This window comes from Lethenteron reissneri, chromosome 52 (genome assembly GCF_015708825.2).
Source record: "Lethenteron reissneri isolate LAM-NWPU_2019-01 chromosome 52, ASM1570882v1, whole genome shotgun sequence".
In the NCBI taxonomy this organism is placed as follows: Eukaryota; Metazoa; Chordata; class Hyperoartia; order Petromyzontiformes; family Petromyzontidae; genus Lethenteron; species Lethenteron reissneri.
The window spans coordinates 11256303-11327241 of record NC_083830.1 but is presented as its reverse complement, the minus strand read 5'-3'; the positions used below and the strand labels follow the sequence as shown (position 1 = coordinate 11327241).

Below are 70939 nucleotides of genomic sequence, written 5' to 3'. Positions count from 1 at the left end.
GTGAGAGTCTGCGTGTGTGTGTGTAAGAGTTTGTGTGTGTGCGTGTGAGAGTCTGTGTGTGCGTGTGCGTGTGAGAGTCTGTGTGTGAGTGTGTAAGAGTTTGTGTGTGTGCGTGTGAGAGTCTGCGTGTGCGTGTGAGAGTCTGCGTGTGAGTGTGTAAGAGTTTGTGTGTGTGCGTGTGAGAGTCTGCGTGTGCGTGTGAGAGTCTGTGTGTGAGTGTGTAAGAGTTTGTGTGTGTGCGTGTGAGAGTCTGTGTGTGTGAGAGAGTCTGCGTGTGGGCGTGTGAGAGTCTGTGTGTGTGCGTGTGAGAGTCTGTGTGTGTGTGAGAGTGAGAGTCTGCGTGTGTGCGTGTGAGAATCTGTGTGTGTGCGTGAGAGATTGTGCGTGCGTGAACGAGGGTGCGTGTGCGTGTGAGAGAGTGCGTGTGTTAGAGTCTGTGTGTGTGCGTGAGAGTCTGCGCCTGTGTGTGAGTGTCTGTGTGAGTGTGAGGGTCTGCATGCGTGTGACAGTCTGCGTGTGTGTGTCCGTGTGAGAGTCTGCGTGTGTGTATGAGTGTGAGAGTGTGTGCGTGTGAGAGTCTGCTTGTGTGTGTCCGTGTGAGGGTCTGCGCGTGTGTGTGAGTGTGAGAGTGTGTGAGTGTGAGAGTCTGTGTGTGTGAGTGTGAGCGTCTGTGTGAGTGTGTGAGTCTGTGTGTGAGAGTCTGCGTGCGTGTGTGAGTGTGAGAGTCTGCGTTTGCGTGTGAGAGTCTGCGCGTGTGTGTCCGTGTGAGGGTCTGCGCGTGTGTGTGAGTGTGAGAGTGTGTGAGTGTGAGAGTCTGTGTGTGTGAGTGTGAGCGTCTGTGTGAGTGTGTGAGTCTGTGTGTGAGAGTCTGCGTGCGTGTGTGAGTGTGAGAGTCTGCGTTTGCGTGTGAGAGTCTGCGCGTGTGTGTCCGTGTGAGAGTGTGTGAGTGTGAGAGTCTGTGTGTGTGAGTGTGAGAATCTGCGTGTGTGTGTGAGAATCTGCGTGTGTGTGTGAGTGTGAGAGTCTGTGTGTGAGTGAGTGTGAGAGTATGTGAGTGTGAGAGTCTGTGTGAGTGTGAGCATCTGCGCGTGTGTGTGAGTGTGAGAGTCTGTGTGTGTGAGCGTGAGAGTCTGCGCGCGTGTGTGAGTGTGAGAGTCTGTGTGTGTGAGTGTGAGAATCTGCGCGTGTGTGTGAGTGTGAGAGTCTGTGTGTGTGAGCGTGAGAGTCTGCGTGTGTGTGTGAGTGTGAGAGTCTGTGTGTGTGTGAGTGTGAGAGTCTGTGTGAGTGTGAGAATCTGCGCGTGTGTGTGAGTGTGAGAGTCTGTGTGTGTGAGTGTGAGAATCTGCGCGTGTGTGTGAGTGTGAGAGTCTGTGTGTGAGTGAGTGTGAGAGTGAGAGTCTGTGTGTGTGAGTGTGGGAATCTGCGTGTGTGTGTGAGTGTGAGAGTCTGTGTGTGAGTGAGTGTGAGAGTGTGTGAGTGTGAGAGTCTGTGTGTGTGTGAGAATCTGCGCGTGTGTGTGAGTGTGAGAGTCTGTGTGTGAGTGAGTGTGAGAGTGTGTTAGTGTGAGAGTCTGTGTGTGTGAGTATGAGAATCTGCGTGGGTGTGTAAGTGTGAGAGTCTGTGTGTGAGTGAGTGTGAGGGTGTGTGAGTGTGAGAGTCTGTGTGTGTGAGTGTGAGGATCTGCGCGTGTGTGTGAGTGTGAGGGTCTGTGTGTGTGAGAGTCTGCGTGTGTGTGTCCGTGTGAGAGTCTGTGTGTGTGTGTGTGAGAGTCTGCGTGTGTGCGTGTGAGAGTCTGCGTGTGTGCGTGTGAGAGTCTGCGTGTGTGTGCGTGTGAGGGTCTGTGTGTGAGGATCTGTGTGTGTGTGTGTGAGAGTCTGCGTGTGTGCGTGTGAGAGTCTGCGTGTGTGCGTGTGAGGGTCTGTGTGTGAGTGTGAGGGTCTGTGTGTGTGTGTGAGAGTCTGCGTGTGTGCGTGTGAGAGTCTGCGTTTGTGCGTGTGAGAGTCTGCGTGTGTGCGTGTGAGAGCCTGCGTGTGTGTGTGCGTGTGAGAGTCTGCGAGTGTGCGTGTGAGAGTCTGTGTGTTTGTGTGCGTGTGAGAGTCTGCGTGTGTGCGTGTGAGAGTCTGCGTGTGTGTGTGAGAGTCTGCGTGTGTGCGTGTGTGTGAGAGTCTGCGTGTGTGCGTGTGAGTGTGTGCGTGTGTGTGCGTGTGAGAGTCTGCGCGCGTGTGTGAATGTGAGGGTGTGTGAGTGTGAGAGTCTGTGTGTGTGAGTGTGAGGGTCTGCGTGCGTGTGTGCGTGTGAGAGTCTGCGCGCGTGCATTCGGCGCTAACCGGAGGAAAACCGGTGGCCACTCTCGGAAACGGTTACCGGTTCCGTAAAGTCACGAAGCGATGGCAACCGGTTTTTCTCCTTCTTCCCTGGCCCGTCGGTTCATGAGCGCGCCGATTGTGACGCGCGTGAACCGACAGACCGCACGCCGCAGTGATCCTCGTGGTGTGTGATGGGGGGGGGGGGGCAGCCTCTTGGGGCTGTGATGAACACACGTGATGAACACACGTGATGAACACACGTGATTAACACATTTGACATGAACATAGCGGCCTCTCGTGGCTCTGCAGGGGGTCACGCGCGCAAACAAAGAGGCAAATGTAGCGAGCAGTGGTGGCGCAGCGGTTAGCGCACCGCGTTACTAAACCCTACCTCAGCCGATAATCGATTTCTCGCTCACGGCCCAAATCAGTGCCGGCTATCTGAATCGGTGAGACAAAGTGCTGAACCCACACCACCGCTTCATCGGCGTGCCGCTCCGGCCTGCACGAGGTGCTCGCTAACAGCACTTGCCCCTAGAGGCGACACGATGGTGGTGGGGGGTCCTTTGTCTTTGGCTGTGGAGACGCGCGTTTGAAATCGTTAGCCGAATGCCCGCTGCTGACTGCAAACCACAAGAGGCCGCTACACCCGCACGGGGAAGTAACACAAATAACGATGGCGCTGAAGCCCCCGGTGTCAAAGCAATCGTAACGACTTCACTCAGAGTATGAACACAGTGGTAATACCAATATACTATAGTAGTAATATCGTGGCAATACCTTCGGTGACCGACACAATGGGTACAAAACAGCAATAAGTAAAATAAAACTACAGTAAAAAAATTACTAACTGTAAAAAATAACTAAATGCTTAAGATGAAAGCACGAAACATTAACCACAAAAATAATAACCACTGCTACTGTACTCCTGCAACTGTTCTTTGGCCACTGCGATATTTAGTACGCACAGTACCCGTGTGGTGAAAGAGTACACGTGTGTGTAGTGAGAGAGTACACGTGTGTGTGGTGAGAGAGTACACGTGTGTGTGGTGAGAGAGTACACGTGTGTGTGGTGAGAGAGTACACGTGTGTGTGGTGAGAGAGTACACGTGTGTGTGGTGAGAGAGTACACGTGTGTGTGGTGAGAGAGTACACGTGTGTGTGGTGAGAGAGTACACGTGTGTGTGGCTAGGGGTACAGGCGTGTTGCTAGGGTTACACGTGTGTTGCTAGGGGTGCAGGTATGTTGCTAGGGGTACACGTGTGTTGCTAGGGGTACAGGCGTGTTGCTAGGGTTACACGTGTGTTGCTAGGGGTACAGGCGTGTTGCTAGGGTTACACGTGTGTTGCTAGGGGTGCAGGTGTGTTGCTAGGGTTACACGTGTGTTGCTAGGGGTACAGGTGTGTTGCTAGGGTTACACGTGTGTTGCTAGGAGTACAGGTGTGTTTCTAGGGGTGCAGGTGTGTTGTTAGGGGTGCAGGTGTGTTGCTAGGGGTACAGGCGTGTTGCTAGGGGTACAGGTGTGTTGCTAGGGGTACAGGTGTGTTGCTAGGGGTACAGGTATGTTGCTAGGGGTGCAGGCGTGTTGCTAGGGGTACAGGTGTGTTGCTACGGGTACAGGCGTGTTGCTAGGGGTACAGGTGTGTTGCTAGGGGTACAGGTGTGTTGCTAGGGGTACAGGTGTGTTGCTAGGGGTACAGGTGTGTTGCTAGGGGTGCAGGTGTGTTGCTAGGGGTACAGGCGTGTTGCTAGGGGTACAGGTGTGTTGCTAGGGGTACAGGTGTGTTGCTAGGGGTGCAGGTGTGTTGTTAGGGGTACAGGTGTGTTGCTAGGGGTACAGGTGTGTTGCTAGGGGTGTAGGCGTGTTGCTAGGGGTACAGGTGTGTTGCTAGAGGTACAGGCGTGTTGCTAGGGGTACAGGTGTGTTGCTAGGGGTGCAGGTGTGTTGCTAGGGGTACAGGTGTGTTGCTAGGGGTACAGGTGTGTTGCTAGGGGTACAGGTGTGTTGCTAGGGGGAAAGGTGTGTTGCTAGGGGTACAGGTGTGTTGCTAAGGATACAGGTGTGTTGTTAGGGGTACAGGCGTGTTGCTAGGGGTACAGGTGTGTTGCTAGGGGTGCAGGTGTGTTGCTAGGGGTACAGGTGTGTTGCTAGGGGTACAGGTGTGTTGCTAGGGGTGTAGGCGTGTTGCTAGGGGTACAGGTGTGTTGCTAGAGGTACAGGCGTGTTGCTAGGGGTACAGGTGTGTTGCTAGGGGTGCAGGTGTGTTGCTAGGGGTACAGGTGTGTTGCTAGGGGTACAAGTGTGTTGCTAGGGGTACAGGTGTGTTGCTAGGGGGAAAGGTGTGTTGCTAGGGGTACAGGTGTGTTGCTAAGGATACAGGTGTGTTGTTAGGGATACAGTTGTGTTGCTAAGGATACAGGTGTGTTGCTAGGGGTACAGGTGTGTTGCTAAGGATACAGGTGTGTTGTTAGGGGTACAGGTGTGTTGCTAGAGGTACAGGCGTGTTGCTAGGGGTACAGGCGTGTTGCTAAGGATACAGGTTTGTTGCTAGGGGTACAGGCGTGTTGCTAGGGGTGCAGGTGTGTTGCTAGGGGTACACGTGTGTTGCTAGGGGTACAGGTGTGTTGCTATGGGTGCAGGTGTGTTGCTAGGGGTACACGTGTGTTGCTACGGGTACAGGCGTGTTGCTAGAGGTGCAGGTGTGTTGCTAGGGGTACAGGTGTGTTGCTAGGGGTGCAGGTGTGTTGCTAGGGGTACACGTGTGTTGCTAGGGGTACACGTGTGTTGCTAGGAATACACGTGTGTTGCTAGGGGTACAGGTGTGTTGCTATGGGTGCAGGTGTGTTGCTAGGGGTACACGTGTGTTGCTAGGGGTACAGGTGTGTTGCTATGGGTGCAGGTGTGTTGCTAGGAATACACGTGTGTTGCTAGGGGTACAGGTGTGTTGCTAGGGGTACAGGCGTGTTGCTAAGGATACAGGTTTGTTGCTAGGGGTACAGGCGTGTTGCTAGGGGTGCAGGTGTGTTGCTAGGGGTACACGTGTGTTGCTAGGGGTACAGGTGTGTTGCTATGGGTGCAGGTGTGTTGCTAGGGGTACACGTGTGTTGCTACGGGTACAGGCGTGTTGCTAGAGGTGCAGGTGTGTTGCTAGGGGTACAGGTGTGTTGCTAGGGGTGCAGGTGTGTTGCTAGGGGTACACGTGTGTTGCTAGGGGTACACGTGTGTTGCTAGGAATACACGTGTGTTGCTAGGGGTACAGGTGTGTTGCTATGGGTGCAGGTGTGTTGCTAGGGGTACACGTGTGTTGCTAGGGGTACAGGTGTGTTGCTATGGGTGCAGGTGTGTTGCTAGGAATACACGTGTGTTGCTAGGGGTGCAGGAGTGTTGCTAGGGGTACACGTGTGTTGCTAGGGGTGCAGATGTGTTGCTAGGGGTGCAGGTGTGTTGCTAGGGGTACAGACGTGTTGCTAGGGGTGCAGTCGTGTTGCTAGGGGTGCAGGGGTGTTGCTAGGTTGCAGGTGTGTTGCTAGGGGTACACGTGTGTTGCTAGGGGTATAGGTGTGTTGTTAGGGGTACAGGTGTGTTGCTAGGGGTACAGGTGTGTTGCTAGGGGTACAGATGTGTTGCTAGGGGTACAGGCGTGTTGCTATGGGTACAGGTGTGTTGCTAGGGGTACAGGTGTGTTGCTAGGGGTACAGGTGTGTTGCTAGGGGTACAGGTGTGTTGCTAGGGGTACAGGCGTGTTGCTAGGGGTACAGGTGTGTTGCTAGGGGTACAGGTGTGTTGCTAGGGGTACAGATGTGTTGCTAGGGGTACAGGCGTGTTGCTAGGGGTACCGGTGTGTGCTAGGGGTACAGGTGTGGTTGCTAGGGGTACAGGTGTGTTGCTAGGGGTACAGGTGTGTGCTAGGGGTACAGGCGTGTTGCTAGGGGTACAGATGTGTTGCTAGGGGTACAGGTGTGTTGCTAGGGGTACAGGCGTGTTGCTAGGGGTACAGGTGTGTTGCTAGGGATACAGGTGTGTTGCTAGGGGTACAGGCGTGTTGCTAGGGGTACAGGTGTGTTGCTAGGGGTACAGGTGTGTTGCTAGGGGTACAGGTGTGTTGCTAGGGGTACAGGCGTGTTGCTAGGGGTACAGATGTGTTGCTAGGGGTACAGGTGTGTTGCTAGGGGTACAGGTGTGTTGCTAGGGGTACAGGCGTGTTGCTAGGGGTACAGGTGTGTTGCTAGGTGTGCAGGTGTGTTGCTAGGGGTACACGTGTGTTGCTAGGGGTACACGTGTGTTGCTAGGGGTACAGGTGTGTTGCTAGGGGTGCAGGTGTGTTGCTAGGGGTGCAGGTGTGTTGCTAGGGGTACAGGTGTGTTGTTAGGGGTACAGGTGTGTTGCTAGGGGTACAGGCGTGTTGCTAGGGGTACAGGTGTGTTGCTAGGTGTGCAGGTGTGTTGCTAGGGGTACACGTGTGTTGCTAGGGGTACACGTGTGTTGCTAGGGGTGCAGGTGTGTTGCTAGGGGTGCAGGTGTGTTGCTAGGGATACAGGTGTGTTGCTAGGGGTACAGGCGTGTTGCTAGGGGTACAGGTGTGTTGTTAGGGGTACAGGTGTGTTGCTAGGGGTACAGGTGTGTTGCTAGGTGTGCAGGTGTGTTGCTAGGGGTACACGTGTGTTGCTAGGGGTACACGTGTGTTGCTAGGGGTGTAGGTGTGTTGCTAGGGATACAGGTGTGTTGCTAGGGGTACAGGCGTGTTGCTAGGGGTGCAGGTGTGTTGTTAGGGGTACAGGTGTGTTGCTAGGTGTACAGGCGTGTTGCTAGGGGTACAGGTATGTTGCTAGGTGTGCAGGTGTGTTGCTAGGGTGCAGGTGTGTTGCTAGGGGTACAAGTGTGTTGCTAGGGGTACACGTGTGTTGCTAGGGGTACAGGTGTGTTGCTAGGGGTACAGACATGTTGCTAGGGATACAGGTGTGTTGCTAAGAGTGCAGGCGTGTTGCTAGGGATACAGATGTGTTGCTAGGGGTGCAGGTGTGTTGCTAGGGGTGCAGGTGTGTTGCTAGGGATACAGGTGTGTTGCTAGGAGTGCAGGCGTGTTGCTAGGGATACAGGTGTGTTGCTAGGGGTACAGGTGTGTTGCTAGGGGTACAGGTGTGTTGCTAGGGGTGCAAGTGTGTTGCTAGGGATACAGGTGTGTTGCTAGGGGTACAGGTGTGTTGCTAGGGGTACAGGTGTGTTGCTAGGGGTACAGGTGTGTTGCTAGGGGTACAGGTGTGTTGCTATGGATACAGGTGTGTTGCTAGGGGTACACGTGTGTTGCTATGGATACAGGTGTGTTGCTAGGGGTACAGGTGTGTTGCTAGGGGTACAGGTGTGTTGCTAGGGATACAGATGTGTTGCTAGGGGTACAGGTGTGTTGCTAGGGATACAGATGTGTTGCTAGGGGTGCAGGTGTGTTGCTATGGGTACAGGTGTGTTGCTATGGATACAGGTGTGTTGCTAGGGGTACACGTTTGTTGCTATGGATACAGGTGTGTTGCTAGGGGTGCAGGTGTGTTGCTAGGAGTACACGTGTGTTGCTATGGATACACGTGTGTTGCTAGGGGTGCAGGTGTGTTGCTAGGGGTACAGGTGTGTTGCTAGTGGTACAGGTGTGTTGCTAGGGGTACAGGTGTGTTGCTATGGATACAGGTGTGTTGCTAGGGGTACACGTGTGTTGCTATGGATACAGGTGTGTTGCTAGGGATACAGATGTGTTGCTAGGGGTACAGGCGTGTTGCTAGGGGTGCAGGTGTGTTGCTATGGGTACAAGTGTGTTGCTAGGGGTACAAGTGTGTTGCTAGGGGTACAGGTGTGTTGCTAGGGATACAGAAGTGTTGCTAGGGATACAGATGTGTTGCTAGGGGTACAGGTGTCTTACTAGGGGTACAGGTGTGTTGCTAGGGGTACAGGTGTGTTGCTAGGGGTACAGGTGTGTTGCTAGGGGTACAGGTGTGTTGCTAGGGATACAGATGTGTTGCTAGGGGTACAGGTGTGTTGCTAGGGGTACAGGTGTGTTGCTAGGGGTACAGGTGTGTTGCTAAGGATACAGGTGTGTTGCTAGGGGTGCAGGTGTGTTGCTATGGGTACAAGTGTGTTGCTAGGGGTACAAGTGTGTTGCTAGGGGTACAGGTGTGTTGCTATGGGTACAGGTGTGTTGCTAGGGATACAGATGTGTTGCTAGGGGTACAGGTGTGTTGCTAGGGGTACAGGTGTGTTGCTAGGGATACAGATGTGTTGCTAGGGGTACAGGTGTGTTGCTATGGGTACAGGTGTGTTGCTAGGGATACAGATGTGTTGCTAGGGGTACAGGTGTGTTGCTAGGGGTGCAGCTGTGTTGCTAGGGGTACAGGTGTGTTGCTAGGGATACATATGTGTTGCTAGGGGTACAGGTGTGTTGCTAGGGGTACACGTGTGTTGCTAGGGGTACAGGTGTGTTGCTAGGGGTGCAGGTGTGTTGCTATGGGAACAGGTGTGTTGCTAGGGGTACAGGTGTGTTGCTAGGGGTACAGGTGTGTTGCTAGGGACACAGGTGTGTTGCTAGGGGTACAGGTGTGTTGCTAGGGGTACAGGTGTGTTGCTAGGGACACAGGTGTGTTGCTAGGGGTACAGGTGTGTTGCTAGGGATACAGATGTGTTGCTAGGGGTACAGGTGTGTTGCTAGGGGTACAGGTGTGTTGCTAGGGGTACATGTGTGTTGCTAGGGACACAGGTGTGTTGCTAGGGGTACAGGTGTGTTGCTAGGGACACAGGTGTGTTGCTAGGGATACAGGTGTGTTGCTATGGGTACAGGTGTGTTGCTAGGGGTACAGGCGTGTTGCTAGGGATACAGATGTGTTGCTAGGGATACAGATGTGTTGCTAGGGGTACAGGTGTGTTGCTAGGGGCACAGGCGTGTTGCTAGGGGTGCAGGTATGTTGCTAAGGATACAGGTGTGTTGCTAGGGACACAGGTGTGTTGCTAGGGGTACAGGTGTGTTGCTATGGGTACAGGTGTGTTGCTAGGGGTGCAGGTGTGTTGCTAGGGGTACAGGCATGTTTGCTAGGGGTACAGGCGTGTTGCTAGGGGTACATGTGTGTTGCTAGGGGTACAGGCGTGTTGCTAAGGATACAGGTGTGTTGTTAGGGGTACAGGTGTGTTGCTAGGGGTGCAGGTGTGTTGCTAGGGGTACAGGTGTGTTGCTAGGGGTGCAGGAGTGTTGCTAGGGGTACACGTGTGTTGCTAGGGGTACAGGTGTGTTGCTAGGGGTGCAGGTGTGTTGCTAGGGGTACAGGTGTGTTGCTAGGGGTGCAGGAGTGTTGCTAGGGGTACACGTGTGTTGCTAGGGGTACAGGTGTGTTGCTAGGGGTACACGTGTGTTGCTAGGTGTACAGGTGTGTTGCTAGGGGTGCAGGTGTGTTGCTAGGGGTGCAGGTGTGTTGTTAGGGGTACAGGCATGTTTGCTATGGGTACAGGTGTGTTGCTAGGGGTGCAGGTGTGTTGCTAGGGGTACAGGTGTGTTGCTAGGGGTACAGGTGTGTTGCTAGGGGTGTAGGTGTGTTGCTAGGGGTGCAGGTGCGTTACTAGGGATACAGGTGTGTTGTTAGGGGTACAGGTGTGTTGCTAGGGGTACACGTGTGTTGCTAGGGGTACAGGTGTGTTGCTAGGAATACACGTGTGTTGCTAGGGGTGCAGATGCGTTGCTAGGGGTACAGGTGTGTTGCTAGGGGTACAGGCGTGTTACTAGGGATACAGATGTGTTGCTATGGGTACAGGTGTGTTGCTAGGGATACAGGTGTGTTGCTAGGGGTACAGGTATGTTGCTAGGGGCACAGGCGTGTTGCTAGGGGTACAGGTGTGTTGCTAAGGGTACAGGTGTGTTGCTAGGGATACAGGTGTGTTGTTAGGGGTACATGCGTGTTACTAGGGATACAGATGTGTTGCTAGGGGTACAGGTGTGTTGCTAGGGGTACAGATGTGTTGCTAGGGGTACAGGCGTGTTGCTAGGGGTGCAGGTGTGTTGCTAGGGGTACAGGTGTGTTGCTAGGGATACAGATGTGTTGCTAGGGGTACAGGCGTGTTGCTAGGGGTACAGGTGTGTTTGCTAGGGGTACAGGTGTGTTACTAGGGATACAGATGTGTTGCTAGGGGTACAGGCATGTTTGCTAGGGGTACAGGTGTGTTGGTAGGGGTACAGGTGTGTTGCTAGGGGTACAGGTGTGTTGCTAGGGGTACAGGTGTGTTGCTAGGGGTACAGGTGTGTTGCTATGGGTACAGGTGTGTTGCTAGGGATACAGATGTGTTGCTAGGGGTGCAGGTGTGTTGCTAGGGGTACAGGTGTGTTGCTATGGGTACAGGTGTGTTGCTAGGGGTACAGGTGTGTTGCTAGGGGTACAGGTGTGTTGCTATGGGTACAGGTGTGTTGCTATGGGTACAGGTGTGTTGCTAGGGGTGCAGGTGTGTTGCTAGGGGTACAGGTGTGTTGCTAGGGGTACAGGTGTGTTGCTAGGGGTACAGGTGTGTTGCTATGGGTACAGGTGTGTTGCTAGGGATACAGATGTGGTTGTTCTTGTTGTACATTGCTCCGCTGGCGGTTGGTCCACACTCGCTGCTCAACTCCGGAGAATCCAAAGGTCTTCTACGCAGCACAATAGTACTCACAGAATAGTACTCACTGGACGCACCGTCACACATCGTATAAACACGTTAATGTAATTTTTTTTGTCTTTTCAAAATATATATTTATATATATTTCTGACTTCCCTAAATATATATCTCGTCATCGTGGCTGCGAAATCATAAATCACGTAAATACAGCGTCGTAATAGCAAACCTGCAGTGACAACACCACGTGAGGTCGTGTAGCATCAACGTGGAGTGTGGGGTGGCATGGGTCGTGATCGCGTGGGTGAGTGGGTGGGTGAGTGGGTGGTTGTGTGAACGAGTGGGTGAGTGAGGGATTTAATGAATGAGTGGGTGAGTGAAGGATTTAATGAATGAGTGGGTGAGTGAAGGATTTAATGAATGAGTAGGTGAGTGGGTGAGCGGGTGGGTGAGTGAGGGATTGAGTGAATGAGTGGGTGATTGAGTGAGTGGGTGAGTGAGGGATTGAATGAGTTGGTGAGTTGGCTCACAGGGATGAAGTGATGGTGGTGGCAGTGGTGGTGAGGTGTGGCGTGATGATGGACAATGTTGATGGCTGATGGAGGGAAGAATTCAAGAGGTGGGTTGATGATGGGCTGGTGTTTCGTGGTGATCACAATGATGATGTTTTCAATAACGATGATGATGATGGGGGAAGACAGTTGATTATAGGGTTGATAGAGACGCGGGTTGATGATGATGGTGTGATGTGGATATTTGATGATGATGGTGTGATGTGAATAACTGATGATGTGGCTGCTAACAGCGTCACGAGCTGATGATGATGTAAATAATATACTTCACTGATGATATTTCAGTAGTGATGATGTTTGAGTAGTGATTATGATAATGCGTACTCATTATTGAGCAATCGCGATGAGAGGGTTGGTGTGAATGATTGTGGTGATGTTGGCGGTGATGGTGATATGAACGTTAGCTGACGATCCGTACACCTAACGACACACTGATGTAGAACACAAATACATGATATACAAACATCGATAATGATGATTATAGTCATCATCATCATCATTGTCAACAAAAGACTGCTTAGAGCCAGAAGCGAGGAGCCTTCCCCAACCTCCAGAAGCCTTCAGGTCGGCGGTCTCTCCGTGCACGGAGCGTCCCTCCAGCACCCGACGAGTGACACGCCACGGACGTGGAGTCGAACTCCGGGGCCGTGCTCAGTGGATTCAGCCAACAACCCTGGTATACAAGACGACTGAGACTTGTGGACGATGATGATGATACTGCTCTGACTATTAATACTGGATGTGGTGAGCTGCGAGTGAGTGTCAAGGGCGGGAGAGAGAGGGAGTCGGTGATAATCGATGACTTGAACACATGACACGAACATACTTCACCATCACGGTACGGAACTGTGACTAATTCGTGACTTCACACCCCACAACACCAGTCCCAAGCACTCAACGCTACCACATAATATACCTATAGATATATATATATAGACTGTATGCGCAGGTACTGTAATATAGACTGTATACGCATGTTATCATATATAGAAAAATAATAGCAATTAATAATTTATTTAATTACGACCCGCGCCAAGGGGGTGCTTTGTCAAAACACCGTTGCGGACTCTGGCGACGTTCGGCAACGTCGCGGCAACGTCGCGACAATGTCGCGACAACGTTTTTCTGTCGCCTCGCCAATCGAGTTTGGTTTTTTCGATGACGTTTCTGTGTGTGCGTGTGACTATCGTTGTCATGAATGGTCATTCATAGTGCGTAGTTGTGTAAGGCGCGGGGCGGGAGGGGAAAGTCAGAACCAGCCCCTGGCGATGTGCCCGAGCTCCGCAGTTCTATATTTGGATGTTCCGTCAACTCCATTGGAGTGCGCGGTGTCTACACGTGGGAGGAAAACAACGGAGTGCGCGGGGAGGAGTGTGGCTGTTAGACAGTCGGTTGTCCAACAGTCTCCAAGCTCTGTAGCCCTATAGATGCCAAGGTGGGATTGACGAAAGTGGCACCCCCGTCGTTGTGTTGTTGTGATGTCGCGCCTGGGAATGGACTCGAACTTGGCGCCGTCTGTGTTGACGCGCATCTCGCGGAGAGGTTCCCCCTGGCCTCTGGACACTGGGCAGCGAGTCGGTGTCTGCTGCTGATGAGACACTGAATATCGAAACCGGTCGAGAGTTTTTGCTTGTGTTGAGGTTTTTGCTTTTTTTCATTTTTGGGTGGTAAACAACATCACCGTGAGTTCTTTATTTACTAAAAATAAAAGCCTGGGCCAGTTTCGATCCTGGGTGTTCTCATCAGCAGAACACCCTTCCCAGCGTTGTGCTTTGTTGTCGAACCAACACGCCGCTCCGACTGAGTGCGCTCCCGGCAGGGATGCTGTGCGCACGATGGGATGCGAGCAAAGCCAACAAATAATAAAGCGTCAATGTTGTTGTGGAGGGCGGGCGGCGTGGGGAAGAAGAGGAGGGGGAGGCGGCGCTTTGCCGGCCGGGTGATGCTGTGGAGCCCCCTGGGGGCAGTGTAAACAAGACCGGCTGGCGGCCGCAGGCAGGGACAGCAACGGGAGCCGCTGATGAGTTCCGTTCCCGACAAATCCGTTGTTTTTCAAACGGTTCCCCAGCACTGACCCTCACCCCCCAAACTCGAACCTCGGACTCTCACGCTGACTCTCACCGACCCCCCCCACCCCATCGGCGGCTGGAGCGAAGTCGCGGGCCGGGTTTGGCCCACGACGCGTCGAGGAGGAGAAAATAAAAGTGACCCACGATGTCCCCCACCAGCACCCCCACCGCGCCCGCACGACAAACCCCATTTCTTTAGCATGAGAATTGCCCACCACTCACCAAAGAACGGTACAACAACACAGATTAACGAAGCGATGATGCCAACAATATAATTCATTGATGGCGATTATAATAGCTAGTTATCGTCACTCGGGGTTGAGTGGTGGGCAGCAGAGGGGAAATGGAAGTGACGTTAAGATTCGCTGTTGTACTGCACCTCTGGGGCGCCCCGTGGTGACGCACGGGCGCATTGCGCAAAATAAACACCGGGGGCGAGCCGAGGATCCGCCCCCCCCAGAAGGCGCGGCTCACAGCAGTGGCGCGAGACCCGAACCGGTTCAGGGCGTCTCCCCCTCCACACCCCCGTTCATCATCAACCCGCACTGACCAGCGTGGTGAAGTATGGTCAAACAACCCCCCACCCTTCCCTCTCCCCACCCACCACACGCACTGAAAAGGGCACGGGACCTGAATGTTCAAGTTCGCCTTCCATGCCGGTGGTCTGAGAGTCTCAGGCAACCAGAACCGCGGGCGGGCGGGCGGGCAGGGCGGTGGGGGGGGGGGCGCCCCGCTCGCCCGCCCCGCCCGCCCAGCCCGCCCTGCCCGCCGTGCCCGCCCAGCCCGCCCAGCCCGCCCTCGCTGTGAGAACGCGCGGGGACCCTGAGATAGAAAGAGACGCCACGTGACTCCGAGACGCCACGTGACTCCGAGACGCCACGTGACTCCGAGACGCACGTGCGCCCGAACGAGGACTCAAACGTCGACCTTATAGATCTCTGTTTTAAAAAATAGCTATCGATAAATAGTCGAGTGGTATATGCGACTGGTGTGTTGCCGATTGCCGTCTTCTTGACCAGAATTCGTTGACATTAAAGACGCGATTATTATTATTATTTTAAAACTGACCGCTCGAGGAGGGGCGAGAGCGGCCTGAGCCCCCAGCCCTCCCCGGCCCGTGGCGGCTGTAAACTGGCGGGAGCCGCGGCGAAGGTTCCACTCGCGAGCTCGCCGGGACGCCGCTTCCACGGTCGCTGTTTTTGGTTCGCGAGATCGCTGAGTGCGTGTCCGCGCACGTGCGCCTGTGCCGGGTCCGACTTCCCGTGTCACCCGGCGACTCGTGGCCCCCTCCCCTCCTCCAGGTCTCCGCCTCGCTCTGCGTGCCCACTGAGAAGACGCAGCAGCAGCAGCAACAGCAGCAGCCCGGATGGGAGCTGCCTCTCGGCTGTTGTGAGAAAAAATAAAGTTTCTGAGGTGTAACTCCCGTTCTACAAAAAATATCGCGTCCGTTCGCGTCCGCTGCTGTCCCCCGTGTGCCCCCCCCCCCCACGCGGTTAAAGCAAAGATGCCCGAGGGTCTCACAAACGCGGAGCTCTGCTCCGGAAACGCCCACGGCGATCGTGGCGGTGGTGGGCGTGCTCCCTCTACCTGCCCACTGGCGTCTCGCTCAGAGTCTCCCTCCTCCCACCCGCGCACGCCGAGGGGTGCGTTGCGTTTGTAACCGCCACGTGTTGCTCCGGCGCGACGTCCGACGTTTCACGACACACCTGCCGGCTGGGGAGAGGGGGTGGGGGCTCTTTCAGTCGGTGGGGATCTCTCTGCGTGAGAATTCAGTGTCGGAAGGAGCTCGCAGCAGCAGCAGCAGCGTCTTGAGCCTCAGCGGCCTCGCGATGGGGCGCCACTGATCGCTGACACGGCCCTCACCACCACCACCATCACCACCACCACCACCATCACCACCACCACCAACGACTACGATCCATTTGGGGGTGGGGGTGTGTCGATCTATGATGCTCATACAACCAACCTAAGGCACCTTATCAAAATAACATCCTCGACATCATCACCACGATCATCATGAGAACGAAGTAACTCAGAATAGCTACGGTCGATAGCGAGGAGCTGGTTGAGTGATGTTCATGGCTGTGTTGTGGCCGAGACTGCTTCCATCACCAGCTCAGGCCATCACCAAGCCGGGGGGAGGGGGGCGTGGGGGGTTCGCCCCCCTCTTCGCGGAGTCGTCCGTCCGCTCTGCCCCCCTTGGCTTGCTCCGGGACCCCCCCCACCCCCCCGTGTCCGCGCGACTCGCAGCGCCCTGGCCCAGGTCGACTACGCCTGGACACGGGGGGCACCCGGCACCGTGAGGGAAACGATAGGCACGGGGTCAGGGTAAGGTGCACCTAGCCTGGCACAAAGCGCCGTGGTGACGTCACCGCCACTTAGTGGCGAACGGCGGTTGTTGTTGTTGTTGTGGTGACGTTGCAGGGTAACACGGTGCTGCTCACTGCAGGACTTGGAAGCTCAAATCCTGGTTGGGCGGGCGGCGGGGGCAGGGTCGGGTGGCGAGTTGACTCGTCCCATCATCTCCGTGTGGTGGATAAAATAGGTACCACTGAGTTGAGGGGGAAGGGAGTACGTCGACAAGTCGTTGACTGTCCTATGTGGTAGAGCTTCGCCTTTAGTCCCCGCCATAGGAATGTGGAGTTTCCACCGCTGGCTCTGGAGGGCTGTAAACAAGGAGGTGAGCACCGATGCAGCCCGATGCCGGCGAGGGCAGCAGGGGGAGGAGATCGCCTGAGCCTCTCGGGCCGGGAGGCGAACCCAGGCAGGCATCACCACCACCACCACCAACACCACCAACACCACCAACACCACCACCATCACTACCAACACCACCATCATCACAACCACCACCATCACTACCATCATCACCACCACTACCATCATCACCAACATCATCACCATCACCAACACCACCATCACCACCAACACCATCAACACCACCACCATCATCAACACCAACATCACCACCACCAACACCACCACCACCAACACCACCATCACTACCATCACTACCATCATCACCACCACCATCATCACCAACACCACTATCATCACCACCACTACCATCATCACCACCACCAACACCACCATCACCACCATCACCACCACCACTAGCATCATCACAACCACGACCACCACCCGCAGGCACGGGTCTGTGTGTCGCCATGTCCTTTAATCTGAATGTCTACCTGCCTCAGCTGGTCAAATGTCTGGGTGTGTGCCCTTACTCTGTGTATGCCTGTGTGTCTGTGTCTGTCTTACTGTGTGTGTCTGTGTCTGTCTTACTGTGTGAGTCTGTATCTGTCTTACTGTCTGTGCCTGTGTGTATCTGTGTCTGTCTTACTGTGTGTGTCTGTGTCTGTTTTACTGTGTGTGTCTGTTTGTGTCTTACTGTGTGTGTCTATGTCTGTCTTCCTGTGTGTGCCAGTGTGTGTCTGTGTCTGTCTTACAGTGCATGTCTGTTTATGTCTTACTGTGTGTGTCTATGTCTGTCTTCCTGTGTGTGCCAGTGTGTGTCTGTGTCTGTCTTACTGTGTATGCCAGTGTGTTTCTGTGTATGTCTGTTTGTGTCTTACTGTGTGTGTCTATGTCTGTCTTCCTGTGTGTGCCAGTGTGTGTCTGTGTCTGTCTTACTGTGTATGCCAGTGTGTGTCTGTGTATGTCTGTTTGTGTCTTACTGTGTGTGTCTGTGTCTGTTTTACTGTGTGTGTCTGTGTGTGTGCCTGTGTGTGTCTGTGTTTGTCTTACTGTGTATGTCTGTTTGTGTCTTACTGTGTGTGTCTGTGTCTTAGTTGGCACAGTGGGGGGCACGGCTGGTGCGTCTGCCAGTCACCTCCGCGAGGCACCCCATGGCGCACTGGGTCTGTCCCGTGACCTTCCCCTCCTGCCACAGCAGCAGTGAGATCCTTCCACACTTCACGCGAAGGGCTCGAGATGCACCTAGCCTGGCACCGTAGCGCCGTCACCGCCACTCAGTGGCGAGCGGTGGGGTTTGCTGTCGTGTGTGGCACGGGGGGGGGGGGGGGGGGCTCGCCACACACCACAATCTCATCCGCAACTCTCAGCCGCAACTCTCTCAGCCTGCTGATGATGATGCTGCTGATGATGATGCTGCTGATGATGATGCTGCTGCTGCTGATGATGATGCCGCTGCGTGTCCAGTCGTGATGTGAAGGTTGGGGTTAAGGGGGGGGCCTTCTCAGCCGGAGTCCACTTTGACTGTGCTCCCCCCCCCCGGCGTGTTTGCCTATGGCAGCGTGAGTCGAGGCCACGTGACGCTCCCCCCACTCGGCTCACGGCTCACTCACGGCCAGCCCCCAGCCACCGCTCAGGTGACGGCGTCAGGCCCTGCCCCCCCCCCCCACAACCCCCCCCCCCCGCACGTCGTCCGGCTGTAGCCCTCAATGTCCCCTAACGACTGCATCCCCGCAAACACCATCGTCATCACCGTCATCATCATCACCGTCATCACCACCACCACCACCATCATCTTCATCACTACCCACCATGATAACCACCATGATCACCCATACCATCACCATCATCATTATCACCCCAACTAAACCCCCACTCCCCCCTCCTCCTCCAATCCTCTCCACCACCTCCTCCTCCTCCTCCTCCTCTCCACCTCTTCACTGCACGTCGTCGTCACCGGCGCCGTACATCTCGGCGAGCCGCTGGAAGCGCGGCCCCCACTCGTGCAGGAAGTCGTAGCCTTGCTCCCCGTCGGGCCCCCCCCCGCCGGCGCCCCCCCCGGACCCTCCCCCTCCGCCGGGGGGGCCCTCGGCGTCCCCGGCGCAGGAGCTGAGCGAGCTGAGCGAGTCGGCGGCCGAGCCGGCGCCCTCGTAGGCGTACACCTGCATGGAGTCGTACGGCGGAGCCAGCGGGTCGCAGTCCGCCACTCGCACGCGCCCCGCGATGAAGCCCTGCATGTCACCCGCGCCGTGCTGCGGCTGCGGCTGCGGCTGCTGCTGCTGCTGCTGCTGCTGGTGGTGGTGGTAATGATGATGGTGATGACTCGTGCTGCTGCTGGTGGTGGTGGAAGGGGCAGCTGGAGGAGGAGGAGGTGGGCCCAGCTTCTGCTGGGGCCCGACCACGACGGGAGGGACGTCCTGGCGCAAGCAGCACAGCGCGCCGGCGGCGGCGCCGGCGTTGTTGTTGCCGGCGGCGGCGGTGCCGGCGGCGGCGTTGTTGAAGGCGGTGGAGGAGGAGGGGTTGGCGGACGAGGCGGACGAGGCGGCCTGCAGCGTGCGCAGGGCGCTCATGTCGAAGGCGCGCGTGTCCTCCTCCCCGCCGCCCTCGTCGTCGTACGCGATGATGTTCTCCCGGATCTCCTCCTCGTCAGGCCGCTGCCAGCGGCTCCTTCCGGCGACGGCGCAGGGCGACGAAGAGCACGACGAGCACTGCGGTGGCGGGGGAGGGGCGGGGGAGGGGCGGGGGAGGGGCGGGGGAGGGGAGCGAGAGGGGAGGGGGGGGCACTCCACGTTCCTACGGCGCCGGACCACGATCTCTCCGCACGGGACGAACCGCCGCGCGTCGGCGATGCCCCCCGGAGCTCGCTCGCTTTACCCACCCCCTCCGTGATGATGGGCCCGACCCCCCTACCCCCCACCCACGCACCGAGGAGGATGAGGATGCAGGCGAGGAGGGCGACGAGGGCCTCGGCGCCGACTCCGGCGAGCACCACGACGGGCTGCTGGGCGCTGCAGGCCGCGTGCAGGGCGCCGTCGCGCTCGGCGCAGGCGCACAGGCGCACCGCCAGCGTCCCCGTGGTGGAGCGCGGCCCCGGGGGGCCCCCTCCGTCCGACACGGACACCCCCAGCGGCAGCAGCAGCCCCCCCCCGGCGGCGCCGGCCGCGGCGCCGCCGGCGCGGCCCGAGAGGCGGCGGCGGGTGAAGAGGGCGGCCGTGCCGTCTACGGGGAGAGGGCCGGGGGGTGGAGAGAGGGAGATGAGAGGGAGGAGAAGAATGAGAGGGACGTGTGAGGTGATGGGACACGTGGGGGTCACGCGGAGGGGGGGGGGGGTGATGCGTGTGAGGGGTGGACACGCGTAGCAGGAGGAGCGGGGGGTGGTGGCCACTCACTGAGGTTGTCCCGCAGGGTGAAGTTGTCGGAGGAGTCTGGGTTGAGCGAGAAGCGGAAGCCGGAGGGGGGTGACGACTCGTCCTCGTCGCGCGCACTCAGCGTGTACACCAGCTGTGTGTGTGCAGTGGCGAGGTCGTCATCATCATCACCTCCTCGCCCCCAACAAACACAAGGCTATATCCCCCGTGTAGCCTTAACAAACTGTTGAGGCGAGTGCAGTTAGCGAGCACCTATGAAGGCCAGCACGGCACGCGAGGGGGTGGGTGGCTAACACCACGCCCAGCCGCCTTTGTCTCCCTTGTGGTAATGTTTTTTTAACACACATAACACCAGATACTCAGTTGAGGCTAAGTCGACCTAGGTGATGCCCAGAACCGATTCAGATAATCGTCACTCGTGTTGGCCGTGAACGGGAATCGAACTTGGGTCGCGGGTTCGTAGTGCAACGCGCGAACCGCTACACCACCGCTCCATCACCCCCCCCCCCCTCCCCACTCACAGAGACTCTCTCTCACCCCCCTCCCCACTCACAGTGACTCTCTCTCACCCCCCTCCCCACTCACAGTGACTCTCTCTCACCCCCCTCCTCACTCACAGTGACTCTCTCTCACCCCCCTCCCCACTCACAGTGACTCTCTCTCACCCCCCTCCCCACTCACAGTGACTCTCTCTCACCCCCTCCCCACTCACAGTGACTCTCTCTCACCCCCCTCCCCACTCACAGTGACTCTCTCTCACCCCCCTCCCCACTCACAGTGACTCTCTCTCACCCCCCTCCCCACTCACAGTGATTCTCTCTCACCCCCTCCCCACTCACAGTGACTCTCTCTCCCCCCCCTCCCCACTCACAGTGACTCTCTCTCACCCCCCTCCCCACTCACAGTGACTCTCTCTCACCCCCCTCCCCCACTCACAGTGACTCTCTCTCACCCCCCTCCCCACTCACAGTGACTCTCTCTCACCCCCCTCCCCACTCACAGTGACTCTCTCATCCCCCCCCTCCCCACTCACAGTGACTCTCTCTCACCCCCCTCCCCACTCACAGTGACTCTCTCTCTCACCCCCCTCCCCACTCACAGTGACTCTCTCTCCCCCCCCTCCCCACTCACAGTGACTCTCTCTCACCCCCCCTCCCCACTCACAGTGACTCTCTCTCACCCCCCTCCCCACTCACAGTGACTCTCTCTCCCCCCCTCCCCACTCACAGTGACTCTCTCTCCCCCCCTCCCCACTCACAGTGACTCTCTCTCACCCCCCTCCCCACTCACAGTGACTCTCTCTCACCCCCCTCCCCACTCACAATGACTCTGTCTCACCCCCCTCCCCACTCACAGTGACTCTCTCTTTTCCCCCCTCCCCACTCACAGTGACTCTCTCTCACCCCCCTCCCCACTCACAGTGACTCTCTCTCACCCCCCTCCCCACTCACAGTGACTCTCTCTCACCCCCCTCCCCCACTCACAGTGACTCTCTCTCACCCCCCTCCCCACTCACAGTGACTCTCTCTTTTCCCCCCCTCCCCACTCACAGTGACTCTCTCTCACCCCCCTCCCCACTCACAGTGACTCTCTCACCCCCCCCCCTCCCCACTCACAGTGACTCTCTCTCACCCCCCTCCCCACTCACAGTGACTCTCTCTCACCCCCCTCCCCACTCACAGTGACTCTCTCTCTCCCCCCTCCCCACTCACAGTGACTCTCTCACCCCCCCTCCCCACTCACAGTGACTCTCTCACCCCCCCCCCTCCCCACTCACAGTGACTCTCTCTCACCCCCCTCCCCACTCACAGTGCCTCTCCCTCCCCCCCCCTCCCCACTCACAGTGACTCTCTCTCACCCCCCTCCCCACTCACAGTGACTCTCTCTCACCCCCTCCCCACTCACAGTGACTCTCTCTCTCCCCCCTCCCCACTCACAGTGACTCTCTCACCCCCCCTCCCCACTCACAGTGACTCTCTCTCACCCCCCCTCCCCACTCACAGTGACTCTCTCTCACCCCCCCTCCCCACTCACAGTGACTCTCTCTCACCCCCTCCACACTCACAGTGACTCTCTCTCACCCCCCTCCCCACTCACAGTGACTCTCTCTCGCTCGGTGCATGGGGGCCCCTCGTGGCAGCTGACCCTGCGTGGCATGAGGGGTGGCCTCAGTTGCCTCTCTGTGTGCGAACGGCAGGAGGAAAGCCGTGCAGGAACACGGGATATCGTACACACTCCCAAGACAAAGACCCCGTGTGTAGCCTTAGCAGACTGTTGGGACAAGTGCTTTCAGCGAGTAGCAAAGGAGGGGGTGGGTGGTCAGCACCACGTCCGACCGCCTTGGGCTCTCAGTAGCGATGTTTACTCTCCGCACCAAGTACCCATTTGGGGCTGAGTCGACCTTGAGAGAGGTCCATGACCGGTTGAGATGAATGTCACTAATGGCCGTGAGTGGGAATTGAACTCGGGTGACCGGGTTTGTAGTGCAGCGTGCTGATCACTGCGCCACTGCTCCCCACACTCCACCCTCTTGCTGACTCATTCACTCACTCACACTGTCACTCATAGACTCACTCACATACAGACACTTTCACTCACAGACTCTCAGTCACAGGCTCACACTCTGCCGAACAGGGGGAGAGCGCACAAACTCCACACTGAGTGGACGCCCGAGTTGGGATCCGAACCCAGGCGCTTGTGGCCGGGAGGTGGCGCGAGTGTCACCTGCCCCCCCTGCACCCCCTGCCCCCCTCCGCCGGGCCCCCCACCTGTCCAGCGCGCGCCCCCTCACAGACGAGCGCCTCTGCCGGCAGCTGCAGCACAGGGGCGTTGTCGTTGACGTCCAGAACGCGCAGAGACACGCGGCCCCGGCCAGACAGCGCCGCCTCATCTACACGCACCGCACGGGGGGGGGGGGGGGGGCATAGTGGGGGGCAGGGGAGCAGGGGGCAGGTGAAGTTGAGGGGTCCTGGTCTCTGTCGAGGTATAACGTGGTTGCACAGACTCAATGTGAAACTCTCTCTCTGTGTCTCCCACTCACCCCCCCTCTCCCTGTGTCTCCCACTCCCCCCCCTCTCTTTGTGTGCCTCTCACTCTCCCCCCCCCCTTTCTCTCTGTGTGCGGTTGCAGTGTACGAGAGGGCCTCCTCCGCCAGGGTCAACTGGGCCAAGTGCGAGGCCCTGTGTTTGGGGTCGTGAGGCGGCGTTCGCTCTGTGCTCCTCCCAGGAGGAGTCAGTTGGCGGGACGACGGAGTCAAGTACCTGGGGGTTTACCTGGGGAAACCACAAGTCGCTCTGAATAACAGGACCGAGCTGGCCGACACAATTGAGGCTAAATTACTGACATGGGCATGCCTCGCTCCGCAGATGTCATTCAGGGGCTGAGTGCTCGTCGCTAACACCCTGGCAGCATCCAAGTCCCTCCAGCCTCCTGCTTGGCTACTAACCAGTCAACCACTCACTCGTGCACTTCGTCTGCCATGAGAAGCACTGGTTCAGGCCAGGCGTTCTCTGCCTGCCAGTGGGCAAGGGCGGCCAGGGTCTGGTGGACATCGCCGCCAGGGTCACGAGTTTCAGGCTCATGGCAGTCAGGCGGCTGCTTTACGACCGGGAGGAGCTACCCTGGAAGTCGCCAGCCCTCGCCCTGCTGAGGAATGCAGGGGGGTGTCTGGGGTACGGAAAAGAGCTCTTCCTGATGAACCTCAGATTGGTTGACTACACGAGGCTGCCAGGTTATCACGAGAGCCTTTTGGACGCGTGGCGGAGCTTCGAGTGGAGCAGAACGCGTGCGCCCTACGACCTCGCGCAGTTCCTGAACGAGCCCTTGTTCTGCAACGGCCTCTTCCAGGGGATCAGAGGAGAGAGGACCCTGGCTCTACGCCTCACATCAGCAGGGCTGCGGATAGTCTTCCACCTCGTGCAGGCCCATCAGTTCAAGTGGAAAACCGCAGCTGAGATCGCCAGCACCGCAGGGCTCCGCTCCATGCTCGCTGGCGAGAAGCTGCTGTGGGACGTGCTCCGTGCCATGCAGGAGCTGCGGCTGAAGCTGGAGGCACCGGGGGATGGTGGCGGCCCTCCCCCCCCCTCCTTCTCCTTCCCGGAGTTGTGCTTCTCCTGTGCGCAGCCCCCCTGGCCACAGCGACTCTGGCAAGCTACTGAAGCTCCGAGGCTGCAGGAACTTGCCCCTGAAGAGTGCCCCGAACACAGCGCTCTACACGTGCTGTGTCAAGGCGCTCTACACGTGCTGTGTCAAGGCGCTCTACACGTGCTGTGTCAAGGCGCTCTACACGTGCTGTGTCAAGGCGCTGCATTCCCGGGACCTGGCCTACCTACTGGACACAAAATGGAGAGACAATTTCTTTACCCTTATTGCAGCCGCCTCTCAATGGAAACAAATGTACAAGTCTCCCGTAGCCAAATGCTGCGGTGACCTCCAGTGGAGATTGGCACACTGCACGTTGCCTTCGGCTGTGTGGCTCAGCCAAACTAAATGAAATCTGTGTTTTGATTTAGTGTGCTGATCTTAAAGGTGCATTGAAAAATGTTGATACTCCGACTGATGCTCCTACTGTTGTGGAGTGACTCATGCAGCCAGCTATGGCTGCAGAGTTTGGTAGTACATGTTGTTTACGTCGTTTATTGTGAAAATTCGGTCACAGTTCCTATGACCACTGTTTCATTGCTTTTATGGCTTTATTTTGGTGTTTTTCGATAAGTTTTTTGGTTTAGCCATGCTTGTTTGTTGTAGTACAGAGTTAGACTGATGTCCTTAATCTAAGTTGTCTTGTGGTTGTTGTTGTTTGACTTGCATCCCACTGGGATTTTTGCACATTTTTGTGTACGGTGCTTTTTCTGCAATATTTTACTGTCTTTTCCTAGATTTTCTGTTTGCACTCAGTCACATATTCACTTTAAGATGTTTTTTGTTCATGTTTTAGTTTTTTGTTTGTTGCGGTTGCACCCGATTCAAGAGCCGAATGGCTCACAGGGCTATACCTAATAAATGAACTTGAACTTGAATCTCGCCAGGGGTAACAGACTTGTGCATTTCCTGCGGTGCCAGGGAGGATCTGCCCCACCAGTACTTACACTGCCAGCGGCTCAAACCAATGTTCCGCCTTTTGGGGGACATCTTCACGAAACTGGGGGTGCCCTTCTACAACAGCAGCTTCGTATATGGGGTGGTGCCTTACCTGGCGAACAAGCGTCATGACTTCGCCAACTTCGCCTGTGCTCAGGCGAAGATGGCGGTGTACAGAACGAGGAAAAATAATCTGGAAGGTGACACTGACGGCTGCTCTGTGCTGTTTCCAGTGTTCAGGGGCCTGCTCAAGGTGCGGCTCCGGCTGGAGCACGCATACCACACACATGTCGGTGATGTACACGTCTTCTTCAAACGCTGGGGAGCCCCCTCATGTTCACCTTCTGAAGCGCTCACTCGTCACCGTGGCGTGCGCGATGACCACCGCCACTAAGTGACTTTTCTTTCGTGTTGTGCACGGTGCATTTAGCGCCACAGCGCGTGGATTTATAGCATGTATTTGTTTGCTGGTGACTGTGTATTTCATATCGGAATCGCCTCCAGTGCTGTTGCTGCTGGCGGCAATAAAAGTTGTTTAAAAGTAAAAAAAGTCTCTGTGTCTCCCACTCTCCCCACCCCCCTCTGTGTGTCTCCCACTCTCCCCCCCTCTCTCTCTGTGTGTCTCTCACTCCCCCCCCCTCTTTCTCTGCGTGTCTCCCACTCTCTCTCCCCCTCCCTCAGTAGTGATGAGCAAGCCGAGGCTTTCATCTAGCAGTGGACAGACCACGGCGTTCCCAGCCTCACCACGACCTCCCGCACGTTCGCAGGGGAGGGAGGGGGCGTCCGCTGGCGCGCTCTTGCCCCAGCGGCGCGCGTGGGCTATCTGGGCTCTCTGCGCCCGAGCGTGTGCTCGGCGTTGCGGTTGTCGCCGCACCCACCGGTCTGCGTGGCGATCACCGAGAGGTTGTGCCATGCGCGCGTCTCCCGGTCGAGCTCCCGCGCCAGCGTCAGCGCACCGCTGCTTTCGTCGATCTGGAAGTGGCCCTCCGGGTCCGTGCTGCGGTCGATGGAATACCTGGGGGGGGGGGGGGGGGGGGGTCAGTCACACCACCAGGGGTTAGTCGGACCACCACCACCACCGGAGGTCAGCCCACAACACCACCCCCAACGAGAATATGACCACCGAGAGGGAGAGCCACACCACCACCAACAATAACACCACCGAGGGACCGGACTTGTACAGCGGTTGGCTTTTTAAGCCAGATAACGAGCGGCAGGGCTAGCGAGCGACAAGCGAGCGAGTTCCTGGCGAGCGAGCGAGCGAGCGGGGTGGTCACCTGACAGGCACGCCGGCAGTGTCGGGGTCTCGGGCCACCAGCGTGGCCAGGAGGCGGCCGCGCGCCGCGTCCTCGCGCAGCTCCAGCGAGCGCTCGGCCGGGGAGAAGGCCGGGGCCTCGTCGCCGTCGTCCACCGACACCGTGACGCTCGTGGCATCGCGGAAGGGGCCTACGGCGGCGGCGGCGCGGCCCTCGGGGCCTGGGCCCTGCACCTCCACCTTGAGGAAGTAGGAGCGGCGGCTCTCGTAGTCCAGCGGCTGGTGGGGGGGGGGGGGGGTCACATCATCATCGGGATCGTGATCGCTTGCCAGCATCCGTGGTGGTGGCGGTGGTGGCGGTGGTGGCAGTGGTGGCGGTGGTGTTGGCTGGTGGAGGTGGTCGTGTTGGAGGTGGTGGTGGTGGCGGTAGTGGTGGTGGCCACGCTGCACGTGGCTGCTGTTACCCAGCGCTGTGGAGTCACCAGCGAGGGTTGGTGGAGCACACACAGATGGGCGGTGAAACTCCCTTCCCCGTGGGCGTCGAGGAGGAGCCTGTGCCCCGGCTCGCCAGGAGAAGGCGGCACTGCGAGTGGACTCATCTCCATCTTTTTCCATCTGTACGAGGATAGAGCCTTGCCTGCTCGTGCAATGCGTGGGTTTCTCCTGGCACTCCACTTTCCTCCCACACGGCCCTCTGTATGTGAAGGCGTTTTCGGCCAAATGGTCTGAGAACGCCTTCACATACAGAGGAGCGCAGAGCTCGGGGAGAGATTTAATGGTGGCTCCTCAGGGCCTGATGCCAGCACCCAGCGGCCGACTCGTGCCGACAATGTCACGGGATCGTTGGCGCGTCACCCTGGTGCCGGCCTAGCCACTACTCGAGCAACCCATCCCCCAATGTGCTTTTACACCCCCTGCCCCCCCCGCTCCCCCGTGTCACCTGCTTGAGGGTGATGAACCCCCCTGCCCCCCCCTGCCCCTACTGCCCTCCGGGATGATGATGCCCCTTGTCCCCCTTACCCCCCCGTTCCCCTCCTACCCCCCTCCCGCCCCCACCCCCGGCGTCACCTGCTTGAGGGTGATGAACCCCTCGCGCGAGCCGGCCTCGGTGCGGATGTTGAAGGTGTCGCTGCCCCCTACGATGCTGTACGAGAAGCGCGCATTCTCTCCCACGTCCGCATCCGTGGCGAGCACCCCCCCCACCGTGGTGCCCACGGGGGCTAACTCCGACACGGACATCTGGTACGTGTCTGGGGGAGGGGGGCACGGAGGGGGGGGGGTAGAATGGGGGGAGGTAGGGAGGGAGCGTGTGGGGGTGGTACAGGGTACGGGGATACAAATGGGGAGAAGGGGAGAGATGGATATGGAGAGAGAGGGAGATGGGGAGAGGGGAGGGAGATGGGGAGAGGGGAGGGAGACGGGGGAGAGAGGAAGGGAGTTAAAGTGAAGGGCGATGCGAGTGGCGCAGGGTGGTGCGGGGGGAAGCAGACCGGGTGCGAGCGCCAGGCCCCTCCCCTCGTCCCCCCTCTCCCCCTCCCTTGCTGCGTCGTCATCATCGCAGACGCCGCGAGAGCCTCGCCGAGTCTGGAGATGCCTTCTCACGAGGTGTCTGCACCCCCTTCGGGGCCACAAGCCGGTCCCCCTGTATGTCCGTCTCCTGGCACGTGGCGGTTGAGCCAATTGGCACGTGGCGGTTGAGCCAAATGGCACGTGGCGTTCTCTGTAAACCGCACTCCACCGCCTCTGCTGGCAGTCGGGGCGGTGTGGGTACTCCCACCTCTTCCAAGCGGTACCGGCCAGCGTGGAGGAGTAGGTTAAGTACAACCGCTTGTATGTACAGTGTGTGTGGTACATATTTTCTGGAACCCAGATCTGTCAGAATTTTTATTTTTGCTGGAGGAATCCGATAAGCTATAAAGCTCATCTTCACAGAGGTCCAGTTATCCGGGACCTGGTCTCAAACAACATCGGGCAGCCGCATTGGCTCAGTAAGTGGGCAAGCGAGTCTGGCTATTCCGCTGCTGCTGATGATGAGACGTCCATGACGTCTCCTGGCCAAACCCCATTTGGCGGAGCCAGGAGACTGAATCGTTATCTTCGGGGCTCCTCCAGAAGCAACAAAAAGCATCTAGGGATGGCCACGTGGAATGTTCGAACGCTCACTGCGGCAGAGAGGCTGACACTGCCTCTGTCGGGAGCTGGACCGGTACCGCCTGGATCTCTGCGGTATTCAGAAGGTCCGGTGGACCGGCTCTGGCTCCTGCCACCATGAGGGGTGGACAGTCTTCTACTCGGGGCAGGAGACTACCAAACAACAGGGAGTGGATCTTCTTCTGAACAAAAGAATGAAGGAGGCGTGGGAGTGTGGCGGTGAGGTGTAGGAAGCTGTAACCCCCAGACTACTTTGGGCTCGCCTTCCCATCAACCAGAGGCGAGGAGTGGTGATCGTGGTTACTTATGCCTCCACCGAAGATGAACATCCATGGAGGGATGCAGGCAAGGCCTTCTATGACCTCCTGTCACAGGTGCTGGCTAAAGTGGCCCCTCGGGATAGAGTAATCTTAATGGGTGACTTCAATGCCCGAGTTGGTCATGATGCTAGCACTTGGTCTGGAGTGATTGGAAGGCATGGGCCAGATCAGCTCAAAAACAACGGTAGGAGGCTGCTAGATTTGTGTGCAGCCTATGGGCTTGTAATTACCAACACACTGTTCTGGCATTGGCGCATCCACACAACATCATGGATGTATGACGGGTCCCAGCAAGAACATCTGCTGGACTACATAATGACGGAACAGTGGATGCGGGCCCATGTCCTTGACACCAGGACCTACCGTGGAGCTAATCTGCCCACTGACCATCGACTTGTCATCTGTAGATGCAGCCTGCCATTCTTCCAGGACCCCATTCAAACCCATAGTGGCATGGTCTCAGCTAGCTGATGAAATTAGCAAGCGAGAATTTTATCTTCGCTTGTGGCTGGGGTTGGCACCGTCCCCCACTCCTCCTGATGTCGAGGGTGAAATGGGCGAGGTTTAGGACTGTGGCTTATGCAGCCGCAATGGCTGCTTTGAGTACATGGACCAGACCTCTCCAGAGACCCTGCCTGACAGAGGAGGTGTTCAGGTCATCTACAGCATCCCACATGAGAGAATAAGGAGGCTTACCACAGCCTTCACTCCATCAAAAAAGTAACCTGCAGCACCACATCTATTACCATCATTAGGGAAAAGAACAATGATCCAATCTTTGACCCCCAGGAACAGGTTTTCAGATTTGCTGAACAAGTGTAATAAACCTCCTGGAGACGGCTTGTGGAATCGGTCCTTTTATTTCACTTCTTCAGTTCACAAACACTCCCCGTTGCTGGCAGGCAATGAGAAGCGGGCAGACAGCCCACAAGAGACGCACCGCCACGTGGCACCCGGAGCCCCACTCGCGCGTGGCCTCTCCCTCTCTTAGTTCTGTGTCTGACCCCGTGTCTCTCCTCTATCCCCTTATTTAACGCCTGGGTCACGTGGTACACTCCAGCCAATCCTTAATAGCCTGCGCCGAATGTTCCAGATCCCCCCATCATCAACTCCCGGGACCACGCCCCTGACTTGTCTTCCCATTGGCTGAGGCCAAGACCAGCAGAACCAATCACCCTAGCTGACATCCCGTGATCACGCCGAGGCCATGCTCCCAGGCTCTCCCCCCATTGGCTGTAAAGCGGGACCGGCAGATCCGATCACCACGTGAGCCGGACATAGGCTCTTATTACACAAGTATGGGAAGAAGTCACCCCCTGTGAGTGGCTGGCTGAGGTGCCATCTGTTGAGGAAGTACTGAGGGCGATCCAGAGCCTAAGACCAGAAAAGGCACCAGGCAGAGATGATCTCCCAAGCGAAATGTTGAAGGAGGGTGGCGTTTGTGCACAGACTGCCCTACATCACATCATAACAACATTCTGGACCACTGGATGGGTTCCACAGGATTGGAAGGATGCCCTAGTGGTCCCCCTTTTTAAGAAGGGGGACTGCACAGACTGTACCAAATACAGGGGCATCTCACTCCTCAGTGTGCCGGGAAAGGTCCTGGCAAGGATTATTCAACATCGCCTTGCTAGGCATGCTGAGGAGAGGTTTGTAGAGTCCCAATGTGGTTTCAGGAAAGGGCGGTCCTGCACAGATGCCATATTTTCTGTCCATCTGCTACACTAGAGGTATAGGGAATTCCAACAAGACCTACATCTCTGCTTTATTGACCTGGCCAAGGCCTATGATACCATGACCTGCTGCTCATGATCATTAAGGACCATCATGATGGTGAGCGGGACCAGGTAAAACTACGTGGCCGGGAGTCGGAGACATTCTCTGTTCACCTTGGGGTGCGACAGGGATGTCCTCTGGCTCCCACATTATTAAACATCTATTTCGACCACGTAGTTCGTGAAGCCTTCAATAGCTGTACCGGAGGAATTTCCATCTGGTACAGATACAATGGGACACTGATCGATGCCCGGGTGCAGTCAAGGGATGGCTCCCTATTGCTCAACCATTTTGTGTATGCCGATGATCTGGTAATTGCTGCTCAATCTGAGGAGTTGGAGGGGCTGCTGCTGAACCTGGAGCTTGTCACTAAGAGGTGGGGACTTACCATCAGCCCCACCAACACTAAGCACCTGCCTGGTTATTTTGTACCATCGGACACTCCACCACCACAACTCCCAATTGGTGATAGGGCAGTTGTGGAGAGAGTGGAGAGATTCCCATTCTTGGGCAGTGTGCTCATGATCAGCTCCGGTTTGACAGCAGAGGTCTCACTCCGAATCAGTCGAGCGGCATTATATTTTCATCGGTTGCGTAACGCTGTGTGGAAGCTACCTGGTCTGTCGCTCCGCAAGAAGCTTCAGGTCTTCTCGGCCACAGTCATTCCCTCCCTTCTCTACGCTTGCGAAACGTGGACACCCCTAACAGAACATCTTTGCCAGTAAGAAACATTTAGGCTGGCCTGCCTATGATCCATCCTGGGTTTAACCAGGCTGGATTGTGTGAGGAGCTCAAATATCCTTGAAAGATCTGGACAAAGTCCCATTGGTGAGCTCCTCCGGCAGGCAAGGCTGTGTTGGCTGGGTCACGTAGCCCGCATGCCCAGCCACCGCATGCTTAAACAGCTTTTGTTTGGCTGGATCCAAGGGGCTATACGGGTGTGGCACGGGCTAGAGAAGAGATGGAGTGATGTGGTACACGAGGATGTGGAGCTGAGTGGACTTGCCAATGACTGGTACCAGCGGTATCAAGATCGGCCTCTGTGGAGGAGGCTCGAGAAGGACGCTACTTGGCAGTTGGAGGCAGTCGACCTTCAACAACAACGGAGGGCGGAGGAGTGACGCTCACAAAAAGGAGCGGAGCACCGACCGGCTAAAACACAGCAAGTTGGCACAGTAGGGGGCACAGGTGGTGCATCGCCCATAATATCAGTCATCTCAATGTCCATCCTACAATGTCCCATTACAAGGGAGAAGCACAAAAACATAGACAACAATTTAGTTTTTTGCCCGTATTAAAACGGCTGTGAGCCGTATGGTTCTGAAAACTCAATTCCCCTGTACAAGAATACGGGGTAAACCGTATGTGTTGACAGTGTGTGTATGTGGGTGCGTGTGCTCACTCCTGGTGAATCTCGGGGGGTTGTCGTTGATGTCCCCCAAGGAGACGCTGACGGTGGTCGTGCCGGTGAGGCCCCCGCGCTGCCCGGCCATGTCCTTGGCCTCCACCACGAGCTTGTAGGAGTCGCGGACCTCGCGGTCCATGTTGGGCAGCGCCGTGCGGATCACGCCTGGGGGCGGGGGGCGGGGGTGGAGTTGGGTGCGGGTGGGGGGGTAAAGGTCACGATCAAATATGCAATGGATCCATAGTGTTGACTCTTTAAATGGAGGGAGGGTGGGGGTTGGTGTGGGTGAGGGAAGCAAATGAGGAGGGGAGTTGGCAGTCGCGGCGACGGGACGCGGGAGGGTGAGGGTGTGTGGAGTACGTGTGGTGTGTATGTGTGGAGTACGTGTGGGGTGTGTGTGTGGAGTACGTGTGGGGTGTGTGTAGTACGTGTGGTGTGTGTGTGTGGAGTACGTGTGGTGTGTGTGTAGTACATGTGGTGTGTGTGTGGAGTACGTGTGGTGTGTGTGTGTGTGTGGAGTACGTGTGGTGTGTGTGTGTGGAGTACGTGTGGTGTGTGTGTGTGGAGTACGTGTGGGGTGTGTGTGTGGAGTACGTGTGGGGTGTGTGTAGTACGTGTGGTGTGTGTGTGTGTGGAGTACGTGTGGTGTGTGTGGAGTACGTGTGGTGTGTGTGTGTAGTACGTGTGGTGTGTGTGTGTGGAGTACGTGTGGTGTGTGTGTGTGGAGTATGTGTGGTGTGTGTGTGTGGAGTACGTGTGGTGTGTGTGTGTGGAGTACGTGTGGTGTGTGTGTGGAGTACGTGTGGTGTGTGTGTGTGGAGTACGTGTGGTGTGTGTGTGGAGTACGTGTGGTGTGTGTGTGTGGAGTACGTGTGGGGTGTGTGTGTGGAGTACGTGTGGTGTGTGTGTGTGTGGAGTACGTGTGGTGTGTGTGTGTGTGTGGAGTACGTGTGGTGTGTGTGTGTGGAGTACGTGTGGTGTGTGTGTGTGGAGTACGTGTGGTGTGTGTGTGTGGAGTACGTGTGGTGTTGATGTAGGTGGATTACGTGTGGTGGTGTGGTGTGGAGTACGGTGGGTGTTGTGTTGTGGAGTACGTGTGGTGTGTGTGTGTGTGGAGTACGTGTGGTGTGTGTGGTGGGAGTACGTGTGGTGTGTGTGTGTGGAAGTACGTGTGGTGTATGTGGTGGAGTACGTGTGGTTGTGTGTGTGTGGAGTATGTGTGTGTGTGTGTGTAGTACGTGGGTTGGTGTGTGGAGTACGTGGTGTTGTGTGTGGAGTACGTGTGGTGTGGTGTGTGTGGATTACGTGGTTCAGTAAGTTTGGTGTGTGTGGGGAGTACGTGTGGGTTTGTGTGTGTGGCGTAACGTGTGGTGTGTTTGTGTGATGGAGTACGTGTGTTGTGTTGTGTAGTATTGTGGTGTGTGGGTGTAATGGAGTACGTGTGGTGTGTGTGTGTGTGGAGTACATGTGTGTGTGTGGAGTACGTGTTGTGTGTGTTGGTGAGTACGTGGTTGTGTGTGTGTGGAGGTACGTGTGTTTGTGTGTGGAGTACGTGTGGTGTGTGTGTGTGGAGTACGTGTGGTGTGTGTGTGTGTGGAGTACGTGTGGTGTGTGTGTGTGTGTGGGAGTACGTGTGGTGTGTGTGGAGTACGTGTGGTGTGTGTGTGTGTGGAGTACGTGTGTGTGTATGTTTGTGGAGTACGTGTGGTGTGGTGTGTGTGGAGTACGTGTGGTGTGTGTGGAGTACGTGTGGTGTGTGTGTGTGGAGTACGTGTGGTGTGTGTGTGTGTGGAGTACGTGTTGGGTGTGTGTGTGTGGAGTACGTGTTGGGTGTGTGTGAGTGTGTAGTACGTGTGGGTGTGTGTGGAGTACGTGTGGTGTGTGTGTGTGGAGTACGTGTGGTGTGTGTGTGTGTGGAGTACGTGTTGGGTGTGTGTGTGTGGAGTACGTGTGTGTGTGTGGAGTACGTGTGGTGTGTGTGTGTGTGTGGAGTACGTGTTGGGTGTGTGTGTGTGTGGAGTACGTGTTGGGTGTGTGTGTGTGGAGTACGTGTGTGTGTGTGGAGTACGTGTGGTGTGTGTGTGTGTGTGGAGTACGTGTGGTGTGGTGTGTGTGGAGTACATTGTGGTGTGGTGTGGTGGAGTATGTGTGGTGTTGTGTGTGTGTGGGTAGTACATGTGGTGTGTGTGTGGTGGAGTAGGTGTGGTGGTGTGTGTGTGTGTGGAGTATCGTGTGGTGGGTGAGTGTGTGAACTGTGGAGTACGTGTGGATGTGTGTGTGTGGAGTACGTGTTGGTGTGTGTGTGTAGTACGGGTGGTGTGTTGTGTGGAGTACGTGTTGGGGTGTGTGTGGTGTGTGTGGTGGAGTTACGGTGTGGTGGTGTGTGTGTAGTACGTGTGTTGTGTGTGTGTGGAGTCACGTGTGGGTTGTGGGTGTGTGTGGGTGGAGTACGTGGTGGTGTGTGTGTGTAGTACGTGTGGTGTGTGTGTGGGAGTAACGTGTGGGGTGTGTGTGGTGTGTGTGTGGAGTACGTGTGGTGTGTTGGGTAGTACGTGTGGTGTGGTGGTGTGTAGTACGTGTGGTGTGTGTGGTGTGTGCGTCCGTGTGGTGTGTGTTGTGTGGAGTACGTGTGTGTGTGTGTGAGTACGTGTGGTGTGTGTGTGTGTAGTACGTGTGGGTGTGTGTGTGTGGAGTACGTGTGGTGTGTGTGTGTGGAGTACGTGTGGTGTGTGTGTGTGGAGTACGTGTGGTGTGTGTGTGTGTGGAGTACGTGTGGTGTGTGTGTGGAGTACGTGGTGTGTGTGTGTGTGTGTGGAGTACGTGTGGTGTGTGTGTGTGTGGAGTACGTGTGGTGTGTGTGTGTGGAGTACGTGTGGTGTGTGTGTGGAGTACGTGTGGTGTGTGTGTGTGTGGAGTACGTGTGGTGTGTGTGTGGTGTGGAGTACGTGTGGTGTGTGTGTGTGTGGAGTACGTGTGGTGTGTGTGTGTGTGGAGTACGTGTGGTGTGTGTGTGTGTGGAGTACGTGGTGTGTGTTGTGTGTGTGTGGAGTACGTGTGGTGTGTGTGTGTGTGTGGAGTACGTGTGGTGTGTGTGTGTGTGGAGTACGTGTGGTGTGTGTGTGTGTGGAGTACGTGTGGTGTGTGTGTGTGTGGAGTACGTGTGGTGTGTGTGTGTGGAGTACGTGTGGTGTGTGTGTGTGTGTGGAGTACGTGTGGTGTGTGTGTGTGTGTGTGTGGAGTACGTGTGGTGTGGTGTGTGTGGAGTACGTGTGGTGTGTGTGTGTGTGGAGTACATGTGGTGTATGTGTGGAGTACGTTGTGTGTGTGGAGTACGTGTGTGTGTGTGTGTGTAGTACGTGTGGTGTGTATGTGGTGTGGAGTACTTGTGTGTGTGTGGAGTACGTGTGGTGTGTGTGGAGTACGTGTGGGTGTGTGTGTGTGGATTACGTGTGTGTGTGTGTAGTACGTGTGGTGTGTGTTTGTGGAGTACGTGTGGTGTGTGTGTGGATTACGTTGGTGTGTTGTTGGGAGTACGTTGGTGTGTGTGTGTGAGTACGTGTTGTGTGTGTAGTCGTGTGGTGTGGTAGTGGGAGTACTGTGTGTGATTGTGGAGTACGTGTGGTGTGTGTGTGTGGGAGTACGTGTGTGTGAATGTGTGAGTACGTGTGTGTGTGTGTGTGTGGAGTACGTGTGGTGTGTGTGTGGAGTACGTGTAGTGTGTGTGTGTGGAGTACGTGTGGTGTGTGTGTGTGGAGTACGTGTAGTGTGTGTGTGGAGTACGTGTGGTGTGTGTGTGTGGAGTACGTGTAGTGTGTGTGTGGAGTACGTGTGGTGTTGTGTGTGTGTAGTACGTGTGGTGTGTGTGTGTGGAGTACGTGTAGTGTGTGTGTGGAGTACGTGTGGTGTGTGTGTGTGGAGTACATGTAGTGTGTGTGTGGAGTACGTGTAGTGTGTGTGTGGAGTAGTGTGGTGTGTGTGTGTGTGGAGTACGTGTAGTGTGTGTGTGGAGTACGTGTGGTGTGTGTGTGTGGGAGTACGTGTTGTGTGTGTGTGGCGTACGTGTGGTTGTGTGTGTGTGTAGTACGTGTGGTGTGTGTGTGGAGTACGTGTGGTGTGTGTGTGTGTGGAGTAAGTGTGGTGTGTGTGTGGAGTACGTGTGGTGATGTGTGGTGTGTGGAGTACGATGTGGTGTGTGTGTGTGGAGTACGTGTGGTGTGTGTGTGTGTGGAGTACGTGTGGTGTGTGTGTGGAGTACGTGTTGTGTGATGTGTGTGGAGTATGTGTGGGGTGTGTGTGTGGAGTACGTGTGGTGTGTGTGTGGAGTACGTGTGGTGTGTGTGTGTGGAGTACGTGTGGTGTGTGTGGAGTACGTGTGGTGTGTGTGTGTGGAGTACGTGTGGTGTGTGTGTGTGTGTGTGGAGTACGTGTGGTGTGTGTGGAGTACGTGTGGTGTGTGTGTGGAGTACGTGTGGTGTGTGTGTGGAGTACGTGTGGTGTGTGTGTGTGGAGTACGTGTGATGTGTGTGTGTGGAGTACGTGTGGTGTGTGTGTGGAGTACGTGTGGTGTGTGTGTGGAGTACGTGGTGTGTGTGTGTGGAGTACGTGTGGTGTGTGTGTGTGGAGTACGTGTGGTGTGTGTGTGTGTGTGGAGTACGTGTGGTGTGTGTGGAGTACGTGTGGTGTGTGTGTGTGGAGTACGTGTGGTGTGTGTGTGTGTGGAGTACGTGTGGGGTGTGTGTGTGGAGTACGTGTGGTGTGTGTGTGTGGAGTACGTGGGGGTGTGTGTGTGTGGAGTACGTGTGGTGTGTGTGTGTGTAGTACGTGTGGTGTGTGTGTGTGGAGTACGTGTGGTGTGTGTGTGTGTGGAGTACGTGTGGTGTGTGTGTGTGGAGTACGTGTGGGGTGTGTGTGTGGAGTACGTGTGGTGTGTGTGTGTGGAGTACGCGTGGTGTGTGTGTGTGGGGTACGTGTGGTGTGTGTGTGTGGGGTGTGTGTGGTGTGTGTGTGTGTGGAGTACGTGTGGTGTGTGTGTGTGGAGTACGTGTGGTGTGTGTGTGTGGAGTACGTGTGGTGTGTGTGTGTGGAGTATGTGTGGTGTGTGTGTGTGGAGTACGTGTGGTGTGTGTGTGTGGAGTACGTGGTGTGTGTGGAGTACGTGTGGTGTGTGTGTGGAGTACGTGTGGTGTGTGTGTGTGGAGTACGTGTGGTGTGTGTGTGTGGAGTACGTGTGGTGTGTGTGTGTGGAGTACGTGTCGTGTGTGTGTGGAGTACGTGTCGGTGTGTGTGTGGAGTACGTGTGGTGTGTGTGTGGAGTACGTGTGTGTGTTGTGTGGAGTACGTGTGGTGTGTGTGTGTGGAGTACGTGTGTGTGTGTGTGTGGAGTACGTGTGTGTGTGTGTGAGTAGTGTGGTGTGTGGAGTACGTGTGGTGTGTGTGTGTGGAGTACGTGTGGTGTGTGTGTGTGGAGTACGTGTGGTGTGTGTGTGTGTAGTACGTGTGGTGTGTGTGTGTGGAGTACGTGTGGTGTGTGTGTGTGGAGTACGTGTGGTGTGTGTGTGTGGAGTACGTGTGGTGTGTGTGTGGAGTACGTGTGGTGTGTGTGTGTGGAGTACGTGTGGTGTGTGTGTGGAGTACGTGTGGTGTGTGTGTGTGGAGTACGTGTGGTGTGTGTGTGGAGTACGTGTGGTGTGTGTGTGTGGAGTACGTGTGGTGTGTGTGTGTGTAGAGGTGATACGCGCTGGGATTAAGGATCGTATGCACAGTGCGTGATGATTGGCTGTGTAGGTGGTGACGCGCGCTGACGGTGGAGGATCAGGGGTCAGCGCGGGGTCGTGGGTTACGGGGTACCGATTGGCTGTGGGCGGTGACGCGCTGAGAGGGAGTGATCAGGTGGCAGCGCAGTGTGATTGGTGGAGTAATGTTAACACGCGCTGGGGAAAGCGGATCGTAGAGAGAGTGCGTCGTGATTGGGTCATTAAGGAACGACGCTCACGTCGACGCCGCATCAGCTCCGTCTCTCGTGAGCAGGGGCTATAAAAGGGGATGCACACAGGCGTAAGGGCAGTGTGTAACCAGCGAAGAATGAAGACGGGGATGAAGACCTAGAGCCCTGCGGTACCTAGCCCCGCTGTCCTAAGGGGACCGGGACTCTGTGTAACCCAGAGGCGAGTGTAGTGGGTGTAGCCATAGGTCTACACGAGCCGAATGTACTATGTGTAGCCAGGGCATAGGGCTTACACGAGTCGAGTGTATTGTGTAGCCAGAGGCATAGGGCTTACACGAGTCGAGTGTATTGTGTAGCCAGAGGCATAGGGCTTACACGAGTCGAGTATATGGTGTGTAGCCAGAGGCATAGGGTCTACACGAGTCAAGCGTATCGGGTGTAGCCAGAGGCCTAGAGCTTACACGAGATTAGTGGAGTGTGTCGGAGGAAGAAGAAAGACCACACGTTGTATTGTGATACCTAAAGGATTTAATAAAAGTGTGTTACCCGTCAAGAAGTTCCTGCCGTCAATTCCCATACTTCAACTGGCGTCAGAAGTGAAACGGTCCTCCAAGCATGGATACAAGGAGGAACCGTCGGACCCACGGGATTGACCACGAGGACAACCTCGACGACGCGGGCCAGCGGGCATCAGGGGGTGAGGAAGAGGAGCTGCCCACGGGGCAGGATCCACCGACGGCGCCGGACGAGCGACGGGGGACTGACACCGTGCTTCGCGAGGCACACTCCCGTCTGGCGGAGCTGCTGCTCGCCGCCGCGTCCATCTTGGCGGAGATCAGCTCGTCGGGAGGAGCGGGGACGGCGGCCGACGTGCTACAGGGTCGCCCTGCAGATTCCCGCCAAAACGATTTGGCGATTCCCGCCATTTCATCCGCTCCAACTTTTGGCGGGAACGGCCATCACCACCTGGCAGCGGTTCTCCATGCGCGGCCGCTGACGTCACCAACGCGCGCGGCGGACCGCCATCACACACCCGCCACTGGGGCCGCCATCTTACACACCGACGGGGGGGCAGAGAGGAAGCACGAGGAGGAGGACGACTTTATCTTTCAGCAGCGCCTTCCCACGTTGTCAGCATTCAAGGCGGAAGGCGGGGATTGGAGCCAATTTCAGCGCAGATTTTTGGCGCATCAAGAGATGTCCGCCTGGTCCGACGCTACGGCACTGCGGGCACTGCCTGCCATGCTGGACGACAACGCGCTCGCGGCCTTCACGTCCGCACGCAGGTCGGACCGCTCCACGCTCAAGGATGCGCTGGCTCTCATGGCAAAAGTCTACGGTCCTCCCTCGGCGTGCCGCCATCATTTCTACGAAAGACGGAAGGCGGACACGGAGACCGTGCTCGCCTACCGCACGGCGTTGCTCGCTCTCGCTGACGCCGCGTTCCCTCGTATGGACGAGGAGGGCCAAGATGCGATGGTTTTGGAGCAGCTGCTCAAGTTGGCGCAGGACCTGGGGGTCCCCATCAACACGGCCGACGACACCGATATTTCTTCATTACGGGTCGCCACGAGCATGCAAGCGCACGAGGTCCTTCAACGAAAGCAGGGGGTCGTCTGCAACGCTGCCGTGGCCTCAACTCCGGGTCCGGTTGACACCGTGCCCCAAGTCGTCAGCCCACGAGAGGACGCGTTCATCGCGGGACGAGCGGGGGACTGGAGGTCGGGGGGTCGTTCGCCTCTGCGAGCGGCCCGCAAGCTGGAGCAACCGAGATCTCCGACTACTGTCATCACCTGCTATAACTGCGGCCTTCGTGGCCACGTGGCCTCCGGTTGCCGCGCCCCACGTCAGCGCGCCATGGGACCTCGGCTGGACGACGACCAAGGCCCCAAGTCATCACTGCAAACCACGGCAAGTCGCGGCACCTCACATGCTTGGCCCGCATACTCGACACGTATGGGTCGTCGCGTTGCGACGAGGGAGAGCCGAGTAGAGTTCGGGGATTCGGTTCGGAGAGGGGGGTTCGGCCGGGACCGGGGAGACATTAAATGGTCGGAATTGGGGCACAGAATAGTGGCTGCCTCAGCGGGTTCATCCGTCGTTACCGGATCGATTGATGGGGTCGAGGTCAGGGTGTTAGTGGACACGGGGGCATCGGCGACTATTATTTCGGATCTCATTTATAATATTCTCCCGGTACAATGTCGTCCGCTTCTTCCGGTGGATGTGCCATTTTACGCCGCTAACGGGGGATCGTTGGGCATTATCGGTCAGATTAGGGCGTCCATTTGCATTGGTGATATCAAATTGTCGGGACCCGTTTTCGTTTCATCTTCCCTGGCGGTTCCTTGCCTATTGGGCACTGATTTTTTGGCGAAAATGCCCATCAAAATTCTCATCGATCAGCGTTGCATTGAACTACCATCGGGTCGCCGTATTTCATTTTTGACGAGCCCTAATGTAATTCGGACGGCGTGCGCTACCATTCAGGCGTTAGCAACACAGACCGTGCACGTGCCCCCGGGTTCACAAATGTTGATTCCCCTCCGGTTACGGAAGCCATGGGGGAAGGAGGCCTCGGAACAGGCCATGCTTTTGGGTCCTTCTAATAGGGCTGTTGGAGGTCTCGATTTATCGGTGGCTCACACTTTGGTTGGGGCAGACAGGGATCCGTTTGTCATGGTTTTAAACGCTGGGGCGCGGCCGGCCGTCATTCAGCAGGGCACCGTGCTGGCTCACGCGGCACGGGTCCCTGCGGAAGAGAGGCTGGTTGCGCAGGCTGATCCGAGCCCCACGAATAGCGTACCATCAAAGGAGGACCTAGATTGGATAGATATGCTGTGCGCGGACTCGGACGATTTGTCAGCGGTACAGTTGGGTGCGTTGCGCGGGTTGCTGATTGAATTTTCGGATGTCTTCAGTAAACATAAGTATGATATCGGATGCACGGACCTGCTACGCCACCACATTGAAACGGGCGATGCGGCACCGGTCAGGCAAAATCCCTTCCGACTGAGTCCTGCTGAGAAGGAACATGTTCAGTCGGCGGTTAACGATATGCTGGAAGCCGACATTATTTCGCCTTCTTCCAGTCCTTGGGGAGCACCTATTGTGCTCGTTAAAAAGCAGGACGGCTCCCTGCGATTTTGCGTCGATTTCCGCCGCCTGAATAAGATCTCGGTGGCCGACGCGTATCCGCTCCCCAGGATGGACGAGTCTCTCGACGCATTGTCCGGTGCGCGATACTTTTCGACTCTTGATTTATTGTCCGGATTTTGGCAGTTGCCACTCGACGAGGAGTCTAAGCCTAAGACTGCATTCCGGACTCCAGGGGGCCTGTTTCAGTTTAACCGGTTACCCATGGGACTTCACTCCTCTCCTGCGACGTTTCAGCGTCTTATGGAATTGGTTTTGTCGGGCTTGCAGTGGGAGACGTGCCTCATTTACCTTGACGATGTCATTGTTTTCGGTAAAACGTTCGAAGAACACCTCCAGCGATTGAGAGGGGTGTTCTTGCGAATGCGATCGGCTAAATTAAAGTTTAAACCGGCCAAATGCCATCTTTTTCGTAAATCCGTGAGGTACTTGGGTCACATTGTCGACTCTTCGGGGATTTCTACCGATCCTGCGAAGACGGACTGTGTCAGTTCGTGGCCGACGCCCACGTCAGTGTCAGACGTGCGCAGTTTCATCGGTTTTGCTTCGTATTATCGCCGATTCGTTGAGCACTTCGCCACCATTGCAAAGCCCTTGCACGCTTTAACGGCAAAAGGAGTGAAGTTCCGGTGGGGACCGGAGGAGGAGGCTGCATTCTGCTCCCTCCGGGATGCCTTGGTAAGGGCCCCACCCTTGCGCTATCCGGACTTTGAGAGTCCCTTCTTGCTAGACACGGATGCTAGCAACACGGGCATTGGGGGAGTGCTGTCCCAAGTCGTTGGAGGGGTCGAACGGGTGGTCGCCTATGGTAGCAGGGTGTTGTCGCCGGCAGAGCAGCGCTACTGCGTCACCCGTCGTGAACTACTTGCCATTGTTTTTTTTGTACAACAATTCAGGCCATATCTGTATGGTCGTCATTTCACGGTCCGGACGGACCATGCGGCGCTCCAGTATTCATTACGGGTTGCCCAGCCCTCGGGCCAATTGTCGCGGTGGTTGGAAGTCCTCCAGGACTATCAGTTCACGACTACGTACCGTAAAGGGTTGCGACACACGAATGCCGATGCCCTGTCGCGGTTGTTGCCTTGTCACAAATGTGCGTGCTTATCGGGATCGGCGCGCTGTAAACCTCCGGTTACGGAAGGTAGGGAGGCGTTGGTTGCGACCGCGAGCACACCAATTGGGGATGGTCCCGCTACCCCAGGGGGTCAGGACTCGCTGCTCTCACTGTCGTTGATTGAGTGGGGCCGTCTCCAAATGGCGGACAGCTCCCTGCTGGCATTGCGCCAGAAGACGGAGGGTTCCGAAGGTAGCCACGACCGAACTGGCTCCTACGAGCTTAAGCAGGGCCTGTTGATGAGATGGGACAGTTTGTCCCGGCGGCATGCGATTGTGGTGCCTTCTGCTGTGAGGGGGAAGGTTGTCTTGGCCGCACACGAACGCCTCTTGCATTTGGGAGTTAACAAAACGCTTGCCCTGCTTCAGCGTGACTATTATTGGCCGGGAATGGGGGGTGACGTGGTGAATATTCTGAAGGGTTGTGTTGAGTGCGCCAGACGGAAACCACCGCCCGTGGCAGCTAATCCACCGCTGCAATCTATTCAGGTCTCGCGCATTAACGAGCTCGTTGCACTCGATATTCTGGGGCCCTTTCCGGTCACGCCTAGGGGTAATAAGTACCTGTTGGTGGGGGTCGAATATTTTACCCGGTGGCCTATGGCGTGGCCACTCGCCAACCAGTCGGCGGCGGCTGTGACGGACGCCTTTGTCCAGGGCTACGTCCTGGACAAGGGGGCTCCCGAACGCTTGCTGACTGACCAAGGGAAAAATTTTTCGAGTAAATTACTGCAGGAGGTGTGCGACCTGTTGGGTACCAAAAAGGTGCGTACCTCCCCGTACCACCCGCAGACGGACGGGATGGTGGAGAGGCTTAACAGGACATTGACCTCCATGCTGTGCCAGCAGGTGTGTGAGTCGCATGTTGATTGGGACCTGCAGGTCCCTGGGGTCCTTGCCGCGTATAGAATGGCCCCCCATTCAGCTACGGGGTTTTCCCCGTTTTTTCTAATGTACGGTCGGGAAGCCGACCCGCCCATGGAAACGCAGCTGGGTCTGCCCGCACCACGAACTAATTCTAAATTGGCAGAGCATATTAAATTTAATATTCATAAACTGACAGAGGCAAGGGAGGCCGCACGGCTTAATTCGCGGGCTCGCCAAATTGCGAACGAGCGGTTGCGGGCACGGAAGGTGTCCGTGCACAATTGGGAACCAGGTGACAAGGCCTGGCTGCATTGCCCTCAGGCACCTTTGGCCACGTCGCCTAAATTGTTGAAGCCGTGGCGGGGACCCGTGGAGGTCGTGCGGGTTGCACGCCCCCAGTGCGTTCAGATCAAATGGGGGAAACGCCGTTGGTACGTCCACCCCTCCCGACTGAAACCGTTCTCGCCTCCGTATGGCCTCCCCTTGTGTCGTGAGGGCCGAGCGTGTGACGTGACCGACGACCCTGAGGGGGAATTGTCCTTGCCTGCTCCTCACATGTCTCCGCCTGATCCGCTCCCAGGTGTCTCGGAACTGACTGCTGCCGACCACTGGCGGCCGGATCTTCACGGCGGGGCCGGTCCTTCCAGGCCCGACCCGTGCCGTCTAGAGCTGCCGGAGACACCGGACGGTCGCCAACGTCCCGTTCCGTACGACGGACCGGCCAGACGGACTCGCGCTAGGTCGCGCTACTTTGTGTAACCTACCACGTGCGGAGTCGAGGCAGCCGGAGCGCCTCGGCACTGCGTGGGTCACAGTGACACTTGGCGCGTTCGTTTTACGGTGTTCGCTTTTATTGTGTTGTTCGTCGGGCTGTATATTGCTTCATATTTAAGGTTGTGTTATGTTGTTGTTGTTGTGTTACGGGGCACACTGGGATGTGGAGTTCTTTATTACTGCGTTGCGTTATGTTGTGTTGTAGGTTAACAGCCGGGCCGGCTGCAAGCTATGTGGGAGGGGGTGATGTAGAGGTGATACGCGCTGGGATTAAGGATCGTATGCACAGTGCGTGATGATTGGCTGTGTAGGTGGTGACGCGCGCTGACGGTGGAGGATCAGGGGTCAGCGCGGGGTCGTGGGTTACGGGGTACCGATTGGCTGTGGGCGGTGACGCGCTGAGAGGGAGTGATCAGGTGGCAGCGCAGTGTGATTGGTGGAGTAATGTTAACACGCGCTGGGGAAAGCGGATCGTAGAGAGAGTGCGTCGTGATTGGGTCATTAAGGAACGACGCTCACGTCGACGCCGCATCAGCTCCGTCTCTCGTGAGCAGGGGCTATAAAAGGGGATGCACACAGGCGTAAGGGCAGTGTGTAACCAGCGAAGAATGAAGACGGGGATGAAGACCTAGAGCCCTGCGGTACCTAGCCCCGCTGTCCTAAGGGGACCGGGACTCTGTGTAACCCAGAGGCGAGTGTAGTGGGTGTAGCCATAGGTCTACACGAGCCGAATGTACTATGTGTAGCCAGGGCATAGGGCTTACACGAGTCGAGTGTATTGTGTAGCCAGAGGCATAGGGCTTACACGAGTCGAGTGTATTGTGTAGCCAGAGGCATAGGGCTTACACGAGTCGAGTATATGGTGTGTAGCCAGAGGCATAGGGTCTACACGAGTCAAGCGTATCGGGTGTAGCCAGAGGCCTAGAGCTTACACGAGATTAGTGGAGTGTGTCGGAGGAAGAAGAAAGACCACACGTTGTATTGTGATACCTAAAGGATTTAATAAAAGTGTGTTACCCGTCAAGAAGTTCCTGCCGTCAATTCCCATACTTCATGTGTGGAGTACGTGTGGTGTGTGTGTGGAGTACGTGTGGTGTGTGTGTGTGGAGTACGTGTGGTGTGTGTGTGTGGAGTACGTGTGGTGTGTGTGTGTGGAGTACGTGTGGTGTGTGTGTGTGGAGTACGTGTGGTGTGTGTGTGGAGTACGTGTGGTGTGTGTGTGGAGTACGTGTGGTGTGTGTGTGTGGAGTACGTGTGGTGTGTGTGTGTGGAGTACGTGTGGTGTGTGTGTGGAGTACGTGTGGTGTGTGTGGAGTACGTGTGGTGTGTGTGTGTGGAGTACGCGTGGTGTGTGTGTGTGGAGTACGTGTGGTGTGTGTGTGTGGAGTACGTGTGTGTGTGTTGAGTACATGTGGTGTGTGTGTGTGGAGTACGTGTGGGGTGTGTGTGGAGTACGTGTGGTGTGTGTGTGTGGAGTACGTGTGTGTGTGTGGAGTACATGTGGTGTGTGTGTGTGGAGTACGTGTGTGTGTGTGGAGTACGTGTGGTGTGTGTGTGTGGAGTACGTGTGTATGTGTGGAGTACGTGTGGTGTGTGTGTGGAGTACGTGTGGTGTGTGTGTGTGTGGAGTATGTGTGGGGTGTGTGTGTGGAGTATGTGTGGGGTGTGTGTGTGGAGTACGTGTGGTGTGTGTGTGTGTGGAGTATGTGTGGTGTGTGTGTGTGGAGTACGTGTGTGTGTGTGTGGAGTACATGTGGTGTGTGTGTGTGGAGTACGTGTGTGTGTGTGGAGTACGTGTTGGTGTGTGTGTGTGGAGTCCGTGTGTGTGTGTGGAGTACATGTGGTGTGTGTGTGTGGAGTACGTGTGTGTGTGTGGAGTACGTTGTGGTGTGTGTGTGTGGAGTACGTGTGGTGTGTGTGTGGAGTACGTGTGGTGTGTGTGGAGTATGTGTGGGGTGTGTGTGTGGAGTACGTGTGGGGTGTGGTGGAGTACGTGTGGGGTGTGTGTGTGTGGAGTCGTTGGTGTGGGTGTGTGGAGTACGTGTGGTGTGTGTGTGGAGTACGTGTTGTTGTGTGTGTGTGGAGTACGTGTGTGGTGTGTGAGTGTGTGGAGTATGTGGGTGTGTGTGTGTGTGTGGAGTACGTGTGTGTGTGTGGAGTACGTGTGGTGTGTGTGTGTGGAGTACGTGTGGTGTGTGTGTGTGTGGAGTACGGTGGTGTGTGTGTGTGTGTGGAGTACGTGTGGTGTGTGGTGTGTGGAGTACGTGTGGTGTGTGTGGAGTACGTGTGGTGTGTGTGTGTGGAGTACGTGTGGTGGTGTGTGTGTGGAGTACGTGTGGTGTGTATGTGTGAAGTACGTGTGGTTGTGTGTGGAGTACGTGGGGTGTGTGTGTGTGGAGTACGTGGGGTGTGTGTGGAGTACGTGTGGTGTGTGTGTGGAGTACGTGTGGTGTGTGTGTGGAGTACGGTGGTGTGTGTGGTGGAGTACGTGTGGTGTGTGTGGAGTACGTGTGGTGTGTGTGTGGAGTAGTGGTGTGTATGTGTGGAGTACGTGTGGTGTGTGTGGAGTACGTGTGTGGTGTGGTGTGTGGAGTACGTGTGGTGTGTGTGTGTGGAGTACGTGTGGTGTGTGTGTGGGAGTACGTGGTGTGTGTGGTGGAGTACGTGTGGTGGTGTGGTGTGTGGAGTACGTGTGGTGTGTGTGTGGAGTACGTGTGGTGTGTGTGTGTGGAGTACGTGTGGTGTGTGTGTGGAGTACGTGTGGTCTGTGTGTGTGGAGTACGGTGTGGTGTGTGTGTGTGGAGTACGTGTGGTGTGTGTGTGGAGTAGTGGTGTGTGTGTGTGGAGTGTGGTGTGTGTGTGGAGTACGTGTGGTGTGTGTGTGGGAGAACGTGTGATGTGTGTGTGGAGTACGTGTGGGTGTGTGTGGAGTACGTGTGGTGTGGGTGTGGAGTACGTGGGTGGTGTGTGGAGTAGGTGTGTGTGTGTGGAGTACGTGTGGTGTGTGGAGTACGTGTGGTGTGTATGTGTGGAGTACGTGTGGTGTGTGTGTGGCTGTACGTGTGGTGTGTGTGTGTGGAGTACGTGTGGTTGTGTGTGTGTGGAGTATGTGTGGTGTGTGTGGTGTACGTGTGGTGTGTGTGTGGAGTACGTGTGGTGTGTGTGGGTGTGGAGTACGTGTGGTGTGTGTGTGGAGTACGTGTGGTGTGTATGTGTGGAGTACGTGTGGTGTGTATGTGTGGAGTACGTGTGGTGTGTGTGGAGTACGTGTGGTGTGTGTGTGGAGTACGTGTGGTGTGTGTGTGTGTGGAGTACGTGTGGTGTGTGTGTGTGGAGTACGTGTGGTGTGTATGTGTGTGTGTGGAGTACGTGTTGGGTGTGTGTGTGTGGAGTACGTGCTGGGTGTGTGTGTGTGGAGTACGTGTGGTGTGTGTGTGTGGAGTACCTGTGGTGTGTGTGTGTGTGGAGTACGTGTTGGGTGTGTGTGTGTGTGGAGTACGTGTGGTGTGTGTGTGTGGAGTACGTGTGGTGTGTGTACGTGTGGAGTACGTGTGTGTGTGTGTGTGTAGTACGTGTGGTGTGTGTGTGTGTAGTACGTGTGGTGTGTGTGTGTGGAGTACGTGTAGTGTGTGTGGAGTACATGTGGTGTGTGTGTGTGTGTAGTACGTGTGGTGTGTATGTGTGGAGTACGTGTGGTGTGTATGTGTGGAGTACGTGTGGTGTGTGTGTGTGGAGTACGTGTTGTGTGTGTGTGTGGAGTACGTGTGTTGTGTGTGTGTGTAGTACGTGTGTTGTGTGTGTGTGTGGAGTACGTGTGGTGTGTGTGTGGAGTACGTGTTGTGTGTGTGTGGAGTACGTGTGTTGTGTGTGTGTGTAGTATGTGTGGTGTGTGTGTGGAGTACATGTGGTGTGTGTGTGGAGTACGTGTGGTGTGTGTGTGGAGTACGTGTGGTGTGTGTGTGGAGTACGTGTGTTGTGTGTGTGTGGAGTACGTGTTGTGTGTGTGTGTAGTACGTGTGGTGTGTGTGTGTGGAGTACGTGTGGTGTGTGTGTGGAGTACGTGTGGTGTGTGTGTGGAGTACATGTGGTGTGTGTGTGTGGAGTACGTGAGGTGTTTATGGTTTACAGGAAACACCCACGCGCATTACTCGCAGTCTCATCTGCTCTCCCCCATCTCTCTCCTCTCTCTCTCTCTGCTACCTCTCCCCCCTGTCTCCCTTCTCAATCTCTCCCTCTGTCCCCCCAGCCTCCCCTCCCTCCCTGCAACCTCCCCCCCCCCTCAAACCGCACGTCCCCCCAGGGCCACGTTACTCAGCGCCATCCCCCTTCCGGTAACTCATTACGGACTGAGGGGCACCATTGAACACGGGGGAGCACAGGGGGTGAGTGCAGGGTGGGCGGCTCGCAGGTTGCTGGGGTAGGAGTTGGTCGGAGTGACGTGAGGAGTGAATTTACGATTTTCGCGATTTTCGCCATTGAGCTCTATAGACCACGTAACGAGTTTAGCGCAATCTGTGTCGTGAAACCCTCCACCTACCCGACTCTCAACCAACCCACCCACACGCCCGCCCACTCACTCGCCGGCTCGCTCACTCTGGGGTCGTTGGACGCAGGAGGGAGAGAGAGAGTGCAGGAGATAGAGGGAGAGAAGGAGAGAGAGAGGATGAGTCAGGGAGCCGGAGTAGGAGAGAAAGGTGGAGTAGGAGATAGAATAGGAGATAGGGAGATAGAACGATGGACTCGTGCCGTGAACCCGGCTGGATGGTCATGTGACCCCCCCCCCAAGGAGGCCAATGGCTCAGAGGGAGGGGGGGTCAGCGAGCTCCCCACATTTATAAATTGAGGGGGACTCCTCTCTCTGCCCCCCCAGAGTGGCAACGCACCCCACCGCCTGGGTCCCCTCCTCCCCGGTTCACACAGTAATAATGTATTATGATTCATTATAAGTGTATTATTGTTTATTATGAGTGTATTATTATTCAACATACGTGTATTATGATTCATTATAAGTGTATTATTGTTTATTATACGTGTATTATTAGTTATTATAATATTATTATAACAAGCGACTGGGCAGCAGACGCCTCCTGCGTCTCCAATTCCGCCCACCGGCGTAAAATCTCCGAGGGTTATTTTACAGCCATTAAGCCAGCTGGCCTCCTCTGGCTGGTGGTGGTGGGTGAATTTGTGTCAGTGTGGTGATGGTTATGGTAGTTGTGGTTGTATCGATGTAGTGATGGTTGTGGTGCCGTGTTGGTTGTAGCGGTGGTGATGATGGTTTAATTGGTGTGTTGATCGGTGGTGGTCAATCAATCCATAGAGACCCACCACAGTGCAGGGGGCATGGAGCAGTGGCAGGGGTGGAGACAGAGACCCCTGGTGTTGGTTGTGGTGCTGGTGGTGGCTGTGGTGGTGCTGGTGGTGATGCTGCTGGTGGTGGTCGTGGTGGTGGTGGCACCTGTTTTGGCATCGATGGAGAAGTGTGGCTGTCCCTCGCGCATGCTGTACACGAGCTTCGCGCTGTTCCCGTACGCGGGGTCGTCCGCGTCGCTCGCCGACACGCGGATCACGGAGGTGCCTGCGGGGGGGGGGGGGGGCAGGGCCGGATCAAGGCGTGGGGGCTTCAGGGGCTGCAGCCCAGGGGCCTCCGCCAGCTCGAGGGGGCCTCCAGAGACGAAGTGAAAAGCGAGTTCACTTGTGAATGCTGAATTTTATTTGTTGTTAGCCTTGTAAAAAATATATATTTTTCTTTAACTTTGTTTTCCTCACAGTCCCTTTAGCCTAGGGTCTTCACAATCTTCATCCGGCCGTGGGTGCACGCAGCCAAATACATTCACACGCTCACTGACAGCGCACCAGGTACGTATTAAGGCTAAGTAGACCTAGTGGAGGCCCAGGGCCGGTTCAGATGTTCGCTATCACTGATGTCGGCCGTGGCCGGGAAGCGATGTTGGTGTCGCCGGGTTGCGCTAACTGCTCCACCTCCGCTCCCCGCACACGTGCTCACTCTCCAGAGTGCAGGCCGCTTCACCAGCAGTGGAGTGCGTCAGACATTGCAGAGCTGCGCCTTTAACCGATAACTCTCTCTGTGTGATCTCTTCCAACCCTCTCCCATCTCTCCCCCACCTCTCTCATCTCTTTCATCTCCCTCTCAGCCCTCACCTCTCTCCCACCTCTCTCATCTCTCCCATCTCTCCTCCATCTCTCCCCGATCTCTACCATCTCTCTCCCGTCTTCCCCATCTTTCCTCCATCTCTCTGCCATCTCTCACCCCATCTCTCTCAAATGTATCTGCCACCTCTCTTTTATCTGTCCCCCACCTCTCCCATCTATTACGCTTCACCCACCTCTCCCCCATCTCTCCCGATCTCTCCTCCACCTGTCACTTACATTTCACATCTCTAGCATCGCCCCACCTCTCCCTTATCTTTCACCCATCTCTCGCCATCTCTCTCCCACCACTCCCCTACATCTCCCGCATCTCTCGTATCTCTCTCCTATTTCTCTACCACATCTCTTCCCGACCTCCTCCCGATCTCTTCGTCTCCATCCCATCTCTCTCTCCTATCTCTCTCTCCCATCTCTCTCCCCCATCTCTCTCATCTCTCTCCCATCTCTCCCATATCTCTCCCTTCTCTCTCCCATCTCTCACCCACCTCTCTCTCCCTATCCCCCCCCGCCCACCCTCCCCACCACCGCCCACACCTCTCCCGCGCTAACAACTGCGCCCCACGTACCCACGTCGGCCATCTCGGGCACCACGGCCCTGTAGGGCGCGTCGGGGAAGCGCGGCTCGTTGTCGTTGATGTCCTGGACCTTGATGATGAACTCGGAGCGGGGCTCGAGCGGCGCGCCCGTCAGGCGGTCGAGCGCCTGCGCCACGAGGGTGTACTGCGCCTTGTGCTCGCGGTCCACGCGGCCCGACACGCGGATGTCGCCCGTGTACTCGTCGATGAGGAAGGTGCTGCCCGCGCCCTCGCCGCTCAGCACGTACCTCACCGAGCCGTCCTGGTGGTCCAGGTCCGAGTAGAGCTGGGAGGAGGGGACCACCGGGGAGCGGGAGGGGCGGGAGGGGAGGGAGGTGGCAGGAGGGGAGGGAGGGAGCGGGAGGGGAGGGAGCAGGAGGGGAGGGAGGGAGCAGGAGGGGGCAGGAGGGGAGGGAGGTGGCAGGAGGGGAGGAGGGGAGGGAGGGGACGGGGAGCGGGAGAGGGCAGGAGGGGAGGAAGGGGGCAGGAGGGGGCAGGAGGGGAGGAAGGGGGCAGGAGGGGAGGAGGGGAGGGAGCAGGAGGGGGCAGGAGGGGAGGGAGGTGGCAGGAGGGGAGGGAGGGAGGGAGCAGGAGGGGGCAGGAGGGGAGGGAGGGGGCAGGAGGGGAGGGAGGGAGGGAGCAGGAGGGGGCAGGAGGGGAGGAAGGGGGCAGGAGGGGAGGGAGCAGGAGGGGGCAGGAGGGGAGGGAGGGGGCAGGAGGGGAGGGAGGGAGGGAGCAGGAGGGGGCAGGAGGGGAGGGAGGTGGCAGGAGGGGAGGGAGGGAGGGAGCAGGAGGGGGCAGGAGGGGAGGGAGCAGTAGGGGGCAGGAGGGGGCGGGAGGGGGAAGGAGGGGAGGGAGGGAGCGGGGAGGGAACAGGGAGGTGGGGGGGGGGATGAGAGCTCAAGGGTGGTGGTGATGATAGTGATGATCATAGTGATGATGATGGTGACAGTGATGATGGTGATGATGATGATGGTGATAGTGATGCTGGTGGTGGTGATGATGGTGGTGGTGATGATAATGGCGATGATGGCAATGATGGTAAACTATAAGTAGCAGTAGCATTGGCAGCACCATCATCAGGAGCATCATCCACAGTAGAATTCCCTTGAGCTGCAGCAGCAGCAGCAGCAACTCCGGTAAGTTCGAAAGATCGTCTCGTCGGGTTGGAGATCGAAAACGTGGTACACAGAGTCAAGTTTCTGCATAATGAGCAGTCATGGTCACTCCGCTGCTGGATGAAACCCCCCCGCCCCCAGCCCCCCAGCCCTTGCCTCCCCGCCCCTTCCACGCAATGGCTTTCGTTGCGGCCACGGCGGAGAGGCGTTTGACAATGACCACGCTTCACCGCCCTGAGCACTGTGCACGGTGGGGCAGTGAGTGGGGTGCGGACATCCACGACAGATAACATCTCTATCAGCGGCGAGAGCGACAACTCCCTCGCCTGGTGCGCAGGAGGTCGTGGGTTCGACCCCGAGCCTGACGCCTGCTGCTGCTGCTGCTGTGTATGTGGAGTTTGCGGTGTCTCTCCTCTCGGTCGCGTGGATTTATCTCTGGGTCCTCCGGGTTTCCCCTCCACATTGAGAATCAACGTCACCCGTTCAGAGAGTGTCTGCTTGACATAAATGTCCACATCCTGATAAGCCGCTCCGCGTAGCTATCATTTGTGATCGCCAGTTCGCTTCTGAAAAAAAAAACAGCTCCGTAGCTCAGTGGGGCCTTGCCCCTGGTAAGATAGAAACACAAAATAATAGTTACAAAATAAGTAGTGTCGTGGGCGAGCCGTGAGCGGGTTACCCGCAGGGTTTCACAGTTGGCGGCGTGCTAACCACTGCGCCACCGCTCCTCGGTTCTTCACCCGCTAATCTACCTCGCAATTGATTGGCGGTGATGATTGACAGCCTTGAGTGGTGGGCGTGCGTCAGAGAATGCTTTAATTATGTCGTCTGCCCCTCCCCCCTAATTCCACCCCCTCAGCCCCCCACCACCGTGGCTGCAATCGTTGTTCATTAATTATAATCGACCCCCACCCCCTCTCCAGAGTCTCTTGGTTAACATCGGGTTTTGTGGGGAATCGTTTTGGGCTGCCTGGAGCGCGTTCAAGCAATCATCGTCAGCAGCAGCAGCAGCAACAGCGTCATCATCATCAGCTGTACCAGCACCAGCTTCATCATCAGCAGCGTCATCATCATCAGCAGCGTCATCATCATCAGCAGCGTCATCATCATCATCAGCGTCATCATCATCAGCAGCTGTACCAGCACCAGTTTCATCATCAGCAGCGTCATCATCATCAGCAGCGTCATCATCATCAACAGCGTCATCATAATCAGCAGCGTCATCATCATCAGCAGTGTCATCATCATCAGCAGCGTCATCATCATCAGCAGCTGTACCAGCACCAGCTTCATCATCAGCAGCGTCATCATCATCAGCAGCGTAAACATCATCAGCAGCGTCATCATCATCAGCAGCTGTACCAGCACCAGCTTCATAATCAGCAGCGTCATCATCATCGCCGTCATCATCATCAGCAGCGTCATCATCATCAGCAGCGTCATCATCATCAGCAGCTGTACCAGCACCAGCTTCATCATCAGCAGCATCATCATCAGCAGCTGTACCAACACCAGCTTCATCATCAGCAGCGTCATCATCATCAGCAGCGTCATCATCATCAGCAGCGTCATCATCATCAGCAGCTGTACCAGCACCAGCTTCATCATCAGCAGCGTCATCATCATCAGCAGCGTCATCATCATCAGCAGCTGTACCAGCACCAGCTTCATCAGCAGCATCAGCTTCATCAACAGCAGCATCATCATCAGCAGCATCATCATCAGCATCATCATCAGTAGCATCATCAGTGACTTCATCAACAGCAGCATCAGCTTTATCAGTATCAGCAGCATCATCAGTAGCATCATCAGTGGCCTCATCAACTACAGCATCAGCTTTATCAGTATCAGCAGCATCATCAGCATCATCAGCATCATCATCAGCAGCTTCGTCAGCATACTATTTCGATGGAGGGGGCGGTGGCAGCGAGTGTGCTAACCGCTGCCCCACCGCTCCACCACCACCTACCCACCCCCCAATATGCTCGTCAATACCGCGGCCTGTGAACCGAATTCACACACACACAACACACGCAATAGGCGATCGTTTTCCAGTAGCGACATGTGCCATGGAGAAGGGCCATTGCATGAACCGTCGCAGTGTTGTTGACACGGAGCGTGTTGTTGTTGTGTTAATTGCGATTGGCGCACCACTGCCCCGGCTGGCAGGTCAGTGACGATGAGCGTCACGTGGTGGGCGATGCTGGCTCCAACCAACCCTGCCAGGCGGGAGGGAATCCAAACGCTAACCCAGCCGGGCACGCGGGGGGATGGAGGGGGTCAGGGACTGGGGGGGGGGGGGGGGGTCAGGGACCTGAGTGGGGGGTCAGGGACCGGGGGGGAGGGGGGAGATGACCTTCAGCCACCCATCCGCCCGCCGCTCCGCACACCGGCCCCGTCACTCGCAGCTCCCGGGTCAATTAACAATTAAGGCGGCGTAGGGGGCCAATTGGGACCCCCAATTGGGACCCCCCTCCCTCGTCCCCGTTGGTGGGGGGGGGGGGGGTATGAGCGAGCGGGTTGCGCTTTCTTAACGAGCCGGGCACTCCGCGTGGGACCGCCACGAGAGAGACGGGGAGGGAGGGATGAGGAGGGAGGCATCTTAATTTAGCCCGCGGAGTCGGAGCGGATTTTACCCACATGGGAAGCAAGTGAGTCAGTGTGTGTGTGAGTCAGTGTGTGTGTGTGAGTCAGTGTGTGTGAGTCAGAGTGCGTGTGAGTCAGTGGGGAGCGGTAGTGTAGCAGTTAGCGCGCTGCGCTATGAACCTGGCGACCCGGGTTCGATTCCCACTCACGGCCAACACCAGTGACGATTATCTGAACAGGTCCTGGGCCTCCCCTAGGTCGACTCAGCCTTAAATGAGTACCTGGTGCGGTGTGTAAACATCGACACTGGGGAGACAAAGGCGGTTGGGCGTGGTGCTGGCCAACCACCCCCTCGTGTACCGTTCGGGCCTTCATAGGTGCTCGCTAACAGCACTTGCCCCTACAGTCTGTTAAGGCTATACAGGGGATCTTTGTTTGTGTGTGAGTCAGTGTGTGTGTGTGTGAATCGTCTGGCAAAACAACCTCCTACCTCCTCGCGGTGCCGGACGGGCAAAACTGTCGTGGACATTGCTGTGGGAGGAGGGCCAATGCCTCATTGGCCTCTACCCTCATGGCGTCTGTGACCACCACAGTGGCTAAACGGGGGCTCTGGACGGGTGCGAGGGGCTGGTAACCCCTCCATCTTCAATTAATTACCACGAAACCACGACTTAAACATAAACCTGTAACAAATAAGCTTGTGCCGGAGGCCCCGGGGGGACAGGCGTCTATGACGTCTCCTGGCCAAACCCCAAATGGCGGAGCCAGGAGATTAAATCTTCATGCCTCGGGGCTCCTCCAGAAACAACGAAAAGACATTACGAATGGCCACGTGGAATGTTCGAACGCTCACTGCGGAGGAGAGGCTGCCACTCCTTTGTCGGGAGCTGGACCGGTACCGCCTGGATCTCTGTGGCATTCCGGAGGTCCGGTGGACCGGTTCTGGCTCCTGCCACCATGCGGGGTGGACAGTCCTCTACTCGGGGCAGGAGACTGCCAAACAACAGGGTGTGGCTCTTCTTTTGAACAAAAGAATGAAGGGGGCGTGGGAGCTTGGCAGTGAGGTGTGGGAAGCTGTAAGCCCCAGGATACTTTGGGCTCACCTTCCCATCAACTGGAGGCGAGGAGTGGTGGTCGTGGTTACTTATGTCCCTACCGAAGACGAACATCCGTGGAGGGATGCAGGCAAAGCCGATGAGTCAGATGCCTTCTATGCCCTCCTGTCACAGGTGCTGGCTAAAGTGGACACTTGGGACAGAGTCATATTGTTGGGTGACTTCAATGACCGAGTTGGTCATGATGCTGGCACCTGGTCTGGAGTGATTGGAAGGCATGGGCCAGATCAGCTCAATAACAACGGTAGGAGGCTGCTAGATTTTTGTGCAGCCCATGGGCTTGTAATTACCAACACGCTCTTCCGGCATCGGCGCATCCACACAACATCATGGACGCATGCCGGGTCCAAGCAAGAACATCTGCTGGACTACATAGTGACGGACCAGCGGATGCGAGCCCATGTCCTTGACACCAGGACCTACCGTGGAGCTGATCTGCCCTCTGACCATCGACTAGTCATTAGTAAGATGCGCTTGCCATTCTTCCATTCCGGTGGTGGGTGTACACCCAGGACCCCATTCCAAACTAAAGTGGCCTGGTCTCAGTTAACTGATGAAAGTTGCAAGCGAGAATTTCATCATCGCTTGCAGCTGGGGTTGGCATCGTCCCCCACTCCTACTGATGTCGAGGGTAAATGGGCGATGTTTAGGACTGTGACTCATGCAGCGGCAATGGCTGCTTTGGGTACGCGGTCCAGACCTCCCCAGAAACCCTGGCTGACAGAGGAGGTGTTCAGGTTAGTTGAGAAAAAGCGACAGGCCCACTCCCATCGGCTACAGCATCCCACGTCAGAGAATGAGGAGGTTTACTGCAGCCTTCGCTCGGAGGTTCAGAGAGCCGTAAAGCGCTGCAAGGATGGGTGGTGGTCGCGGGTTGCTGAGGAGATAGAGTCTGCCTCAGTGGCCCGCGATCACAAATCACTATATAATTCCATCAAAAAAGTAACCTGCAGCGCCACACCTATTACCATCATTAGGGGAAAAAACGGTGATCCAATCTCCGACCCCCAGGAACAGGTTTGCAGATTTGCTGAGCATTTCTGTGAGGTCCTGGGGGAGGGGAAATCCCTCAGCCAAGAAAACATCATGGCACAAACTGAGGATAACCCTGCTGAGGCTGCGATGCCTCAAATATTGGAAGAGGTCACCCCCTGTGAGTGGCTGGCTGAGGTGCCATCTGTTGAAGAAGTACTGAAGGCGATCCGGAGTCTAAGACTAGGAAAGGTACCGGGCAGAGATGATCTCCCAAGCGAAATGCTCAGGGAGGGTGGCGTTTGTGCACAGACTGCCCTACATGACATCATAACAACAGTCTGGACCACTGGACAGGTTCAGCAGGATTGGACGGATGCCCTGGTGGTCCCCCTCTTTAAGAAGGGTGACTTCAATTAAGAAGGGGGACCGCACAGACTGTAACAACTACAGGGGCATCGCACTCATCAGTGCGCCGGGAAAGGTCCTGGCAAGGATTATTCAATATCGCCTTGCGAGGCACGCTGAGGAGGGGCTTGCGGAGCCCCAATCCGGTTTCAGGAAAGGACGGTCCTGCACAGATGCCATATTTTCTGTCCGTCTGCTACAGCGGAGATGTAGAGAATTCCAACAGACCTACATCTCTGTTTTATTGACCTGTTCAAGGCCTATGATGCCATCAGTATGCCTGGGCTCTGGGTTGTTCTTCGTGCTTTCGGAGTCCCTGACCCTCTGCTCACGATCATTAAGGACCTTCATGATGGTGAGCGGGCCCGGGTAAAACTACGTGGCCGGGAGTCAGAGCCTTTCCCTGTACACATTGGGGTGCGGGAGGGATGTCCGCTGGCTCCCACATTATTTAACATCTATTTTGACTGCGTAGTTCCTGAAGCCTTCAAAAGCTGTGCTGGGGAATTTCCATTTGGTACAGATATAATGGGAGGCTGATCGATGTCCAGGTGCGATCAAGGGATGGCTCCCTATTGGTCAACCACGTTATGTATGCCGATGATTTGGTAATAGCTGCTCATTCAGAGGAGGAGTTGGAGACGCTGCTGCTGAGACTGGAGCGTGCCACTAAGAGGTGGGGCCTTACCATGAGCCCCACCAAAACTAAACACCTGCCTGGGTATTTTGTACCATCGGACATTCCACCCCCACAACTCCCAATCGGTGATGGGGCAGTAGTGGAGAGAGTGGAGAGTTTCCCATACCTGGGCAGTGTGCTTATGACCGGCTCCAGTTTAACAGCAGAGGTCTCACTCCGAATCAGTCAAGCGGCAATATCTTTTCATCGGTTGCATAACGCTGTGTGGAAGCTACCTGATCTGTCGCTCCGCACGAAGCTTCAAGTCTTCTCGGCCACAGTCATTCCATCCCTTCTCTACGCTTGCGAAACGTGGACCCCCCTAATGGAGCAACTTCGCCGGTTGGAAACATTTAGACTGGCCTGCCTACGATCCATCCTGGGTTTAACCAGGCTGGATTGTGTGAGGAGCTCACAAATCCTTGAAAGATCTGGGCAAAGACCCATCGGTGAGCTCCTCCGGCAGGCAAGGCTGCGTTGGCTGGGTCATGTAGCCCGCATGCCCAGCCACCGCATGCCTAAACAGCTTATGTTCGGCCGGATCGAGGGGGCTAAACGGGCGCGGCACGGGCTAGAGAAGAGATGGAGTGATGTGGTACAGGAGGACGTGGAGCTGAGTGGACTTGCCGATGACTGGTACCAGCGGTGTCAAGATCGGCCTCAGTGGAGGAGGCTCGTGAAGGACGCTACTGGGCAGTTGGAGGCAGTCACCCTCCAACAACAACGGAGGGCAGAGGAGCGACGCTCACAACAATGAGCGGAGCGCCGGGTGGATAAAGCACAGCAAGTTGGTACAGTAGGAGGCACAAGTGGTGCATCAGCCAGTCATCTTGGTCATCTCGGTCAGTCGACCCGTGGCACCTGGGTCTGCCCCGTGACCTCCTGCCAGCGGGCGTTAGACAATTCACGTGGCCTCAAGGTGCACTTGGCCTGGCACAAGCGTCGTGGTGATGTCACCGCCACTTAGTGGCGAATGGCGGTTGTTGTTGTGTGTGAGTCAGTGTGTGTGTGTGAGTCAGTGTGTGTGTGTGAGTCAGTGTGTGTGTGAGTCAGTATGTGTGTGAGTCAGAGTGCGTGTGAGTCAGTTATGGGGAGCGGTCGTGTTCGATTTTCCACTCACGACCAACACCAGTGAGGATTATTTGAACCGGTCCTGGGCCTCCCCTAGGTCGACTCAGAGCTAAAATGAGTAACTGGTGTGGTGTGTAAGCATTGCCACTAAGGGAGACAAAGGCGGCTGGGCGTGGGGCTGGTCACCCGCTCCCTCGTGTGCCGTGCCGGCCTTCATAGTTGCTCGCAAACAGCCTTGTCCCAGCAGTCTGTTGGAGGTTATACGGGGGATCTCTGCCTTGGCTTTGTGTATGTTCGCAAAACATCGCTCAAATCCTGCGCGCCTCTCACCAGGCCTGACCGCTCACTGCTGACCCACCACTCAGCCACTCAGCCTTGCGACCTTTCACTTATTCGCTCACACGTTCACTCACTCACTCGTTCAGCCACTCACCGACCCATTCACTTACCAACTCTTCCACGAAATCACTCGCCCATTCACGCACTCAACCATTGATTCACTCACCCCGTCTCCCTTCCCACCCTCCGTATACTCACCCTGCCTCTCTCCGTCTCCCTCCACCCCTACCGTGTCGCCCATCTCCATACCTCCCCTCGTCTCCCCGTGCCTCCCTTTCTCCCCCATCTCCCCTCGTCTCGTCAGTCTCTCGTTCCTCCCAGTCTCCCCACACCTCCTTCTATATATGTCTCTCCCGCTGTCTCGACATCCCTGTCAACCCGTGTCTCTCCCCGTGTCTCTCCCCGTGTCTCTCCCCGTGTCTCTCCCTGTCTCGCCCCGCGGTCTCCCTCTATCTCCCTATGTCTCTCCCCGCGGTCTCCCTCTATCTCCCATCTCCGTCCCCTGCACTCGCCAGTGGCTGAATAACCGCGCTCAATATTTGATGAGACTATAACGGGGGTGGGGGCTGGAGGAGAGGGGGGGGGGTGACTCGCGTGGATATCGCGCCAACTTAACGAGTGTGAAGGAGGTGGGGGGGGGGTCACGGTGGGTGGGTGGGGGGGCACGCGATGACCTCACCGCAGGGATCGAACAAAGTATATATTATATAAATAAATGTCATAAAATATACAATATTAAATACAGTATTATGAATTAATATTATAAATATTATTCTCGCATAAAAGGTCACGCACATTTTTGTTGGCAATTCTCAATTTGTTCTGGAGGCCGAGTGAGGAATGCCACTTGGTGATGGTGATGATGATCTGGCCACGTTTGTGTCGTCAAGAGCCTCCACCACCCGACGCGCCGATTCCTGACGATCGATTCAGCCTCACGGGTTGGGTGAGATGACCAATCCTCACGGCCAAACAGGGAAACCTCACGTGATTGAGCCTCACGTGGTCACCTAAGAGAGGCTCACGTGGTCACCTTGGGGAGCCTCACGTGGTCACCTAGGAGAGCCTCACGTGGTCACCTTGGGGAGCCTCACGTGGTCACCTTGGGGAGCCTCACGTGGTCACCAAGGAGAGGCTCACGTGGTCACCTTGGGGAGCCTCACGTGGTCACCTAGGAGAGCCTCACGTGGTCTCCAAGGAGAGCCTCACGTGGTTTCCAAGGAGAGCCTCACGTGGTCACCTTGGGGAGCCTCACGTGGTCACCTTGGGGAGCCTCACGTGGTCACCTAGGAGAGCCTCACGTGGTCACCAAGGAGAGGCTCACGTGGTCTCCTTGGAGAGCCTCACGTGGTCACCTTGGGGAGCCTCACGTGGTCACCTTGGGGAGCCTCACGTGGTCACCTAGGAGAGCCTCACGTGGTCACCTTGGGGAGCCTCACGTGGTCACCTAGGAGAGGCTCACGTGGTCACCTTGGGGAGCCTCACGTGGTCACCTTGGGGAGCCTCACGTGGTCACCTTGGGGAGCCTCACGTGGTCACCTAGGAGAGGCTCACGTGGTCACCAAGGAGAGGCTCACGTGGTCACCTAGGAGAGGCTCACGTGGTCACCTTGGGGAGCCTCACGTGGTCACCTAGGAGAGGCTCACGTGGTCACCAAGGAGAGGCTCACGTGGTCACCTAGGAGAGGCTCACGTGGTCACCTTGGGGAGCCTCACCGCGTCTCAAGACTCCTTCTCAAGAGGGCCCTGCCAGGTTGGTCGTGCCAGGAAGCGATGCTGTTGCTACTGCTGCTGTGTATTCCCAATTGAGCGGTTTACAGGTACGTTTGTAGCATCAGTATAGACGTGGGTTTGACCGATGCCAGTTCCACAGTCTGTGTGGGTTTAGTTATGGCAGGTGGATGCCAGAGAACCCAGAGGGGTAGAGAATACAAACTCCACTCACTCATTCACTCGCACTCTCACTCAGTCTCACACACGCACACTCACCCTAACGCTCACCACTCACTCACCACTCACTCACACTCTGCAGGCCAGGGGGAGAGAGAGGGAGATAATCTCCACCGAGGAAGAGGCTCGAGTCGTTAATCGAATCGCGGGTGGGGGTGGTGAGTGAGGGGGGTGAGGGGGGGAATGCAGGACGCGTGTACCAATCATCATGCGCGTGTGGTGCGTGTACCTTGCCCACGGACGCGGGCTCCGTGACGGTATACTCCTCCAGCACGAAGAACTGGTTCCATACCCAGCTGCGCCTCGCCCGCCGTAGGACGGCACCGCCACCACCTCCTGCTCCTCCTCCACCACCTCCTCCACCACCACCGCCTCGACCATCACCTCCACCACCACCTCCACCACCACCACCTCCTCCTCGAACCCGAAACTCGAGGGGGGCTCCTCTCAGCTCCAGCAGCTGCGGCCCGGGCCCCTCGGCCAGAGAGCCCTGCAGGAGGATCCCTGCGGCTGACATCACGAACAGCCCCGCGACCCCCATAGCCGAGCCCCGCAACAGCCAGCGACGGGCGCGGCTGCTGCTGCTGCTGTTGTTGTTGTTCTTGTTGTTGATGTTGTTGTTGGTCCACATGACGATGTCGGCGAAGTTCCCGCAGGATGAGTTGCCGCCAAGGACCCAAAGTTGCCAAACGTCCGGCGGCCAGCAACAGGCGGCACGATGGGAGAGCGGCGGGCTGGGACGGGCGGGGGAGTCGGCGGGGGTCCTCGCTGGTCTGCGGAGGGGCGGGGGGGCGGGGGGGCGGGGGGAGGCCGCTCGAGATGACTGATGGTCGAGGGGACTGGTCGGGGTCGATGATATCTCAGATGATTGATGGTCGAGATGACGGATGTTGGGGTGATGTCCGAGGTGATGGTTGGGGTGATGGTCGGGGTGATGGTCGGGGTGATGGTCGCGGTGATGATAGCTTAGATGATTGATGGTCGAGATGACGGATGTTGGGGTGATGTCCGAGGTGATGGTTGGGGTGATGGTCGGGGTGATGGTCGGGGTGATGGTCGCGGTGATGATAGCTTAGATGATTGATGGTCGAGGTTCGGAAGTCGCCCCAGTGTGAGATGATGGCTCTCAGTGCGCGCGCCTTTAATGACGCTTGCGAGAGGCCATGGCGGTTGGGTGAGAGAGAGTCTCCCACTCTCTCTCGCTCTCTCCCACTCTCTCTCGCTCTCTCCCACTCTCTCACTCTCTCGCTCTCTCCCACTCTCTCACTCTCTCACTCTCCCACTCTCTCTCTCTCTCCCCCGCTCTCTCGTGGAGTCCACGTGCCGCGCCGGGCAGTCGGGCCGCGAGGTGAGACCCCTCCCCTTGCACCCCTCTCGCCCCACCCACGCCTCCCCCTCACCGCAGGTTCCCAGTCCCGTGCGCTCTCCTCCTCCTCTCTCCGCGAGGATTCAACGACGACAGCGCCACGGTCACTGCGGGGGGCCAATCGGCTTCTGTGGAGACACGGACAGATGGTGGGGGTGGGGGGTTAATTGATGCTCCTCCACGAATCTGTGAACACAAAGAGCTTCCTAGCTCTTCGGATTCCTCCGGCGTGAATACAAAACCTGGTGCTGGATCTCACCAACCTGTGTTGACCAGCCTGGTGAAGTATGATCAACTGAGCGGAGACGCTAAGTTGGATGTGATGGGTTCGTGTTCTTGTTCAGTGATTAGTGACTGATGATGATGAGGGGGGGAGCAGGATGTAATCGGTTTATTGGACGATGACTCGCTGAATATATTGAGTCATGGTTATGATGTTGACGATGACATTTTTCATCATCATCACCATCACGAGAGTCATCACCATCACGAGAGTCATCACCATCACGAGAGTCATCACCATCACGAGAGTCATCACCATCACGCGCCATGCTCCGCGCCGGTGAGCGGGGCCAGTCAGGCCCCAAACAAGAACATTGGCCACCACCACATCCACCACCACCACAACCCCTAAGATCCACTACCAGGACCACCACCTCCACCATCTCATCGACCTCCCCTACCACGTCCACCACTACCGCCACCACCAGAGCCTCCACTGCCTCCACCACCTCCACAAGCATTACCACCAGTCTGTAACAGACTGTCGGGGCAAGTGCTGTTAGTGAGCAGCGCCTATGAAGGACGCCACGGAAAAAGAGGCCGTTTGTGGCCAATACCACGCCCCGCCGCCTTTGTATCCCCGGTGACGATGTTTGCACATCGCACCAGGTACTCATTTGAGGCTGGATCGACCTAGGGAAAGCCCAGGGCTGATTCACATAATCGTCACCGATGTTGGTCGTGAGTGGGAATCAAACTCGGGTCTCCGGGTTCGTAGCGCAGCGCGCTAACCGTTGCACCACCGCTCTCCACCAGCACCACCACCTCCAGCACCCCTCCCCTTCACCACCACCTCCAGCACCCCTCCCCTTCACCACCACCTCCAGCACCCCTCCCCTTCACCACCACCTCCAGCACCCCTCCCCTTCACCACCACTTCTCACTCAAGTCCCACGGCGTCGCGCTCGATCGCTCCTCTCTCCCTCCCTGTGGCTCTCGGGTTTTATCCCCCCATTCTCCACTACCCCTCCCTTCCCCCCACTCCCCACGATCCTCTCCCCCCCCACCCTTCGGGCCCCTCGAACATTCCCAGCCCTTCTCAGAATGAGGTCACCGACTCACTGCATCTCACACACACAAACAGGTGAACACACACACAGGTGGACACACACGTGGACACACACACGTGAACACAATCACACACAGGTGAACACACGCAGACACCTGAGGACACAACCGCCATTCGCCACTAAGTGGCGGTGACGTCACTACGACGCATGTGCCAGGCAATGTGCACTTTAAGGCTACGTGACGTGGTGAAGGGATGCTGGCAGGTGGTCACGTGACAGAGCCAGGTGCCATCCGTTGCCTGACTGATAGATGCACCAGCTGTGACCCCAACTGTGCCAACTTGCTGCGTTTTAGCCACCCGGCGCTCCGCTCGTTGTGAGCGTCGCTCCTCGGCCCTCCGTTGTTGCTGGAGGGCGACTGCCTCCAACTGCCCAGGAGCAGCAGCAGCGATCTTGACACCGCTGGAACCGATCGTCGGCAAGTCCACTCTTCTCCAGTCCATGCTGCGCCCGTTTAGCCCCCTCTACCCGGCCAAACAGAAGCTGCTTGGGCATGCGGTGGCTGGGCTTGCGGGCTACGTGACCCAGCCAACGCACCTTCGCCTGCCGGAGGAGCTCACCGATAGGACTGTGTTCAGATATCTCAATGATTTGTGAGCTCCTCACACAATCCAGCCTGGTTAAACCCAGCCTGGTTAAACCCAGCATGGATCGTCGGCAGGCCAGCCTAAATGTTTCTAACCAGCGCAGATGTTCCATTAGGTGGGGCAGGGGGGGGGGGTGTCCACGTTCCGTACACACAGGTGAACACGTACTCAGGTGAATACATACACAGGTGAACACATACACAAGTGAAGACATACAGGCGAAAACATACACAGATGAACACGCACAGGTGAACACAAGTTATATAACGTAAAATAAAAACTCAACACGGCCAAGAACAACGCCGTCTGTGTGTAACCTTGAAGGGAAACAAAAGTCGACGTTTCGGTCAACGGCCCCTGCTCAGAGCCACACGAGCAACATGGAGTCGTGTCTCTTGTGCTTGCTGTCCGGACGCGGCCCGAATCGATGCGCGTCTGATCATTGCATTCAGTACGGATTACTCTCCCTCTGTCCCCTATCTTTCTCCACCAATTACCCCCCCCCACTACCCCCCGCGCCCACCCACCCCCCCACCTTGCGGCGGATCAATCTGTGGGCATGTTGCCTCTCTTCTAGATTTTATTCCCAAGTGGCTGAGTCCGGAGTTGGGCCACTCCGTGATTGAGACTGGCTGAGTTAGAAAATGTAAACGTGTCGAGAGATAGAGAGAGAGAGAGTTAGAGACAGCATTAGAGAGATATAGAGAGGGCGTTAGAGAGAGATCGTGAGAGATAGAGAGGTTTAGACAGAGTTCGACTTTTGACTTTCAAACCACTTTCATTGCTGCAGCAGCAAAAGCACTGGAGCCGATTTCGATACAAACCACGGCGAGCACAGCACCACGTGTCCACGTCACAACACACGACCCACGTCACGCGCGCGTCACGCGCCACGCACAACACAACCACCACGTGGTCACGCACGCCACGCTCCACCAATCGGCTCGTTAGAAATGCAGAACGCCCTTGTCGCTGGCGCAGAGGGCACGCCCACCGCCCCCCGTCCAGAGACCACACGGAGCACGTCACCGGCACGGGAGTGGCTCGCGTGCTCCAGCCGGAGCCGTGCCTCGAGCCAGGCCCCTCAACACCGGCACGGGAGTGGCTCGCGTGCTCCAGCCGGAGCCGTGCCTCGAGCCAGGCCCCTCAACACCGGCACGGGAGTGGCTCGCGTGCTCCAGCCGTAGCCGTGCCTCGAGCCAGGCTCCTCAACACCGGCACGGGAGTGGCTCGCGTGCTCCAGCCGGAGCCGTGCCTCGAGCCAGGCCCCTCAACACCGGCACGGGAGTGGCTCGCGTGCTCCAGCCGGAGCCGTGCCTCGAGCCAGGCCCCTCAACACCGGCACGGGAGTGGCTCGCGTGCTCCAGCCGGAGCCGTGCCTCGAGCCAGGCCCATCAACACCGGCACCACGGGGCGGCCGTTGGCGTCGCCTCGCGGCACCGCTCTCCCGGTCTTGCAAACTTGCCACCTTTGCTTGGGCACAGACGAAGTTTGCAAGATCGCGGCGCTTATTAGCCAGGTAAGGCACCCCCATGAATGAAACTGCTTTTGTAAAAAGGCACCTCCAGTCTCCTGAAAATGGACCCCAAAAAGGCCGCGGACACCCCAAGTCGTGGCGGGGCCCAGATCTTCCCTGGCGCCGCAGAACGCGCACACAGAGAGCGGTGCCCCGGGGAGATTCGGCTGAGCCGCACAGCCGAGGGTACCGAGAGAGATGTATTAAGAGAGAGAGAGAGAGTTAGAGAGAGCGATGCATGCGGTAGCCTACACAGGCTGTTGAGGCAAGTGCTGTTAGCGAGCACCTATTAAGGCCGGCACTGTTGTTGGCCACGAGCGAGAATAGAAACTCGGGTCGCCAGGTTCGTGGTGCGATACGCTAACCACTGCGCCACCACTCGTCCCTAGCACCTCCCATCAGACTCGTTGAGGCGCTCGCTGCTGCACCACTCAGGCTGGGAGAACAACAGGGAGTGAGACTCGCCACTCCATTACCCAATTAGACAGCCCCCCCCCACAATCCCTCCAGCCCCCCCCCCCCACAACCTCTCCAGCCCCCCCCCCCCCCACAACCTCTCCAGCCCCCCCCCCCACAATCCCTCCAGCCCCCTACGGCTCCCCTCCCACACTATCACAGCCTCCCACCCTCCAACTCCTGCACTCACCCACCGCTCCTCCACCAAATACCCACCACAACTCCACTCATCACAACTCCACCCACCAACCATCTACCGCTCCTCCACTCACCCTCAGCTCACCCCGCGACTCACCACCCCACGTGGCCCGTCACGCAGTACACTCCTGTCCAGTACAAGCCAACAGGTCGGCAGAGAAGCCTCCTTCTAATGCCCGTCTCTCCGCATAATACATACATATCAGTACACTACACACACACAGTTTCTTACACACATAACAACAACCGCCATTCGCCACTAAGTGGCGGTGACGTCACCACGACGCTTGCGCCAGGCCATGTGCACCTTGAGGCTACGTGAAGTGTCGAACACCCGCTGGCAGGAAGTCACGGGGCAGATCCAGGTGCCACGGGTCGACTGACTGAGATGACTGGCTGATGCACCACCTGTGCCCCCCACTGCCAACTTGCTGTGCTTTAGCCACCCGGCGCTCCCGCTCGTTGTTGTGAGCGTCGCTCCTCGGCCCTCCGTTGTTGTTGGAGGGCGACTGCCTCCAACTGCCCAGTAGCGTCCTTCACGAGCCTCCTCCACAGAGGTCGATCCTTACACCGCTGGCACCAGTCATCGGCAAGTCCACTCAACTCCACACCCTCCTGTACCACATCACTCCATCTCTTCTCTAGCCCGTGCCGCGCCTCTTTAGCCCCCTCTATGCGGCCGAGCAAAAGCTGTTCAGGCACTCACTCACACACTCAAATCCCCCGTGGAGCCTTAACACAATGTTGGGCTAAGTTCTGTTCGCGAGAATCGATGAATGCCAACACGATACACACGAGGGGAGGGGGTGGATCGCTAAAACCCTACTCCCAGCCGCATTTGTCTCCCCAGTGATCATGTTTTATACACACACGGCCTTAGATATGCATTGTAAGGCTGAGTCGACCTAATGGAGGCCCGTAACCATGAGTCACTGAAGGTGAACTGAGCGGGAGTCGAGCTCGGGTCGCCAGTTTCGTAGCGCAGCGTGCTAACCGCAGCGCCACCGCTCTCCGCTGACTCTGCACAGAGAGGGGGGAGGAGTCACAGTGGAGTGAGTGACCATGGTGAGGACCGGGTAGGGTGAGTGACGCACAGGTGAACAAAGACAAAGATCCCCCGTATAGCCTTAACAAACTGTTGAGGCAAGTGCTGTTAGCGAACACCTATGAAGGCCGGCAAGGCACACGAGGGGGTGGGTGGCCAACACCACGCCCGGCCGTCTTTGTCTCCCTAGTGGCGATGTGTTTTTTACACGTAAGACCAGGTACTCAGTTGAGGCTGAATCGACCTAGAGGAGGCCCAGGATCGGTTCAAAAAATCGTCACCAGTGTTCGTGAGCGGGAATCGAACTCGGGTCGCTGGGTTCATAGGGCAGCGCACTAACTGCTACACCGCCGCACACACAAGTGAACACACACACGTGAACACACACACAGGTGAACACACACACAGGTGAACACACAGGTGAACACACACACAAGTGAACACCACAGGTGAACACACACACAAGTGAACACACAGGTGAATACACACACAGGTGAACACACAGGTGAACACACACACAGGTGAACACACAGGTGAACACACACACAAGTGAACACACAGGTGAACACACACACAGGTGAACACACACACAGGTGAACACACAGGTGAACACACACACAAGTGAACACACACAGGTGAACACGCACACAGGTGAACACACAGGTGAACACACACACAGGTGAACACACAGGTGAACACGCACACAGGTGAACACATACACAAGTGAACACACACACAGGTGAACACGCACACAGGTGAACACACACACAAGTGAACACACACACACAAGTGAAAACACACACAAGTGAACACACACACAGGTGAACACACACACAGGTGAACACACACACAAGTGAACACACACAAGTGAACACACACACAAGTGAACACACACAAGTGAACACACACACAGGTGAACACGCACACAGGTGAACACACACACAAGTGAACACACACAGGTGAACACACACACAGGTGAACACACACAAGTGAACACACACACAAGTGAACACACACACAGGTGAACACACACACGAGTGAACACACACACAAGTGAACACACACACAGGTGAACACGCACACAGGTGAACACACACACAGGTGAACACACACACAGGTGAACACACACAAGTGAACACACACACAGGTGAACACGCACACAGGTGAACACACACACAGGTAAATACGCACACAGGTGAACACGCACACAGGTGAACACACACACAAGTGAACACACACACAAGTGAACACACACACAGGTGAACACGCACACAGGTGAACACACACACAAGTGAACACACACACAGGTGAACACACACACACAAGTGAACACACACAAGTGAACACACAGGTGAACACACACAAGTGAACACACAGGTGAACACACACACAAGTGCACACACAGGTGAACACACACACACAAGTGAACACACACACAAGTGAAAACACACACACACAGGTGAACACACACACAGGTGAACACACAGGTGAACACATAAGTGAAAACACACACAAGTGAGCACACAGGTGAACACACACACAGGTGAACACACACACAGGTGAACACACACACAAGTGAACACACACACAGGTGAACACACAGGTGAACACACAAGTGAACACAAACACAAGTGAGCACACAGGTGAACACACACACAAGTGAACACACACACAAGTGAACACACACACAGGTGAACACACAGGTGAACACACACACAAGTGAACACACAAGTGAACACACACACAGGTGAACACACACACAAGTGAACACACAGGTGAACACACAGATGAACACGCACACAGGTGAACACACAGGTGAACACACACACAGGTGAGCACACACACAGGTGAACACACACAGGTGAACACACAGGTGAACACACACACAAGTGAACACACACACAGGTGAACACACAGGTGAACACACAGGTGAACACACACACAGGTGAACACACACACAAGTGAACACACAGGTGAACACACAGGTGAACACACACACAAGTGAACACACAGGTGAACACACAGGTGAACACACACAGGTGAACACACAGGTGAACACACACACAAGTGAACACACTCACAAGTGAACACACACACAGGTGAACACACAGGTGAACACACACACAAAAGTGAACACACAGGTGAACACACAGGTGAACACACACACACAAGTGAACACACAGGTGAACACACACAGGTGAACACACACACAGGTGAACACACACACAAGTGAACACACAGGTGAACACACACAGGTGAACACACACACAAGTGAACACACAGGTGAACACACACAAGTGAACACACTCACAAGTGAACACACACACACAAGTGAACACACAGGTGAACACACACAGGTGAACACACAAACAAGTGAACACACACACAAGTGAACACACACACAGGTGAACACACAGGTGAACACACACACAGGTGAACACACACACAAGTGAACACACACACAGGTGAATACACAGGTGAACACACAGGTGAACACGCACACAGGTGAACACACACATAGACACAGGTGAACACACAGGTGAACACACAGGTGAACACGCACACAGGTGAACACACAGGTGAACACACAGGTGAACACGCACACAGGTGAACACACAGGTGAACACACACACAAGTGAACACACACACAAGTGAACACACACACAGGTGAATACACAGGTGAACACAGAGGTGAACACGCACACAGGTGAACACACAGGTGAACACACACACAGGTGAACACACACACAGGTGCACACACACACAAGTGAACACACAGGTGAACACACACAGGTGAACACACAGGTGAACACACACACAAGTGAACACACACACAAGTGAACACACACACAGGTGAACACACAGGTGAACACAGAGGTGAACACGCACACAGGTGAACACACACACAAGTGAACACACAGGTGAACACAGAGGTGAACACGCACACAGGTGAACACACACACAGGTGAACACACAGGTGAACACAGAGGTGAACACGCACACAGGTGAACACACACACAGGTGAACACACAGGTGAACACAGAGGTGAACACGCACACAGGTGAACACACACACAGGTGAACACACACACAGGTGAACACACACACATAGACACAGGTGAGTGGAGGGAGGGGGCTAGGGTGTTGGTGGTGTTGAGGTGATGGAGGCTTGAGAGGGGGGCGGGGGGGGGGCTCGTGATGTGACCGAATTGGTGGAGTTTGGCGGTGGCGATGGAGCGAGGAGAGGGGGGGGGAGTGAAGTGGGGGGGTAGTGAAGTGGGGGGGTAGTGAAGTGGGGGGGTAGTGAAGTGGGGGGGTAGTGAAGTGGGGGGTAGTGAAGTGGGGGGGTAGTGAAGTGGGGGGGTAGTGAAGTGGGGGTAGTGAAGTGGGGGGGGTAGTGAAGTGAGGGGTAGCGAGGTGGGGGGTAGTAAGGTGGGGGTAGTGAGGTGGGGGGCAGTGAGGTGGGTGGGGTAGTGAGGTGGGGGGTGGGGGGTAGTGAAGTGAGGGGTAGCGAGGTGGGGGGGGGGTAGTGAGGTAGGGGGTAGTGAGGTGGGGGGTTGGGGTAATGAAGTGAGGGGTAGCGAGGTGGGGGGGGGGGGTAGTGAGGTGGGGGGTAGTGAGGTGGGGGTAGTGAGGTGGGGAGTTGGGGTAGTGAAGTGAGGGGTAGCGAGGTGGGGGGGGGGGGTAGTGAGGTGGGGGTAGTGAGGTGGGGGGTTGGGGTAGTGAAGTGAGGGGTAGCGAGGTGGGGGGGGGGTAGTGAGGTGGGAGGCAGTGAGGTGGGGCGTTGTGAGGTTGGGGGGGTAGTGAGGTGGGCGGTAGTGATGTGGGGGGTGTGGGGGTAGTGAGGTGGGGGGCAGTGAGGTGGGGGTAGTGAGGTGGGGGGTAGTGAGGTGGGGGGCAGTGAGGTGGGGGTAGTGAGGTGGTGGTAGTGAGGTTGGGGGGGTAGTGAGGTGGGGGGCAGTGAGGTGGGG

The 70939-nt window shown here is 56.6% G+C and overlaps 1 protein-coding gene across 1 annotated transcript; it reads right to left on the bottom strand.

The window, feature by feature from the left end:
* Window positions 1–18098: 18098 nt before the first annotated feature.
* On the bottom strand, window positions 18099–50369 carry LOC133355978 (cadherin-7-like). The gene is given in 11 exon segments (XM_061573446.1): window positions 18099–18900; window positions 18902–18960; window positions 19178–19471; window positions 19642–19753; window positions 22389–22510; window positions 25578–25714; window positions 25977–26233; window positions 27023–27204; window positions 31607–31774; window positions 48925–49044; window positions 50204–50369. Coding segments are annotated over 11 exon segments (2175 nt in total). The 5' UTR covers window positions 50217–50369; the 3' UTR covers window positions 18099–18189.
* Between the last annotated feature and the right edge of the window lie 20570 nt (window positions 50370–70939).